Source organism: Oncorhynchus nerka, linkage group LG15 (genome assembly GCF_034236695.1).
Source record: "Oncorhynchus nerka isolate Pitt River linkage group LG15, Oner_Uvic_2.0, whole genome shotgun sequence".
Lineage (NCBI taxonomy): Eukaryota > Metazoa > Chordata > Actinopteri > Salmoniformes > Salmonidae > Oncorhynchus > Oncorhynchus nerka.
The window spans coordinates 81,575,895-81,633,116 of record NC_088410.1 but is presented as its reverse complement, the minus strand read 5'-3'; the positions used below and the strand labels follow the sequence as shown (position 1 = coordinate 81,633,116).

At 43.5% G+C, this 57,222-nt stretch overlaps 3 protein-coding genes across 4 annotated transcripts; 2 read left to right on the top strand and 1 right to left on the bottom strand.

Annotated features, from left to right (window-relative positions):
* Positions 1-13,169: 13,169 nt before the first annotated feature.
* On the bottom strand, positions 13,170-16,876 carry LOC115143397 (PRA1 family protein 3-like). Its single transcript, XM_029683780.2, has 3 exons — positions 16,553-16,876; positions 14,475-14,692; positions 13,170-14,283 (listed from the first exon to the last, which is right to left on the bottom strand). The coding sequence occupies exons 1-3, from the start codon at positions 16,873-16,875 to the stop codon at positions 14,105-14,107; spliced, it is 720 nt and encodes a 239-aa protein (XP_029539640.2). The 5' UTR covers position 16,876; the 3' UTR covers positions 13,170-14,104.
* Positions 16,877-17,296: 420 nt separating this feature from the next.
* trnt1 (tRNA nucleotidyl transferase, CCA-adding, 1) lies at positions 17,297-22,435 on the top strand. Of its 2 annotated transcripts, XM_029684239.2 has the most exons (8): positions 17,297-17,388; positions 17,726-17,868; positions 19,687-19,880; positions 20,116-20,254; positions 20,355-20,481; positions 20,626-20,819; positions 21,041-21,294; positions 21,447-22,435. In XM_029684239.2, exons 2-8 carry the CDS (start codon positions 17,733-17,735, stop codon positions 21,693-21,695), a joined length of 1,293 nt encoding a protein of 430 aa, XP_029540099.1. In that variant the 5' UTR covers positions 17,297-17,388; positions 17,726-17,732; the 3' UTR covers positions 21,696-22,435. The 2 variants fall into 2 exon arrangements, with proteins under 2 accessions (XP_029540099.1, XP_029540097.1); XM_029684237.1 differs by lacking the exon at positions 17,297-17,388 and having other exon boundaries at positions 17,790-17,878.
* A 311-nt stretch (positions 22,436-22,746) lies between these two features.
* On the top strand, positions 22,747-27,730 carry LOC115143758 (oxytocin receptor-like). The gene is made up of 2 exons (XM_029684236.2): positions 22,747-23,843; positions 24,056-27,730. Exons 1-2 carry the CDS (start codon positions 22,979-22,981, stop codon positions 24,259-24,261), a joined length of 1,071 nt encoding a protein of 356 aa, XP_029540096.1. The 5' UTR covers positions 22,747-22,978; the 3' UTR covers positions 24,262-27,730.
* Positions 27,731-57,222: the final 29,492 nt, after the last annotated feature.

The following is a 57,222-nucleotide window of genomic DNA, read 5'->3' as shown; positions in this document are numbered from 1 at the left end:
TTTTCAATATGACTGTGACAAACATTTCCCACCAGACTATGTAATTACTACTTCTGTTCTAACCATCACCACAGTAACATATCTATCTCCCTGCACTTGCTATGGACATGTTAGAGGGATGAAATATGCCTGACACAGAAGATGTTAACCCCTCGAGCTTGTGTGGTGGAGGAGATCTTCGTGGGCTATGCGCCGAATACAACAGTGAAATGCTTACTTACGAGCCCCTAGACAACACTGCAGTTTCAAAAAATATGGATAAGAATAAGAGATTAAAGTAACAAGTAATTAAAGAGCAGCAGTAAAAAAGAACAATATATACAGTGGGTTGCCAGTACAGAGTCGATGTGCGGGGGCACCGGCCAGTTGAGGTAGTATGTACATGTAGGTTGTGTTAATTAAAGTGACTATGCATAGATAACAACAGAGTGGCAGTGGTGTGGAGAGGGGAGGGGGGGCAAAGCAAATAGTCTGGGTAGCCATTTGACTAGATGTTCAGGAGTCTTGTGGCTTGGGGTAAAAGCTGTTTAGAAGCCTCTTGGACCTAGACGGCGCTCTGGTACCACTTGCCATGTGGTAGCAGAGAGAACAGTCTATGACTAGGGTGGCTGGAGTCTTTGACAATTTTTAGGGCCTTCCTCTGACACCGCCTGGTATAGAGGTACTGGATGGCAGAAAGCTTGGCCCCAGGGATATACTGGGCCGTTCGCACTGCCCTCTAGTGCCTTGCGGTCGGAGGCCAAGCAGTTGCCATACCAGGCAGTGATGCAACCGGTCAGGATGCTCTCGGTGGTGCAGCTGTAAACCTTTTGAGGATCTGAGGACCCATGCCAAATCTTTTCAGTCTCCTGAGGGGGAATAGGTTTTGTCGTTCCCTCTTCACGACTGTCTTGGTGTGCTTGGACCATGTTAGTTTGTTGGTGAAGTGGACACCAAGGAACTTGAAGCTCTCAACCTGCTCCACTGCAGCACCATTGATGAGAATGGGGGCGTGCTCAGTCCTCTTTTTCCTGTAGTCCACAATCATCTCCTTTGTCTTGATCACGTTGAGGGAGAGATTGTTGTCCTGGCACCACATGGCCAGGTCTCTGACCTCCTCCCTATAGGCTGTCTCGTTGTTGTCGGTGATCAGGCCTACCACTGTTGTGTCTTCGGCAAATGTAACTATGGTGTTGGAGTCGTGCCTGGCCGTGCAGTCATGAGTGAACAGGGAGTACAGGAGGGGGCTGAGCACGCACCCCTGAGGGGCCCCTGTGTTGGCCCCCTCTATTTCTCTCTCCCTCCCCTCTCTCGACCTGAACCCTAGGACCATGCCTCAGGACATCCTGGCCTGATGACTCCTTGCTGTCCCCAGTTCACCTGGTCGTGCTGCTACTTCACTCTTCTGTCTACGGCTATGGAACCCTGACCTGTTCACCGGACGTGCTACCTCTCTACCACACCTGCAATTTCAACCTCTGAATGCCCGGCTATGAAAAGCCAAGAGACATTTACTCCTGATGTTCTGACAAGGTGCACTCTCTACAACCACTGTGATTATTATTTGACCCTGCTCATCATCTATGAACGTTTGAACATCTTGGAGAACAATCTGGCCTTAATGGCCACGCACTGTTATAATCTCCACCCGGCACAGTCAGAAGGGGACTTGCCACCCCTCAGAGCCTGGTTCCTCGCTAGGTTTCTTCCTAGGTTCCTGCCTTTCTAGGGTTTTTTTCCTAGCCACCGTGCTTCTACATCTGCATTGCTTGCTGTTTATGGTTTTAGGCTGGGTTTCTGTATGGAACTTTGTGACATCTGCTGATGTAAAAAGGGCTTTAGAAATACATTTGATTGACCTATATCAGAGTAGCAGAGTATAAAGTGTCATAGCTGTAAACAACTGTTGCTAGCCTCAGGTTTTGGCTCCATTTTGTCACCGCTGTGTAGTCAAACTGGTTTTGTCTCTGCATAAGCTGTAAACCAGACAAAACCAGTTTGTTTAAAGACAGACGCCCACTCTGTCCTTCCCACGTATGACAAGCTAAAGTCAACCGCACTGAACCTGGGCCTGTTTAGGAGGGTGCAACATTGAAGAACATTCAGATAGAAATGTACATATATGATTGTCATGCTCATTGGGAAATGAGGCAGGTTGACATTTATTGAGGTGAATCTGTACACAGCTAGAAACATAACTGTTTTGCTGCACCTGTGATAAAATGTGCAAAACTGTACACAACCAGTAAACTTTAATTTAATTTGATCTTGTCCTGGAGGCTGAACTGAGCAATTTCCACTAGATGGGCCAGCTGCAATGTCAAAATTGGCTATATATTGTAAAGATGAAGGAAAAGAAAAAAGGCTTTTTGGACTTAATTTAAGATAAGGGTTAGGCATAAGGTTAGCAGTGTGGTTAGGTTTTAAATAATATTTTATGACTGTGGCAGCTAGTGACTACCCTGCAGAGCTTCCTCCAGTACATGAGTCATTCCAATAATGCCAACCTGCGGAAATGTGTCGGCTCTATTTATCACATTTCTTTCTACATTCTGAAGGTTTCACCTCACTGGATAGTCAATACTCCATGTAGTGAGAGTGTGATTCCTGAACATGGAGCCTCCACTCTTCCGCGTGGACCAGTATGTGACCCCAAGGCAGCAGCTACTCTTACTGGAGTCCAGCAAAAATGAAGGCAGTAATATACTATTAGAAGCATTGGTTTTTCCATTTATGTTTCAAGGTTGGACTTTACCACGTATAGCCCATTAGCGTTAGCACGTATAGCTTGTTAGCACGTAGGGCGCACTGATTGATGTCAGCTTGTTAGTCAGTATGTGTTACACCTGTGCTATTTGCCATCTCGTTAGTGGAAAGGTGTTTCCCCTGTGCTGGCCCAGGTGCTATTTAAGTTGTCTTGATAGATGCGGAGGGTTAACACCTTTAGGTGACTCGCCCTATTTTTCTAGACAAACAATATTTTATCTGGTTTTGTTTTGCTCCACCTTTTTGGTTTGCTTCTTATCTTTAAGTTGTGGGTTTTTCTTTTGTTTGCCTCTTGGGCAAATTCAGTGGGCACTCATGGTGGGTGTCTTTCAGGTTCCAGTTGTTGTTGCTAGTCATCTGTCAGTGGAGACCCCCATGAGTGTCTTTTAGAACCCCTCCTAAAACTCCATCTGTTTTGTTTTGTTTGTTGTCAATGACACTTTGTTAGTTCCCCCTTCTGTTTGAGTGACATTATTTGGTTTCTTGCTGGGGAACGTAACATATACATTATTTAAAAATAATAATGTAAACATACATTTTTACAACAGATATCACAATACATTAAGTGTGTGCCTACTGGCCATTACTGTTGTCGTGTCTTTACTATCATTAAATTGAAGACATAGCTTTTTATCAAAGATTCTCTGTAATTAGTATTACGCGATCAACTGATTAATCACGTAACTGTAATTAACTAGGAAGTCGGGGCACCAAGGAAAAATATTCAGATTAAAGTTATAATTTCCGAAAATAACTTTTCAGATATTTTATCTGATCAATTAGTCTTCAAATTAATGAATTATTTACTTTACCTCACGTTAGTCTCATTCCAAACGTAGTAAAATGTTGGTTATCTGCACGAACCCAGTCTTCACTATGAGTCATCCATACATCAATTGTCTTAAATCATTTATTTATTACTAACTAAGTAATTCACAGAAATGCACACACAAACAGTAAATATAGTTACAAGAAATGATAAGAGAATGTGCCCTAGTGGGCTAAACCGGCATGGCGGCTTGTTAGACAAAAGGGGAAGTGGGGGTCGACTAAGAAGTCACTACAGAGTGATAATTATAACAATTGAAATACTAATCGTTTGCACATGAACGCTCACTCATTTGGGAACAATTGCAATCAATATATATATTCACACTCAGTGTGTCGTCTTGATCGCTGGTGAAAAGTTTGTTTCTGTTGGAGAGTTTCGTCCTCTCTCTCTCTGTGTCTTGGTTAGAGGGGATAGTTCAGAATGACATGCATTCATTACTTATAGAATGGATGTTTCAGCGGTTGTCGTTCTTCGGGTTCAATGTTACCGAATTCCTAGCTGCAGACTAGTAATTCATATCAAAGACTTGTTCTTATTCTGTCGGTATCGATTGTCTAAGAGTTTAACCACGTGGTATGGCTAAAAGATTCAGCAATGGTCTACAACCTTTGTCCCCTCCTAATGGAGAAATACATGTTCTGGTGATCATTTCTCAAAGTTGGGTTTTATTCGGAATTGTAGAAAGGGGCTGTCCCAGGACGCCTGTCCCTAACTGGGCTCAGGGGCGGTCCTCTGATTTAGTTCAATCCAATTCCCTTTTTGAGTTTTCATTCATTAAACAGTCCGAAATCACATTGTAAAATTGTGTAAACAGTATCATACTCACTCATTCATCTTATACAACAATTAGATGTAAACCTCATATCTGAGGCTATTATATAAACAGCGTTATGGTAATGTGGCCACCCCGTCTCCCATGAGCTTCCCCAAGTTGTAACAAACGGACCAGTTCGTAGCTGGATTCTTCACCGATCTTTTATACTTTCTCCGGAACATGAAATTTGTTCGTACCTCAAGTTCTGTGAGGTGGAAGGAATTCCTTTGTTCTCTATGAAAATGTACTCTCTCTATACTGTGTGTCCATGAGGAGATCCTCAGGAATTTACGACGTCTCTCTGGCAACAGCAGCCTAGTTGAAGGAGGAAAGGGGGAGGCAGGGAGAGGGGGATGGGGCTCGCCACACCCAAAGAGGCAACGTCATGACACTACTACAACACACAATCTAGGTGTACAGTACGTGTGTGTGTGACTCTTCACAGTCCTCGATGTTCCATTAGGTGTATTTTTATCATTTTTATTTTACTGCTTGAGTGAGTTACTTGATGTGGAATAGAGTTCCATGTGTCCAGATGCCACTCCTGAGTTGTCTTGGCTGTGTGCTTAGGGTCATTGTTCTGTTGGAAGGAGAACTTTCACCCCAGTCTGAAAACCTGCTACAGAGCGCTCAGGACTTCATGTACTTTGCTCTGTTTATCTTTGCCTCGATCCTTACTAGTCTCCTAGTCCCTACTGCTGAAAAACATCTCCACAGCATGATGCTGCCACCACCATGCATCACCATAGGGATTGTTCCAGGTTTCCTCCAGACGTGACGCTTGGCATTCAGGCCAAATAGTTTAATCTTGTTTTCATCAGACCAGAGAATATTGTTTCTTATGGTCTGAGAGTCTTTAGGTGCCTTTTGGCAAATACCAAGCGGGCTGTCATGTGCCTTTTACTGAGGAGTGGCTTCCGTCTGGTCACTCTACCATAAAGGCCTGATTGGTGGAGTGTTGCAAAGATGATTGTCCTTCTGGAATGTTCTCCCATCTCTAAAGAGGAACTCTAGAGCTCTGTCAGAGTGACCATCGGGTTCTTGGTCACCTCCTTGACCAAGACCCTTCTCCCCCGATTGCTTAGTTTGGCCGGGCGGCCAGCCCTAGGAAGAGTCTTGGTGGTACCAAACTTCTTCCAATTGAGAATTATGGAGGCCACTGTGTTCTTGGGGACCTTCAATGCTGCAGAAATGTTTTGGCACACTTCCCCAGATCTGTGCCTTGACACAATCCTGTTCGGAGCATTACAGACAATTCCTTTCACCTCATGGCTTGGTTTTTGCTCTGACATACACTGTCAACTGTGGGACCTTATACAGACAGGTGTGTACCTTTCCAAATCCTGTTCAATCAATTTAATTTACCACAAGTGGACTCCAATCAAGTTGAAGAAACATCTCAAGGATGATCAGTAGAAACAGGATGCACTTGAGCTCAATTTCGAGTCTCATAGCAAAGGGTCTGAATACTTATATAAAGAAGGTATTTCTTAAAACCTGTTTTTGCTTTGTCACTATTGTGTATTGTGTGTAGATTGCTAAGGATTGTTTTCTTCATTTAATCAATTTTAGAATAAGGCTGTAACGTTATGAAATGTGGAAAAAGTCAAGGGGTCTGAATACTTTCCGTTGGCACTGTAGAGTAGGTGGTGTAAAGCCATAACATATACATTTTTCCAGCAACATACTATGACCGATAATGTCAAAAGCCGCACTGAAGTCTAACAAAACAGCTCCCACAATCGTTTCGTTATCATTTTCTCTCAGCCAATCATCAGTCATTTGTGTAAGTGCCGTGAATGTTGAATGAGCTTCCCTATACGTGTGCTGAAAGTGTGTTGTTAATTTATTTACTGTAAAATTGCATTGTATGTGGTCAAGCACACATCTTCCAAAGGTTTACCAAAGGTTGATAACAGGCTGATTGGTCAACTATTTGAGCCAGTAAAGGGGGCTTTACTATTCTTAGGTAGCATAATTACTTTTGCTTTCCTCTAGGCCTGAGGTCACACACTTTTTTGTAAGCTTAGATTGAAGAGATGTTAGAAAGGAGTGGCAATATCGTCCGCTATCATCCTCAGCTATTTTCCATCCAAGTTGTCAGACCCAGGTGGCATGTCATTATTGATAGACAACAATAATGTTTTTACCTCTTCCACACTCACTTTACAGTATTCAAAATCACAATGTGTTTCTGTCTTTTATAATTTGGTCGGTTTTACTTGGATGTGTTGGTTCCGTATTTGTTGTTGGCATGTCATGCCTGAGTTTGCTCATCTTGCCAATGAAAAAATCAATATCAGTTGGTTTTGTGATGAATGAGCCATATGATTCAATAAATGATGGAGCTGAGTTTGCCTTTTTGCCCAAAATTTCATTTAAGCTGCTCCAAAGCTTTTTACTATGCTACTAAACTCAGCAAAAAAAGAAATGTCTCTTTTTCAGGACCCTGTCTTTCAAAGATAATTCGTAAAAATCCAAATAACTTTGCAGATCTTTATTGTAAATGGTTTAAACACTGTGTCCCATGCTTGCTCAATGAACCATAAACAATTAATGAACATGCACCCGTGGAACGGTCGTTAAGACACTAACAGCTTACAGACGGTAGGCAATTTGGGTCACAGCTATGAAAACTTAGAACACGAAAGAGGCCTTTCTACTGACTCTGAAATACACCAAAAGATAGATGCCCAGTGTCCCTGCTCATCTGTGTGAACGTATGTTAGGCATGCTGCAAGGAAGCATGAGGACTGCAGATGTGGCCAGGGCAATAAATTGCAATGTCCGTACTGTGAGACGCCTAAGACAGCGCTACAGGGAGACAGGACGGACAGCTGATCATCCTCGCAGTGGCAGACCACGTATAACAACACCTGCGCAGGATCGTAACATCTGAACATCACACCTGCGGGACAGGTACAGGATGGCAACAACAACTGCCTGAGTTACACCAGGAACGCACAATCCCTCCATCAGTGCTCAGACTGTCCACAATAGGCTGAGACAGGCTGGACTGAGGGCTTGTAGGCCTGTTTTAAGGCAGGTCCTCACCAGACATCACCAGCAACAACGTCGCCTATGGGCACAAACCCACCGTCGCTGGACCAGACAGGACTGGCGAAAAGTGCTCTTCACTGATGAGTCGCGGTTTTGTCTCACCGGGGGTGATGGTCGGATTCGCATTTATCACCGAAGGAATGAGCGTTACACCCAGGCCTGTACTCTGGAGCGGGATCGATTTGGAGGTGGAGGGTCCGCCATGATCTGGGGTGGTGTGTCACAGCATCATCGGACTGAGCTTGTTGTCATTTCAGGCAATCTCAATGCTGTGCGTTACAGGGAAGACATCCACCTCCCTCATGTGGTACCTTTCCTGCAGGCATGACCCTCCAGCATGACAATGTCACCAGCCATACTGCTCGTTCGGTGTGTGATTTCCTGCAAGACAGGAATGTCAGTGTTTGCCATGGCCAGCGAAGAGCCCGGATCTCAATCTCATTGAGCACGACTGGGACCTTTTGGATCTGAGGGTGAGGGATAGGGCCATTCCCCCCAGAAATGTCCAGGAACATGCCGGTGCCTTGGTGGAAGTGTGGGGTAACATCTCACAGCAAGAACTGGCAGATCTGGTGCAGTCCATGAGGAGGAGATGCACTGCAGTACTTAATGCAGCTGGTGGCCACACCAGATACTGTTACTTTTGACCACCCTTTGATCCCCCTTTGTTCAGGGACACATTCTTCCATTTCTGTTAGTCACATGTCTGTGGAACCTGTTCAGTTTATGTCTCAGTTGTTGAATCCTATGTTCATACAAATATTTACACATGTTAAGTTTGCTGAAAATTAACACAGTTGACAATGAGAGGACGTTTATTTTTTGCTGGGTTTATATACTGTATGATTTGTCTTTGTTTCATAGTATAGTTTCTTCTTCTTTTTGTTCTGTTTAGTCACATGATTTCTCAATTTGCAGTAGGTTTGCCAATCGCTTATGCAGCCAGACTTATTTGCCATTCCTTTTGCCTCATCCCTCTCAACCACAACATTTTTCAATTCCTGAGCAATCCACAGGGATTTAACCATTTTTACAGTCATATTCTTAATGGGTGAATGTTTATTAGTAACTGGAGTAAGCAATTTCATAAATGTGTCAAGTGCAGCGTCTGATTGCTCGTCAATACACACCACAGACCAGCAAATATGATTTACATCATCAACATAGGAATCACTACAAAACCTATTGCAGAACCTCTTATACACAATATTAGGTCCAGCCTTTTGAACTTTTGGTTTTCCTAGATATGGCCACCAAATTGTAATCACTACATCCGATGTATTTCGATACTGCTTTAAAGCAAAAGATGTGATCAATACATGTGGAGGATTTAATTCCTGTGCTGTTTGTAAATACTCTGGTTCAACAGCTTGGGTTGTATGTACAATTGAAGTCTGAAGTTTACATAAACCTTAGCCAAATACATTTAAACTCAGTTTTTCACAATTCCTGACATTTAATCCTTGTAAAAAAGGTCAGTTAGGATCACCACTTTATTTTAATAATGTGAAATGTCAGAATAATATTAGAGATAATGATTTATTTCAGCTTTTATTTCTTTCATCACATTCACAAGTTGGATGAATTTTGGCCCATTCCTTCTGACAGAGCTGGTGTAACTGAGTCAGGTTTGTAGGCCGTCTTGCTCGCTCAAGCTTTTTTTTCAGTTCTGCCAACAAATTGCCAATAGGATTGAGGTCAGGGCTTTGTAATGGCCACTCCAATACCTTAACTTTGTTGTCCTTATGCCATTTTGCCACAACTTTGGAAGAATGCTTGTGGTCATTATCCATTTGGAAGACCCATTTGCAACCAAGCTTTAACTTCCTGACTGATGTCTTGAGATGTTGCTTCAATATATCCACAGAATTTTCCACCCTCATGATGCCATCTATTTTGTTAAGTGCACCAGTCCCTCATGCAGCAAAGCACCCCCACAACATGATGCTGCCACCCCCGTGCTTCACGGTTGGAATGGTGTTCTTCGATATAGGACTTGTTTTACTGTGGATATAGATACTTTTGTACCTGTTTCCTCAAGTATATTCACACGGTCCTTTGCTGTTGTTCTGGGATTGATTTGCACTTTTTGCACCAAAGTACGTTCATCTCTAGGAGACAGAATGCGTCTCCTTCCTGAGCGGTATGACGGCTGCGTGGTCCCATGGTGTTTATACTTGCGTACTATTGTTTGTACAGGTGAACTTGGTACCTTCAGGTGTTTGGAAATGGCTCCCAAGGATGAACCAGACTTTGTGGATGTCTACAATTTTCTTTCTGAGGTCTTGGCTGACTTCTTTTGATTTTCCCATGATGTCAAGCAAAGAGGCACTGAGTTTGAAGGTAGGCCTTGAAATACATCCACAGGTACACCTCCAATAGCCTCAAATGATGTCAATTAGCCTTTCAGAAGCTTCTAAAGCCATGACATTCTTTTCTGGAATTTTCCAAGCTGTTTAAAGACACAGCCAACTTAGTGTATGTAAACTTCTGACCCACTGGAATTGTGGTACAGTGAATTATAAGTGAAATAATCTGTATGTAAACAATTGTTGGAAAAATTAATTTTCATGTCCTAACCAACTTGCCAAAACTATAGTTTGTTAATTAGCAAGAAATTTGTGGAGTGGTTGAAAAACAAGTTTTAATGACTCCAACCTAAGTGTATGTAAACTTCTTATCTCCTCACAGTGTTATGCTTCTAAACTCCAGTGAACTCTGAGTAGGTCTCGGAGGTTTCCAAGTCCTTGAGTTTACCCTGGACAGAGAGGGAGAAAGAGAAAGGGAGGGAGAGACAGACATTCTTCTGCAGCTGTCTTCCCCAGTCTCTCTCTCTGCTTCCTCCCTAGACACCAGCTGCACTAGAATATCACTACTGCTGTTCCAGCTGACACACAACTACACAAACAATGGGCTCCCTATGTTCTGTATGTCTATACACCACAAACACACTCCCCCGATGTCAAATACAGGTATGTGTCCCAAGTGTGGCTAGACCGTGCCTGCTGCTAACCCTGCTCAGCTTAAAGCAACTATAAGTCATGATGGTAAGTCATCACGCCTCAGGGCAGCAGATCCTATCTCTGCTCAGGGAACAATCCCACTGGGCACAGACCTTGATTTGCATTTGGTTGAGTTATCAACGAATGTGAATTCAATATGAAATCATCAAAAAATTCACCATGTCATTGGATTTAGGTTAAACATTTGGTGAAAAAAAAAGTAAATTCCTCACTTTGATGAATTTCTTTCAAATCCAATCTGTTTTTCATGTTGTTTCATCATCACATTACATTTTTTGTTGTTGAAATGACATGGAAACAACATTGATTCAACCAGTTTTTGCCCAGTGGGATACTCCTTATAGTTGAGGAGTGGATAGCTGGAGTGGATAGCTGGAGCTTGGAGTTCATTGTTCATGAGATCATGTATAACCTTCCCATGAGTAATATAGGGTAGAGATATCTCCTCTGCAGGTTATTAAAGTGGTCTCATCAGGATATAACAGACTGACAGGATTGTTATGGTCATCATCTCTGTGTTGTATAGTGAACATCACGCTTTACAATGAGAGACCCCATAGCACAAAGCTGGTGAATGACAGATTGTTTGTTGGACTGATGATGAGGCTAACCAGCTTAACCATCCCAAAGCCTCTCGGGGCAAGCCAAGCATGCCGGGGGGCATGATGGGTCAACGGATGCACAGCCAGCTCACAGGGTTGAAGTGTGCCTGGATTAGCTGACACTTAATGAATGTTGCGTTATGCTGAATTACTACCTTTCATGCCAACGACTGAGTTGTTGCAACAAAGAGAACAAGAGACAGATGTAATCTTCAAACCAGTAACAGCACATGAGGAAAACACAGTGTGTCAAAATGCTAAATACAAACTACATGCCAGCCAACTGTGGTCAAATGTATTCATACAGGAAAGTAAAAGACACCTGTTGGTGTGGTCATGGTCTGACAGTGATGACCAATTAGATAACACTGTTGAATCCCAGTTCAAATGATTCATCCAGGTCTCAGAGTAGACATAACATAGTAAATCTAAATCCGGGACATTCAAATTAGTATGCTATGTAACATTTGGTATGGTTACACAAGACAGAAGGTTACTTAAGGCAAAAACGAAAGTAGGGTGGTTGGTCGTGGTGGATGGATTGGTGGGCGTATAACGTGAACGTCAAGCAACCCAAAGGTTGCGTGCTTGAATCTCATCATGGGCAAGTTTAGCATTTTAGCTATTTAACAACTTTACATACTACTGTTTACCTACTTTGCAACTACTTATCATGTTAGCTAACCCTTACCCTAACACTAACCCTGTAACCTAACTCCTAACCTAACCCCAACCTTAACCCCTAACCCCTAGTCTAGCTAACCTTATCCACTGAGCTAGCGTTAGCCATCTAGCTAATATTAGCCACAAGAAATTCTTAACAGATTGTAAGAATTGCAATTCGTAATATATCATACAAAATGGATAATGGAAATCCTAAAAGTAATACATACCATATGAAACATAACATATCATTCTAATTGTAGTGTCCCAGATGTACATTTACTATGTTACGTCTACCCCTAAGTCCAGGTTGAAATATTCCAAACACACTACAACAAAGATTCATGTGTTTTTGAGAGTCTCTGCAGCACAAAGGATGTTTCCTCACCAGGCTCCTTGCCAGAGTAATGTGTCTGTTCTTAAAGCCTCACACTTCACGTCTGTTCAGATCAGGAGGCAATAGACCAAAGACACATGCCTGTTGGGTGAGCTGCTGCACACAACAGACACTTATGTTTGTGTGGATAAGTACAACAGCTGCAGGGGAGAGAGATAGAGAACAAGGGCCTCCACTGTGTTTTCTGCTCTGAGACTAGACTTTACTTGGTTTTACTGCCGCTGGGCCGTGTGCGTTCGTGTGCTCCCAGGTTGATCAATGTAGTCTGCATGAAGGAAGAGTACTGCAGGAGGGGACATGAATCAGTTCTCTGAGAGCTCAAATAAGGCTTTTTTTCAGCTGAACATGAACTTAAAGAACTGCACCTGAGGTCATCAGCTCCTGCCCTCTACTTTGTCTTTATCTCACACACACCCCCAAAGACTGTTATGTAAATCATAAACCTTTCTTAAAAACGTTATGTGCAAGACGTCTAAGTGGAGAGTGCAATAGAGAGAGCCCACTTTGGGATTTGTAATACATTTCCAATGTGAGCCTGGTTGAAGTAGCTGACACCGCAATCCAGAGAAGGTTTAGGGGTTGGGAAGCGAGTGACTGCAGATGAATCCACTCTGTCACTGACTGTGCAGTACTCTGCTCTTCACTATAATCTACTGCAGCCTATTGATTAGCATTGGGACAAGTGGGGAGGAGGGAGAAGTTAGGTCATCCATAACCTTGGAGGTACTATGGAGATTAGATAGTGTGAGGTGCTGAGTGAATGCTGATGGACATAGGTTAGTACCCCTTATTACTTTGAAGCTCTAAATCATATACTTGTTTAAAGACCATTTGATGCGATTATGAAATACACCACATTAAAGTTTTACATCTCTCTCATATGCACCAGGACACAAAGAATTGGCTTGGTTCTTTAGTCTGGTTCTTATTTTAATAGAGTAAAATGTAGGGCTACTTTCCATCCAATGTTGTAGTTAAATACACCTTTGAATTTAGTGAGGAAAAACACCCTGTACAAAAAAAAAACACTTGATACTCTCTTGCCTTCAGAATAGTTTGGCAGTGATATATTTATTTTACACAATAATGAATCATCCACAGTGATTTCACAGCCTCTCATAGGCAAGCCTGTCAGATTCTCTTAATTGAAAATAATTAAGCATAAATTAAATAATTCAGATCCTTTGAAGACGGTAACCAAAAAAGTAGTAAAGCTTAGAAATAAAGGTAGTAAAGTTCTACTCTCCACAAATCAGAATTTTCACATTACAATGTTTGTATACACTTCAGAGAGAATCCAAAGCATTTAAAAAAAACTAATTCACTACCGCTTCATTTGCGAGAACTGAATTCATTCATGGAACAATAAAACATAGTTCTGTTTGTTTATTTTTTCAAACCAAGTGACCTCAATCTGTCAGGTCACAGATGTGCTTTTAACACCACAATGTTTTCACTCTTGTTATATTTACAAAAGTCACAAAGCATGAACAGGTTGTGTAAATATTGCATGTGGGATTTGGAAAGATTTGCCCACCTACACACACAAATACATTCAACAAGGAATAGTAATTTGCAACTTGTTTGCAACATTGCATAGCAAGGATGTGAGCCAGTATCAAGATGCTGTCATCACTACTTGAAAGAAGGGTTCTGACAAGTTCTGGGTGGAGTAACAAATATTCTGAAGTAAAATTAAAGCTTTGGTTTTCAACACATGTTCTCTAAACTAAACCAACAAACACACATATACCTGCATGTGAGATAGGCTATACGGTTTGTAGCTGAAGTGTTCAAACATGTATTACAATGATTTCTATCCAACATTGATTGAATGCATTGAGACTGCACATTAAAGGGGGTGTGCAAAGGAACGCGTTCCCATTAATCAGAGGCCAGGGATGTGATAGGGGACCTATGACAACATAGGGACTGTGCCGTGTGTGTTGTTGGTTTTCTGTGTAGAGTTCATCCTTCCTTGGGTTTCCCCTCAAGGAACTCCTGGATCTTCTGCAGGCTCTCTTCCTGCTGGCCCAGCGCCTCCAGTAGAATACCCATTGGTGACTTCTTCAGCCCCGCCCCCTCTATCTTATTCTCCAGTTTATTCTTCATGTTGCGAAGTCGAAGTGAGGCGTGTACAAAGATCACTGAAGTCAAAATATTTAGAAGCAGATTAATACCCTTACTTTGCACTAATGTAAAAACACCAATGTAAGTAATACCTCCAGGATATTTTTCAAATTGGAATAACTTCAATTCAAGTTTGCCTATTTATTTACCAATGGCATAATTGTAGTGTAACTTAAAGAAACATTTAATACCAAACCGTTAAACTTACAGAGAATAGGAAATGTGATCCCAAACATGAAGACCATGACACCATCGAAGAGAGACATAAGAAAGTAGCTGGCTACCATCACTGCCATGACAAATAATGTGGGGTTCTGCCTCTTAAAGTCTTTGATCATGGCCTTATTCTCTCCAGCCCACACTGAGCCCAGGAAGACCAGCGACACCACTGCCATGCCCATGAACATCCCCATAGGGTTGAGAAACCTGCAGGGAAACACATACCACAACATAATGAGAGGACTGGGTGGATGGAACACTTGATATTTCATGTAGTCATGGATACCATCTAGTGGTGATAGGTTGTCAACACATCAACGTGACTTTTTTTTTAGCCCAAATGCAAATATTTATACAAAAGATGTTTCATTAACAACCACAATGAGAGCAATTTCAAAGATTATGATGACATGTTACAGAAGTGAATCTACAAAAGAATAACCCACTGAAGGATGAGTGGGACATTTACACAGCAAGTAGTTTTGACATAGCCCTATGGTGCAATGTTAGGAATATTATCATTTCCAATGGTTTGTCTCAAACTTCATTCAAGAGTGTTGTTTAAGATAATATGACTCCTGGACGTTATGTCTTCCGACTCAAATAGTGAACTTTGCCCAACCTCCAGTGAATAACGACAGCTGTTTCTCATATCCCTGTGATCTAGAACAGCAGCTGATAAGTGAGCAGGGATTAGGGGCCTAGTAGTTGACCACCATAGCAGCGGTGTGTCATCATAACCAAGTAGGCCAATCCACATTTTTAAAGTAAAAACCCTTCCTCTATAGTGATTTTGGTGATCAATTGTTAGTTATGCAGTCATGACAGGATACCACCATTTGTGAAATTACACATTATAAATCTGAGCAATTCTAGAAAAAAAAATAACGAATTAGACACTAGCAAGGGTTTATATTAATTTTCTAAAAGCATTGTGAAATTAAATAAATTAAATGTTAATGTGATAACATACAAAGAAAAGCATTGCATTTGCAATAGCTAGCTAAATGGCTGTTGGAATTTAAATAATGCAGTCCCGGCTTTCATCTGTTGGGAATAACCACAACAAGGACTGTATGCTGCATCCAGAGATTAACCACTGCCAAGATGTGGTGGCTTTTTGTGTGCTTTTCAGCAGCCATTGCATCACCCAGGTGGGTGCTACGTCTTTGGCAATAGAGGACCAGTACCTACAGAGTGACATTTGGAGGAACATCAACATCATGCATGGTAGCCACATAGTGCCATAACAGCTGCTATGGGCAGCTCCTATGTTTAGACTTTAAAGTGAGTCCCTGCATCCATAATTAGTTAATGAGACCAAACTTTAATCTCAGGCAATCTGTTAAAGGTGCAATCTGGGATCTGAGAATCTGTTTAATGGCCATTGATAAAATTATTATTTAAGAACTTATAAATGGCTCAGCTCAATAGCACAACTGTTTTACCCTATCATATCCCAAATTATACTCCATTGTTCACACACACACACAAACAAGAATAACCCAACAATGTATCCCAAAACAGCCGCTGTCATTTAGCTGATAAACGAATCCAAGATTGTAGTTTTAATTGATGTTAACTGTTATAAGTAGTGATGGTGAACTACAGTAAATCAGATTTCCCAACACTTAAAGCTGAAATATGTAACTTTTTGGGCGACTGACCAGATTCACATAAAAATGAAAGTTATAGAGCAAGTCTAAGAAGCAGTGTATCTATTAAATGTTCACTATTTATATGCTTCCCGTCCTTAGGTTTAGTTTGTCTTTTTACTTTCGATTTTGTAAACTAGCTCCAAACAGCTGAAGATACTATTTCCTGGTATTGAAAATATATTGTAATGCAGTTTTGAAGGTACAATGATTCTCGACACTATACATTGCTTGTTTAATCACATAAACTGAAATTAGGCAAACTATTAACATTTTAGCAAACAGGAAATGGCTGAGTGATTTCTGCACATTTAATATATCACCCAGACCATTTTAACCTGAGTGTAGTATGACACACGAGATATGTTATGTTCTCGATACAAATTGTGGACAGTGTCTCATGCTTACTTACCCCACAATAAGGAAAACAATGATAGCCATTGCAAAATAGTTTGTCTGATAATAAAGCAAGTTGTTGACAACCCTGTTGTTCCATCTAGGTAAATCTCTCGCGTCTGGTTTAGCAAATCGGTCGGAACCTGGGAAGAAATCGTCCCAGGGTTTCAGCGGTGTGAGTTCTACCCTAGCCATGTGGCTACTGTGTGAAGAGTGTATAATATAATGACTCGGCTTGTTGTAGGCTACAGCAAACAGAAGATCAGATTCAACAGTCACTAAATAAAAAATGTTCAGTTTCTCGCGATAGCTTTCGAAGTACCACCCTGTAGAACCCATAGATCAATGAATGGTCTGATCAGAGGCTACGGAGTCATTTATCTAGCGTGCTGAAAATGCGTTTTATAATCTCTCTGATAACAGTTAATTGATTTTAGAGTAATATATTGAATCAATTTAAAATAGTTATCAACCATACATATATTTACAGTATTTTCATCTCTCTCTGGCTCAGTCAAAATGAGCTGACAAGTGGAATTAGTACTTAGTTTAGGGAAATGTTCTACGCTGCTAGACATTGCGCAGCTGTAGTAACAAAGTGACTGAGGCCAAAAGTGTCAAATAAATTGCAACAAAGTAACAGTAATTCAAAAAATTATTCGAATGAAATCGCGCGTTGTTTCTTCTGTACCCCGCCCTTTTTATGACGAATCACACTCTTATTGGTCACAGTCAGCGACTTCCTGTGGTGAAAGTAAGTACACTTCCTGCTGTAGCAGAACAAGTATGGAACGGGAATAATGTTTCTATTAACATCCCCAAAGAAGGGAAATTATTCATATTTTATTGCAGGTCTGTCCATATGAGATTAATAGCCAGCTGCATGATGATACAATTGTACTTTACCAGATTTACTTTTTAAATATATGTCGCTTACAAGAGCCAATATGCTCGCTCCAGTTTGCTAAATTATCTAGCAATAGCTAGTGGAACATGGAATGCAATTTATGTGCTAACCAGCAACTATCTGTAATGATAATATTACGATAGTTGTTTGGTCTCTAAACTAGCTGAATGTGTGTGGCAACACCCACAAGTTAATTCACTGCAATTGCACATCAATAGTTAACGTTAGCTAGCTAACCACAGCTAGCTATAGCTAACATTGACTTGCTCTGCTCAACGACAGTATCTAGATGTGGGGGAGAATCCTGAATCCTGTGGTGATTAGCAGAGTTCGTCTCACTTGGAGTGCCAGAAGTCTCTTCACCATGCAGCTGAAGACTACAGAGTTCAAGTCCTTATTCAGCGATGGACTGAATGGCATAGCAGGTGAGAGCAGGTACATTTTTGCTACCAACCAATTTGGCTACATCAAAGTCTAGGTCAGTGGCACTTAACCTCACAAGCAGAAAGTGGAAGATGAGAACTGCTCAGAATAAGTTTATCCTCGGGAGTTTAAAAATAACCCATTTCTCTACTTAGTGATTTGTAAAATTATGAACCTTTATTTAAACCGGGACATTGAGAGAACGCTTTCACAAGGGAGCCCTGTACAGTGGGGCAAAAAAGTATTTTAGTCAGCCACCAATTGTGCATGTTCTCCCACTTAAAAAGATGAGAGGCCTGTCATTTTCATCATAGGTACACTTCAACTATGACAGACAAAATGAGGAGAAAAAAATCCAGAAAATCACATTGTAGGATTTTTAATGTATCTATTTGCAAATTATGGTGGAAAATAAGTATTTGGTCAATAACAAAAGTTTCTCAATTATATACCCTTTGTTGGCAATGACAGAGGTCAAAAGTTTTCAGTAAGTCTTCACAAGGTTTTCACACACTGTTGCTGGTATTTTGGCCCATTCCCCCATGCAGATCTCCTCTAGAGCAGTGATGTTTTGGGGCTGTTGCTGGGCAACACAGACTTTCAACTCCCTCCAAAGATTTTCTATGGGGTTGAGATCTGGAGACTGGCTAGGCCACTCCAGGACCTTGAAATGCTTGTTACGAAGCCACTCCTTTGTTGCCCGGGCGGTGTGTTTGGGATCATTGTCATGCTGAAAGACCCAGCCACGTTTCATCTTCAATGCCCTTTGCTGATGGAAGGAGGTTTTCACTCAAAATCTCACGATACATGGCCCCATTCATTCTTTCCTTTACACGGATCAGTCGTCCTGGTCCCTTTGCAGAAAAACAGCCCCAAAGCATGATGTTTCCATCCCCATGCTTCACAGTAGGTATGGTGTTCTTTGGATGCAACTCAGCATTCTTTGTCCTCCAAACACGACGAGTTGAGTTTACCAAAAAGTTATATTTTGGTTTCATCTGACCATATGACACTCTCCCAATCTTCTTCTGGATCATCCAAATGCTGTCTAGAAAACTTCAGACGGGCCTGGACATGTACTGGCTTAAGCAGGGGGACACGTTTGGCACTGCAGGATTTGAGTCCCTGGCGGCGTAGTGTGTTACTGATGGTAGGCCTTGTTACTTTGGTCCCAGCTCTCTCATTCCCTAGGACCCCCCCGTGTGGTTCTGGGATTTTTGCTCACCGTTCTTGTGATCATTTTGACCCCACGGGGTGAGATCTTGCGTGGAGCCCCAGATCGAGGGAGATTATCAGTGGTCTTGTATGTCTTCCATTTCCTAATAATTGCTCCCACAGTTGATTTTTTTCAAACCAAGCTGCTTACCTATTGCAGGTTCAGTCTTCCCAGCCTGGTGCAGGTCTACAATTTTGTTTCTGGTGTCCTTTGACAGCTCTTTGGTCTTGGCCATAGTGGAGTTTGGAGTGTGACTGTTTGAGGTTGTGGACAGGTGTCTTTTATATTGATAACAAGTTCAAACAGGTGCCATTAATACAGGTAACGAGTGGAGGACAGAGGAGCCTGTCCTCCACTCGTTACAGGTCTGTGAGAGCCAGAAATCTTGCTTGTTTGTAGGTGACCAAATACTTATTTTCCACCATAATTTGCAAAGAAATTAATTAAAAATCCTACAATGTGATTTTCTGGATTTTTTTTCTCATTTTGTCTGTCATAGTTGAAGTGATGAAAATTACATGCCTCTCTCATCTTTTTAAGTGGGAGAACTTACACAATTGGTGGCTGACTAAATACTTTTTTGCCCCACTGTATTTCTCCATAGAGATCTTTGAGAAGCACAAGTTTGAGCTGAGGATAGCAGGGGGTGCTGTGAGGGACCTCTTGTCTGGGGAGCGGCCAGAGGATGTGGACTTTGCGACCACAGCAACACCAGAGGAGATGAAGAGCATGTTCCAGAATGCAGGGATCAGGATGATCAACAATAAAGGGGAGAAGCATGGGACCATCACTGCTCGAGTAAGAGTACCCAAGATTGATGTGCAGTTTGACCAGCTATACACAAATATTCCAGATCACATCAGTCTCACATTTTGGATGCTGAAATGTTTTCTTACACTACATTTCATTCTACAGTCTGATTTTGTTACGATGGGGTGAAGTGTTAAAAGTCAATGTAGCGTGAATTCTGCTGTACAGTAGGCCTGTGTGTTTGTTGCTTTAAAACACATGACATTTGTCTTTTCATCTCTAGCTTCACAATGAAAACTTTGAAGTGACCACACTGCGTGTAGATGTTGAGACGGATGGACGTCATGCAGAGGTAGAGTTCACAACAGACTGGCAAAAAGACGCAGAGCGTAGAGACCTCACCATCAACTCCATGTTTTTAGGTGTGTTTATAGTATATTTTCACCCCTTCTGTAATGAATGCCAAACTTGACATTAGAAGGGGGGGATAAAACATGTCTTATTTGATTTCTGACCAAACAGGGTTAGATGGGACCCTATATGATTACTTCCAAGGATATGAGGACCTGAAGAACCGAAAGGTTCAGTTTGTTGGATGTGCTGAGCAAAGGATTCAGGAGGACTACTTGAGAATACTACGATACTTCAGGTAATCTAGACTTGTCTGGGGTGTAAATGGGGCAGGTGTTTGTTGGACTTGGCTATGGCTATTAACACATTCAACTTTAGTATGTGAGGGTTTCTGCATGTTATTTCTGTCCTTACTTGTGTATATCCCCCGGTCTGCCCACAGGTTTTATGGCCGGGTGTCAGTAAAGCCAGCGGAACATGACCCTGCCACCTTGGAGGCCATCAGGGAAAACGCCCGTGGCCTGGCAGCCATATCGGGGGAGCGCATCTGGGTTGAGCTGAAGAAGATGGTGGTGGGTAACCATGCTGCCCACCTACTAAAGGTCATGTATGAGCTGGGCCTGGCTCAGTACATAGGTGAGGGAGAAAGCCCTGTTTGCTAAGAACAATGTTATGGGGAGTCATGCAACCAATTATAGTAACCATGCAACCAACTACATAAAGCATACCTCAAAGCACTATATTTAGGGCATCCCGGTGACAGACCACTAGAAATGTTCTCAGCTAGAGCATAGGTATTTTTAGATGTTATTGTAATTGTAATTGTAGTTGTGTAAGAGTTATACTTTTATTCCAAGGTTTACCTGCAGAGGGCGATGTGGAGGAGATGAAGCGGATCTGGCAGCATGTGAAGGACCATTCTCCCAAGCCCGTGACTGTTCTGTCGGCCCTGTTCCGCTGCTCCCAGGATGTGGAGAAGATGGACCTGAGGCTGAAGGTCTCCAGGGAGGAGAAGAACCTGGGTCTGTTCCTGGTCAAACACAGACAGGACCTCCATAAGTCCCAGGATGATCCAGACAGCCTGAAGCCCTACTCTGACTTTATCATCGATGTAAGCACAGTCAAAATGAGTTGATGTAATACCACTTACTGTATTTAAATTAAGACTGTCAAGATGGTGTCCTTTTTGGAACTGAGTGTATGATGCCCAATCTGACAGAACCACATGGTCTGATAGATACTTTCTATGTATCTTGTTTGCAGAGTCGGGAGGTGGATGCTCAGAGTAAAGTATGTGAACTGCTCAAGTACCAGGGAGAGGACAAGTTACTGGCAGAGATGAGCAGATGGTCCATTCCTCGCTTCCCCGTGAGTGGGCATGACTTGAGGAAGATGGGCATCACCTCTGGCAAGGAGATCGGTACTACCCTACAGAACCTACGAGACGTGTGGAAAAGGAGCCGTTACCAGATGGACAAAGACGAGCTGCTTTGTCATGTTAACAAGACATAATTCCAGTGTGTATCAGGTGTTACCCCCTCATACACAGTGTTGAATATGAGAATGAGAAAGAAACCCCACAAGGACTGAATCATATTTACTGTGTTTAACTAATTTATCCCAGTGCAGCACTTAGAGTTTGTGTATTATGCTCTCAGCTGCACCGCTGTCCTATGAAGAAAGTTTGTAATCAACCTAAGCCACTGCAGTATCTCTACATCTGTGGCATTATTGATATCATAACTATTATTTTGTACATTTCCTGCCCTGCAATTCCTTTGAGATTGGCCAGTCTGCTGTTGGGATTTTAGTTGGGATTCAGTCAATACGATTAAGTGGAAAACTGGATATTTTGCTAATTCTCAATGGTGATTGGAGAGATTTGAGCAATGAAAGGCTAATGAGCCATGTGGAATTGTTTTAAATGCCCTATAATCATATCTCAGAAAGACTGTCTTTGACCAATATAGTGAACTGAATAAATCTGTATTTCATGGGCTGAGAAAAAACATGACTCCAGGAATTTAGATTTTTTTTTTGACAACTCATCAAATGGCTTGAGGGTGAAATCAGCTTGTGTATAGTGTGGTTTCTTTGTGTTTTCTCTTATTAAATATTTACTCTATTTAATTAATGTTTCATAGATAAAGCAGATGGTGTGTAAAAGGTTAAACTATAGCCTAACTTTGAAAGGATGATATTTAAGTGACACATATAATAAAGCACAAGCTTGACTTGAACTAAAATACAAATGGTATTCTACTTAATTTTGATATTTATATATATATGCTGGTTACTGTGTGATGCCTATTAGTCCTATCATGTACCATTGCATGCCACTTTCTGCCTTTTGCAGTGAATCCTGAGTACCGGTATAACCTATCCAGATGTATAATTTATTTATAAAATGTATAGAAGGCGTTATTATAAAGACGCAGAAGCATAGCCCCTCCCTCCTGCTGCGCATCCAATATATATATAAATAATTTGCTGCTGTCGACTCCTCTATTCACATCGTTGCACGCACTTGGTGACATCCACCTCCAAAGTTTTCGTGCGTCAAGACGCTTTCTAGGTCTATCCTTTAAACAATTGCTGTAGATCAGTTAACGTCTTTAGTCTGTTAATTATGTGTACATTTTCATAAGGAAATTTGTATTTCAGTTGCATACATTTTCCAAGGCAGATTTTGATTATTGTGATATGCTGTGCAGTTGATTGAACTATTCGTGAACATTAGCTTAATTAAGGACCGAATTATTTGAGTTTTTATCTTAAAATTTTGTAGCGAAATCATGTCTTTATTTACTTCAAATAATAGTAATATAAGTTTGGAAACGGAGTTGGCAGAAGATGTGCCTCGTGATGAGCGCTTGGCTCGAGTTGAAATAGCCCTTTTGAGCATCATATTTTTCATTGCCGCAATGTTCAACTTTGTACTCCTATTGGTGCTGTGGAAGCGGAGGAAGCAGCTGTCGAGGATGCGCGTCTTTGTTTTTCACCTTTGCCTGGCAGACCTGGTGGTCACCTTTTTCCAAGTTTGTCCGCAGCTTATGTGGGATGTAACGGACAGATTCATTGGTCCTGACATAATTTGCCGCCTGGTGAAATACATGCAGGTCGTTGGCATGTTTGCCTCCACTTACATGATTGTAGTGATGACCATTGATCGCTACCAAGCCATCTGTAACCCCATGGTGACTTTCCAAAGGCGCAGAGCGAGCTGGAACGTGCCTGTGTGCGTTGCATGGTCCGTGTCCCTCTTCGGCAGTCTCCCTCAACTGTTCATCTTCTCCCGAGTTCAAATTGCGCCAGGTGTCTATGACTGCTGGGCTGACTTCATCAAACCTTGGGGACTAAAAGCTTACGTGACCTGGACCACTCTGGTGATATTTGTGTTGCCAATCTTAACTGTTATCGTTTGCCAGGTGCGTATTTGCCGAGCTGTTCAAATCAACTTTCACATGAAAACACATCAAGCATCGGAAATTGTCACCAAACCTCTGCACTCCAGGACCAGTAGTGTTGCTGGAGTGTCCAAAGCCAGGATTAAGACCGTGAAGATGACTGTGGTTATTGTTCTTGTCTACATTATCTGTTGGACTCCTTTCTTCACTGTCCAGCTGTGGTCTGTCTGGGATGTCCAAGCACCCACTGAGAGTAAGTGCTCTTCAATATTCAGAAAAACTTACAATTCTACTAGAATTCAATCATATTGTCAAATGTTTTAATGCCTGAATTAAAACTTTACAACGTAGGTTTAATTTATTTATCTTCTATTGGGGTAGGCCTATGCTAAAATGTATAAAATTACATTGAATCAGGATGCTGCTACTTGATAAGAATATTCTGTGTTTTAATATTGATTTCAGCTGCAACTTTCTCTGTCCTGATGCTTCTGGCAAGTCTGAACAGCTGTGCAAACCCCTGCATCTACCTGCTCTTCAGCGGGAAGCTCCCCAAGAGACTCATGGCGGTGTGTGTTAGCCAGTCGGACATTAAGGACTCCATACAAGAAGAAGCCACTGTGGTCAGCTCCTTGTACATCAGTTTTAAGAGCCTTTCCGAATCCAGATGAAACAAGCGGCACAGCGCTCTCTCGGGCTGATAGAGCTTGATGTATACAGTTGAAGTCAGAAGTTTACATACACTTAGGTTGGAGCCATTAAAACTCATTTTTCAACCACTCCACAAATTTCTTGTTTAACAAACTATAGTTTTGGCAAGTTGCTTAGGACCTCTACTTTCTGCATGACACAAGTCATTTTTCTCAACAATTGTTTACAGACAGATTATTTCACTTATAATTCACTGTATCACAATTCCAGTGGGACAGAAGTTTACACACACTAACTTGACTGTGCCTTTAAACAGCTTGGAAAATTCCATAAAATTATGTCATGGCTTTAGAAGCTTCTGATAGGCTAATTGACATCATTGAGTCAATTGGAGGTGTACCTGTGGATGTATTTCAAGGCCTACCTTCAAACTCAAAGCCTCTTTGCTTGACATTATGGGAAAATCAAAAGAAATCAGCCAGACCTCAGAAAGAGAATTGTAGACCTCCACAAGTCTGGTTCATCCTTGGGAGCAATTTCCATTTTTTTTTAAACTTTATTTTACTAGGCAAGTCAGTTGAGAACAAATTCTTATTTTCAATGACAGCCTAGGAACAGTGGGTTAACTGCCTGTTCAGGGGCAGAACGACAGATTTGTACCTTGTCAGCTCAGGGATTCAAACTTGCAACCTTTCGGTTACTAGTCCAATGCTCTAACCACTAGGCTACCCTGCCGCCCTGCCTGAAGGTACCATGTAAATCTGTACAAACAATAGTACGCAAGTATAAACACCATAGAACCACGCAGCCATCATACCACTCAGAAAGGAGACGTGTTCTGTCTCTTAGAGATGAACGTACTTTTGTGCGAAAAGTGCAAATCAATCCCAGAACAACAGCAAAGGACCTTGTGAAGATGCTGGAAGAAATAGGTACAAAAGTATGTATATACACAGTTAAACGAGTCCTACATCGACATAACCTGAAAGGCCGCTCAGCAAGGAAGAAGCCACTGCTCCAAAACCGCCATGAAAAAGCCAGACTACGGTTTGCAACTGCACATGGGGCCAAAGATCGTACTTTTTGGAGAAATGTCCTCTGGTCTGATGAAACAAAAATAGAACTGTTTGGTCATAATGACCATCGTTATGTTTGGAGGAAAAATGGGGAGGCTTGCAAGCCGAAGAACACCATCCCAACCGTGAAGCACGGCAGCGTCATGTTGTGGGAGTGCTTTGCTGCAGGAGGGACTGGTCTACTTCACAAAATAGATGGCATCACGAGGGAGGAAAATGAAGTTGATACATTGAAGCAACATCTCAAGACATCAGTCAGGAAGTTAAAGCTTGGTCACACATGGGTCTTCCAAATGGACAATGACTCCAAGCATACTTCCAAAATTGTGGCAAAATGGCTTAAAGACAACAAAGTCAAGGTATTGGAGTGGCCATCACAAAACCCTGACCTCAATCCTATAGAAAATTTGTTGGCAGAACTGAAAAAGCATGTGTGAGCAAGGAGGCCTACAAACCTGACTCAGTTACACCAGCTCTGTCAGTAGGAATGGGCCAAAATTCACCCAACTCATTATGGGAAGCTTGTGGAAGGCTACCCGAAAACATTTGACCCAAGTTAAACAATTTAATGGCAATGCTACCGAATACTAATTGAGTGTATGCATACTTTTGACCCACTGGGAATGTGATGAAAGAAATAAAAGCTGAAATAAAGCATTCTCTCTACTATTATTCTGACATTTCACATTCTTAAAATAAAGTGGTGATCCTAACTGACCTAAGACAGTGAATTGTTACTAGGAATAAATGTCAGGAATTGTGATAAACTGAGTTTAAATGTATTTTGATAAGGCGTATGTAAACCTCCGACTTCAACTGTAAATATAAAGAGCATATTCCGTATACAGGTCATTCTAAGGTCATCTATATCTTAGGGGAAAAATGATAATTATTTTTGTACATGTCATACACAACTAAATGTTATAGCACATCTGTTTGTTTTTTTAACTCTGAAAATGAATATAGACTGGGAGCTGTGTACAAATATGTAAATAGGCCTACTGACAATGTTAAGAAACCTTGTTGCACATGTACATTTGAACATAGAGATAAGGCTAATGATGATTCATGAATTTTAACATCCAACCATTGAGCTGGTTACATGATATATACACAGTAAAATCAACATACACTACTGTTCAAAAGTATGGTGTCACTTAGAAATGTCCTTGTTTTTGAAAGAAAAGCACTGTTTTTGTCCATTAAAATAACATCAAATTGATCAGAAATACAGTGTAGACATTGTTTATGTTGTAAATGACTATTTGTAGCTGGAAACGGCTGATTGATAATGGAATATCTACATAGGCGTACAGAGGCACATTATCAGCAACCATCACTCCTGTGTTCCAATGTGAAGTTGTGTTAGCTAATCCAATTTTATAATTTTAAAAGGCTAGTTGATCATTAGAAAACTCTTTTGCAATTATGTTAGCAGATCTGAAAACTGTTGTGCTGATTAAAGAAGCAATTAAACTGGCCTTCTTTCGACTAGTTGATTATCTGGAGCATCAGCATTTGTGGGTTCGATTACAGGCTCAAAAGGCCCAGAAACAAAGTACTTTCCTCTGAAACACGTCAGTCTATTCTTATTCTGAGAAATAGAAGGCTATTCCATGCGAGAAATTGCCAAGAAACTGAAGGTCTTGTACAACGCTGTGTACTACCCCCTTCACAGAACAGCGTAAACTGGCACTACCCAGAATAGAAAGAGGAGTGGGAGGCCCCGGTGCACAACTGAGCAAGAGGACAAGTACATTAGAGTGTCTAGTTTGAGAAACAGATGCCTCACAACTTCTCAAATGGCAGCTTCATTAAATAGTACCCACAAAACACCAGTCTCAATGTCAACAGTGAAGAGGCAACTCCGGGATGCTGGCAGAGTTGCAAAGAAAAAGCCATATCTCAGACTGGCCAATAAAAATAAAAGATTACGATGGGCAAAAGAACACAGACACTGGACAGAGGAACTCTGCCTAGAGGGCCAGTTTGTGCTAACCCTAACCATAAGAGCCAGTTTGCACTAACCCTAACCCTAGCACTGAGATGCAGTGCATTAGACTGCTGCGCCACTCGGGATCCCCTTTGATGATGCTAAAACATTTAGAGTGGAGACCATTGTGAAGTGAATTTACAAAAGATGGACACATAATGGACACATAATATCAGATTTACTGATGTATGAATAACTCAGCCATCTCCTAACCAATGCCTTAGCTCTTCTCAAAAGAAGTTAAGTGATGTACCATGAGCATAAATACTGAATTTGGAGATAAGTTTGAATGAAAATACGTTTGTCAAATGTTATCCAAAATTACCAAGATTGAGGAAAATCTATACTAATGGAACTTTTGGATCCTTGAGGCAAATTGGTTCAGTATGAAGAAAGACACATACAGTTGAAGTCGGACGTTTACATACACCTTAGCCAAATACATTTAAACTCAGTTTATCACAATTCCTGACATTTAATCCAAGTAAACATTACCTGTTTTAGGTCAGTTAGGATCACCACTTTATTTTAAGAATGTGAAATGTCAGAATAATAGTAGAGAGAATGATTTATGTCAGCTTTGATTTTTTTCATCACACATTCCCATTGGGTCAGAAGTTTACATACACTCAATTAGTATTTGGTAGCATTGCCTTTAAATTGTCTAACTTGGGTCAAATGTTTCGGGTAGCCTTCCACAAGCTTCCCACAATAAGTTGGATGAATTTTAGCCCATTTCTACTGACAGAGCTGGTGTAACTGAGTCAGGTTTGTAGGTCTCCTTGCTCGCACACGTTTTTTTTCAGTTCTGCCAACACATTTTCTATAGGATTGAGGTCAGGGCTTTGTGATGGCCACTCCAATACCTTGACTTTGTTGTCCCAATTTGCCACAACTTTGGAAGTATGCTTGGGGTCATTGTCCATTTGGAAGACCCATTTGCAACCAAGTTTTAACTTCCTGAATGATGTTTTGAATTGTTGCTTCAATATATCCACATAATTTCCCAACCTCATGATGCCATCTATTTTGTGAAGTGCACCAGTCCCTCCTGCAGCAAAGGAACCCCACAACATGATGCTGCCACCCCCGTGCTTCACAGTTGGGATGGGATTCTTCGGCTTGCAAGCCTCCCCATTTTTCCTCCAAACATAACGATGGTCATTATGACCAAACAGTTCTATTTTAGTTTCATCAGACCAGAGGACATTTCTCCAAAAAGTACGATCTTTGGCCCCATGTGCAGTTGCAAACCGTAGTCTGGCTTTTTCATGGCGGTTTTGGAGCAGTGGCTTCTTCCTTGCTGAGTGGCCTTTCAGGTTATGTCGATGTAGGACTCGTTTAACTGTGTATATAGATACTTTTGTACCTATTTCTTCCAGCATCCTCACAAGGTCCTTTGCTGTTGTTCTGGGATTGATTTGCACTTTTCTCACCAAAGTACGTTCATCTCTAGGAGACAGAACACGTCTCCTTCCTGAGCGGTATGACGGCTGTGTGGTCCCATGGTGTTTATACTTGCGTACTATTGTTTGTAAAGATGAGCGTGATTACCTTCAGGTGTTTGGAAATTGCTCCCAATGATGAACCAGACTTGTGGAGGTCTACAATATTTTTTCTGAGGTCTTGGCTGATTTCCTTTGATTTTCCCATGATGTCAAGCAAAGAAGCTTTGAGTTTGAAGGTAGGCCTTGAAATACATCCACAGATACACCTCCAATTGACTCAAATGATGTCAATTAGCCTGTTAGAAGCTTCTAAAGCCATGACATCATAACTGACTTGCCAAAACTCTAGTTTGCTAACAAGAAATGTGTGGAGAGGTTGAAAAAACAGTTTTAATGACTCCAACCTAAGTGTATGTAAACTTCCAACTTCAACTGTACATACAAAGTTTCAATTCTCTAGGTAAAACGGGGTGGCGGATATAAGGGTCTAATGCTTATAACAGCGTCACCTATAGGCTATTATCTTTTACCAAGTTGCTCATGGCCTCTTGTTTTTGTGTGCCTCCCCAATTTTATTTTTACCTATCTATAGTTGAGTTATTTTTTTTATTTATTTAAAAAAAAAAATTTTTTACCAGGCAAGTCAGTTAAGAAAACATTCTTATTTTCAATGACGGCCTGGGAACAGTGGGTTAACTGCCTGTTCAGGGGCAGAACGACAGATTTGTACCTTGTCAGCTCAGGGGTTTGAACTCGCAACCTTCCGGTTACTAGTCCAACGCTCTAACCACTAGGCTACGCTGCCGCCCATGTCAATGAAAAAAAAAATCTAACAATAACAATAGGTTTCACAGCTTTACTGTGAACCATTAATAATTACTCAAAGGCATAGAAAATATACTAAACGTTTCTGTAATGAGCTACAGAGGATATGGTTGAGACATGAATTGCCTATTCTGCCAAATCACGGTCTAATTGGAGTCCCTACTGAGCATTCACATGGCATTTGAAAACCTAATATGGATTCAAACTAATCCTCAATGTAATGTCTGATCAGCTCTTTGGTTCCCACATTATTAAAATTGTGATGGACTTTGGCACTAAACTTTCTTTCTCACTACGGCCCATCCACAATTCTATCTAGTTGATGGCTCTCTAATGAAACGGCTCTCATCATCAGCTGTGATGGCTGTTCAAAACGCTGCTATTTAGCAGTAAGCAGCAGATTTTTTACCAACCTTTACTTGGTGATACTTTGTTTTCAATTCGGAAGTCACCGGTGTTTACTGAAATCCCATGGCTAGTGGCAGGGGAACCGCTTGAGTTGAGAAATTCCAAGAAGTAATCCAACAGTGTATACGCCATCCTCTTGTCCATTTCTGATATTCTCGCGAAGTCCGAGACAGGTGGGTGTCCAGCCCAAAGGGCTGCACATCATGAGCGAAACTAAGAAATCAAGCGTTGCTTTGAATGTCACTCGCCTGGCTTTATTAATGAGAGAGGATCAAAAATAAACAAGATGATGTATACATTGTTGGATTACTTAATGGAGCAAAAATGTATTTAATTTAATAATGTCTCCTGACCCCTCCTGTCTCAGCCTCCAGTATTTATGCTGCAGTAGTTTATGTGTCGGGGGGCTAGGGTCAGTTTGTTATATCTGGAGTACTTCTCCTGTCCTATTCGGTGTCCTGTGTGAATCTAAGTGTGCGTTCTCTAATTCTCTCCTTCTCTCTTTCTTTCTCTCTCTCGGAGGACCTGAGCCCTAGGACCATGCCCCAGGACTACCTGACATGATGACTCCTTGCTGTCCCCAGTCCACCTGACCGTGCTTCTGCTCCAGTTTCAACTGTTCTGCCTTATTATTATTCGACCATGCTGGTCATTTATGAACATTTGAACATCTTGGCCATGTTCTGTTATAATCTCCACCCGGCACAGCCAGAGGAGGACTGGCCACCCCACATAGCCTGGTTCCTCTCTAGGTTTCTTCCTAGGTTTTGGCCTTTCTAGGGAGTTTTTCCTAGCCACCGTGCTTCTACACCTGCATTGCTTGCTGTTTGGGGTTTTAGGATGGGTTTCTGTACAGCCTTTGAGATGTACGAAGGGCTATATAAATACATTTGATTTGATTTGATTTGAATAATGGATCGGGGCATTTTCTCATTTTAAATGTTCCCCCTGCAACTAGCCACGAGAGTTTAGAAGACAACGTTGACTTCTCAATTGAGAACGGATTGAGTATTGCCAAGCAAAGGTTTGGAAAAAATCTGCTGCTTACAGCAAAATAGCAGCCTGTTATCGACGGCTATCACATCTAATGATGAGAGCCGTTTGATTCCATCAGCTAAATCTGACTCTGACTCATTAGGCCTAGCTTAATAAAAAAAGGTTGTTGTTGTAGTCGTGCATTGAAGTTGTGTTGAAAATATAGTATGGTCCCAGGTCATGATTATAATATTCTGGAACTGTTATTTTACCATACCATGGTCCATTCTCTGAGACGTTTTGAAAATGATCATGCACAGCACATCATAATCTAAAAGAGAATGAGGTTCTTATCATGTTTCAATATCCTGAATTAAGGACGCTCAATGAATCTAGTCCAGTTCCACTTCATAACACTGGAAGACTGGTGCATTAAAAGCCTTTGAGCAGTAGGATGTGTGTTGAGTCCAGTGTCCTGCGATCTGTTATTTCTCCAGTGTGGCAGCTGTCTCAGGTCTCAGCTTTGACCTTTTCTGATAAAGCATTCACACCGTCCATCATTATCCAGCTTCCTGACAAACAGACTACATTGTCAATCAGTCTGTTCCTTCAGGAAGACGTCCTGGGGAGTGGAATCAAAGCTGTATTAAAAATCAAACCACACATACTGCAGTACACATATGTACGTTCGTAATGTTCTCTCTCTCTTTCTGTCTGTGTCTGTCTGTCTGTTGGTCTCACTCACTCACTCACTCACTCACTCACTCACTCACTCACTCACTCACTCACTCACTCACTCACTCACTCACTCACTCACTCACTCACTCACTCACTCCTTCCCTCACACCAGCCACCTTACAAAAGTAAGCGTGTAAAAAGGGATGACTCACACATTATGGTTGAAAGCTATTCCATTAAAACCTGCTGCATAGAATATATTTGATTAGAAATACAAATTAAACTAATAATCACCGTTGTTTGCTAAAATGCAATAGTAATTTCTAAATACCAATGATTGCATGTGCACAAAGGTTATTATAGATGGCTTAATTAACCCTAAACAAATCTAATCGTCAACATAGTAAAGTAAGACTAGCTAGCTCTAATAAGTGCCTTTAAACACAGTGTTTTAGATTTACTTTGTATTTAGGCTCCACTAATGTATCTCATTGCAATTCCAAAGAGGTGTATTTCCATGCTGTGATAACAATCACCAAAGTCGATCCATGAGTACCGCATGAAAACAAAACCAGTGGAGAAGTGAGAAAATGGGGAGTGTAGCACTGACTGATAGATAGTGTTAGTGTTTAACGAGATGTATTCATTACATTCGGTTTCATTTAACATTTTACATTTAAGTCATTTAGCAGACGCTCTTATCCAGAGCGACTTACAAATTGGTGCGTTCACCTTAAGACATCCAGTGGAACAGCCACTTTACAATAGGTTTCATTTGTATGGTTTTGTTAGAGTATGTGATATAATGAAAGACAAAAATAATATAAAACAAACATTTTCAGAATATTTGTAACAATACATTTCACACTGTCTAACACCCTTGTATCGAATCTTTATTGTCCTAAATATCTCCAACAAATTGTTATTTTCTCAATATCTTCTACCAATTCTATTATTTTTATGACAAACTTGCTTTATCAAATACATATGAACAGAGTATTGTGATAGGTAAATAACATCCCTTTGGGCAATGTACAGGTGTCAATGTACAGTTAGGAGGTAATTGTTTCATCTGAAACTGAAAGTTGAAAGCTAAATCAATTATGTGGCCTAAACACAGTGGACTGAGCACAGCTAAACATAATACAGTAGCTGACTGTACCATGACCCGTTGAGGTGATGGTTGTATAATGCAATGAGATAGGCTATAAATTTAAGATCCCCAGGCTATAAATTTAAGATCCCCAGGCAAAATAGGACAGCTGAAAGTGATTTATTTTTCGAAATACAACGAACAAACGAACAAAGACAAATAACGTATGATCGATTCCATGGTTGTGCGACACAGACAAAGCACACAATGTCTTGAAAATGGCAGGGAATAGCAATCATCTCTTGATGTATGACATACGCAGGCTACTTTGTGAATCAGATTGGTTCATCAATGTTGGATGTCATCCGTTGGTGTTCCAATGTTCCCTTCTCCGTATTTAATCGGATCATTAATGAGACAGAAATGCATTGCTCATGTTGGACCCATTACCATCACACTGATATTTGTGAAATATATATTTTTTAACAACAACCACTTGACAGACAGGATTCTTTCTAATAAGAAATGCCTCATGTTTACTATGTTCAAATGATGCCATTCATTGCATAAGTGTAAATCTGAATATTACCAAGATGTAATGGAAATTTCAAAGGAGAATTCAAGCATACAGTATTCCCACTCCTTGACTTTTTACACAATGTGTTTTGTTACAGCCTGAATTTAAAATTGATTAAATTGAGATTATTTTGGGTCACTGGCCTACAAAGAATACCTCATAATGTCAAAGTGGAATTATGTTTAGAGAAATGTTTACAAATTAATAAAAAATTAAAAGCTGAAATGTCTTGAGTCAATAATTATTCAAACCCTTTGTTATGGCAAGCCTAAATATGTTCAGGAGTAAAAATGTGCTTAACAAGTAACATGTAATAATAATAATGCAATAATAGTGTTTAGCATGATTATTGATTAACTACCTCATCTCTGGTACCCCACACATATAATTATCTGTAAGGTCCCTCAGTCGACCAGTGAATTTCAAACACAGATTCAACTACAAAGACCAGGTAGGTTTTCCAATGCCTCGCAAAGGGCACCTGTTGGTAGATGGGTAATAAATACATAAAATAGACATTGAATATCCCTTTGTGCAAGGTAAAGTTATTAATTACACTTTGGATGGTGTATCAATTCACCCAATCACTACAAAGATGCAGGTGTCCTTCCTAATTCAGTTGGCAGAGAGGAAGAAAACCAATCAGGGATTTCACCATGAGGCCAATGGTGACATTAAAACTGTTACAGAGTTTAATGGCTGTGATAGGAGAAAACTGAGGAGGGATCAGCAACATTGCAGTTACTCCACAATACTAATCTAAATGACTGAGTGAAAATAAGCTCATACACAACAAAAATATTCCAAAACATGCATCTTGTTTGCAATTAACTTTTTGTTCTGAATGCAAAGTGTTATGTTTGGGGCAAATCCAATACAACACATCACTGAGTACCACTCTCTATATTTTCAAGCATAGTGGTGGCTGAATTATGTTATGGGTATGCTTGTAACTGTTAAGGAATGGGGAGTTTTTCAGGATAAAAAAAGAACGGAGCTAAGCACAGGCAAAATACTTGAAGAAAACCTGTTTCAGTCTGCTTTCCACCATACACTGGGAGATTAATTCACCTTTCTACAGAACAATAACCTAAACACACGGCTAAATCTACAATGGAGATGCTTACCAGGAAGACAGTGGCCGAGCTATAGTTTTGACTTAAATTGTCTTAAAAATCTATGGCAAGACTTGGAATTCTCTGGCTAGCATTGATCAACAACCAACTTGACAGACTTGAAGAATTTTGCAAAAAATAATCGGCAAATGTTGCACAATCCAGGTGTAGAGAGCTCTTAGAGAATTACCCAGAAAGACTCACAGCTGTAATTGCTGCCCAAGGTGATTCTGACATGTATTGAATACTTGGGATGAACACTTATCTCCAGTGCATTCGGAAAGTATTCAGACCCCTTGCTTGTTGCACATTTAGTTGTGTTACAGCTTTATTCTAAAATAGATGAAATCATTTCCCCCCTCATCAATCTACACACAATACACCATAATGACAAAGCAAAAACAGGTTTTTAGAAAGGTTTTCAAATTTATTCAAAATAAAAACAGAAATACCTTATTTACATACGGATTCAGACCCTTTGCTATGAGACTCGAAATTGAGCTCAGGTGCATCCTGTTTCCATTGATCATCCTTGAAATGTGTCTACAACTTGATTGGAGTCCACCTGTGGTAAAATCAATTGATTGGGCATGATTTAAAAAGGCACACACCTGTTTATCTAAGGTCCCAAAGTTGACAGTGCATGTCAGATCAAAAACAAAGCCATGAGGTTGAAGGAATTGTCTGTAGAGCTCCGAGACAGGATTGTGTCGAGGCACAGATCTGGGGAAGGCTACCAAAACATTTCTGCAGCATTGAAGGTCCCCAAGAACACAATGGCCACCATCATTCTTAAATGGAAGAAGATTGCAACCATCGAGAGCTGGCCACCCAGGCCAAACTGAGCAATCGGTGGAGAAGGACCTTGGTCAGGGAGGTGTGCAAGAACCCGACGTTCACTCTGACAGAGCTCAAGAGTTCCTCTGTGGAGATGGGATAACCTTCCAGAAGGACAACCATCTCTGCAGAACCTAAAAACTCGCAGACCATGAGAAACAAGATTCTCTGGTCTGATGAAACCAAGATTGAACTCTTTGGCCTCAATGCCAAGCATCACGTCTGGAGGAAACCTGGCACCATTCCTATGGTGAAGCATGGTGGAGTCAGCATCATACTGTGGTATGCTGTTTTTTTGGTTGCAGGGACTGGGAGACTAGTCAGGATCGAGGGAAAGATGAATGGAGCAATGTACAGAGACATCCTTGATGAAAACCTGCTCCAGAGTGCTCGCGACCTCAGACTGGGGCGAACGTTCACCTTGCAACAGGACAACAACACTAAGCACACAGCCAAGACAATGCAGGAGTGGCTTCGGGACAAGTCTCTGAATGTCCTTGAGTGGCCCAGCCAGAGCCCGGATTTGAACCCGATCGAACATCTCTGGAGAGATCTGAAAATAGCTGTGTAGTGACATCAAACCTAACAGAGCTTGAGAGAATATTCAGAGAATAATGTGAGAAACTCCCCAAATACAGGTGTGCCAAGCTTGTAGTGTCATACCCAAGAAGACTCCAGGCTGTAATTGCTGACAAAGGTGCTTCAACAAAGTACTGAGTAAAGGGTCTGAATACTTATGTAAATGTGATATAAACGTTTTTTATACATTTACTTAAAATTAAAAAGCAAAAATACTTTTTTCTTTGTAATTATGGTGTATTGTATGTACATTGATGAGGGGGAAAAAACAATTTAATCAATGTTAGAACAAGGCTGTGTGAAAATGTGGAAAAAGTCAAGGGGTCTGAATACTTTCCGAATGCACTGTAATCAAAATATGTGTTTTATTTTTCATGATCTTTTAATTAATTTTTTAAAATGTTTTAATTTTTTACAAATGTTAGAATTTGTCTTCCACTTTGATATTACAGAATATTTTGTATCTAGTTGACAAAAGAAATTACAATTAAATCAATTTGCATCCCATTTTGTAACACAACAAAATGTGGAAAAGGTCAAGGGGTATGAATACTGTCCGGAGGCACTTTAGCTATCTACTAATCCTAACCTTAACCCTAAACTTAACCCTTACCCTAGCCCCTTATTCTAAACATAACTGTAACATTAGCAAGCAGTTGCTTATCAACAGATAGTATGACCATTGTTGATATAGTCCCAAAATGTTGCATGTCAGAAATCAAGTTTTCAAGATGTGTCACTTTCAAAATGCAGAAATACAGTCAGTATGATGTATTTAGCTTTTTTTTATATTTCTGTATTTTGAAAGTTATATATCTTGAAAACATGATTGCTGACTTGCAAAACATTTTGGGACTATATCAACAATGGACTAATGAAACAAATACCAAAATATTGGTTGAAATTTTCCTATTAGTTGTCATGTAAATGTGTTATCACTGAGCTGTCCACCATTTAAAAGCACAAGAAAGTTCAAATGGGAATTCAATGGCAGATATTTTGTACTTATGTCACGCCCTGACCGTAGATTGTTTGTATGTTTCTATTTTTTTTTGGTCAGGGTGTGATGTGGGTGGGCATTCTGTTTGTATGTCTAGGTTTTGTATTTCTATGTTTTGGCCGGGTATGGGAGCCATACTTAGGTAGCCTGTTTTCCCAGTGTTAGCTGTGGGTGGTTATTTTCTGTTTAGTGTTTGTTGCACCTGTCAGAACTGATTCAGCTATTCTTTTGTTATTTTGTATTCAGTGTTCAGTAAGAATAAATAATATGAACACGTACCACGCTGCACCTTGGTCTTCACCTTCTTCCTCTGAATGTCATTACAGAACCACCCACCGCCAAAGGACCAAGCAGCATGGTAAGGAGGAGCAGCACTATCTGGAGAACTGGACGTGGGAGGAGATACTGGAAGGCAATGGACCCTGGGCACAGGCTGGGGAGTATCGCCGTCAGCAGGAGGAACTGGAGGCAGCTAAGGCTGAGCGGCAACACTACGAGGAGTTGGCATGGCAGCGCATCAGGCACGAGAGGCAGCCCCAAAAAATGTTTTGGGGGATGCACACGGGGAGATTGGCGAAGTCAGGCGAGAGACCTGAGCCAACTCCACGTGCTTACTGGAAGCAGAGTGGTACTGGTCAGACAACTTGTTATGCGAGGAAGCGCACAGTGTCGCCAGTGCGCGCTCATAGCCCGGAGGGCTAAATGCCAGCCCCCTGCAAGTGCCATGCGAGAGTGGGCATCCAGCCAGGGCAGATTGTGCCAGCTCAGCGCGTTTGGTCTCCGGAGCGCCGTTTCAGTCCATGGTATCCTGCGCTGGCTCTGCGTACTGTGTCTCCGGGGCGTTGGGAGGGTGCAGTTCGCCCTATGCCTGCGCTCCACCCGTGCCTGGCGAATGTGGGCATGGAGCCTAAGGGAGAGGTACGAGTGGTATGTACCATATCTCCAGTGCTCCCCCACAGCCCGGTTCGACCTGTGCCTGCACTCTGGAGGGTCCGGGCTAAAGTGGTCATCCAGCCTGGAGTGGTGCCAAGGCTGCGCACCAGAGCTCCAGTGCTCCCCCACAGCCCGGTCCATCCGGGGCCTCCTCCGCGCACCAGGCCTCCTGTAGGTCTCCCCAGCCTGGGGGGCCCTGTGGCAGCCCAATGCACCAGGCTGTCTCTCCGTTTCCTCCCTCCAGGCCGGAGCCGCCAGAGTCTCCCTCCTGTCCGGAGCCGCCAGAGTCGCCCTCCTGTCCGGAGCCGCCAGAGTCGCCCTCCTGTCCGGAGCCGCCAGAGCCGCCCTCCTGTCCGGAGCCGCCAGAGCCGCCCTCCTGTCCGGAGCCGCCAGAGCCGCCCGTCAGTCCTGAGTTGCCAGAGCCGCCCATCAGTCCTGAGTTGCCAGAGCCGCCCATCAGTCCTGAGGCACCAGAGCTGCCCGTAAGTCCAGATGCGCCAGAGCCGCCCGTCAGTCCAGAGGCGCCAGAGGCGCCCATCAGTCCAGAGGCGCCACCCACTCCAGACTCGACCATCAGTCCAGTGGCGTCCTCTAGTCCGGGGTCGGCGGTGAGGGTTCCCGCTCCAGAGACATTACTAAAGTGGGCCGAGCCAGAAGAGGAGCAGGGTCCACGTCCCTCAACAGAACCGCCACCGGGGAGTAATACCCACCCAGACCCTCCTCTGATTGAGAACCATACTTAGGTAGCCTGTTTTCTCACTGTTAGTTGTGGGTGGTTATTTTCCGTTTAGTGTTTGTTGCACCTGTCAGAAATGCCAGGGGAATGGATTCTAGAGGTAACAAAATTAAATTATCTGGCCAAACACTCCTTGCAAACTCAGAGAGCCCTGGATTTTTTTTTTTTTATCTCATGAGACATTTTATGTGGTTTTATTATTAAATAGATTTCCAGTTTATGTCGTCTAATTCTGAAATAGATTTCTAGAATGGAAGAAAGGGTGGAGGGGTCACGAGGAATTAGCGAAGGGGTTACCAAACCTAACATGAACGTTACATTTTTTTAGTTAGTTCATGAACATGGTGGTGCAGTGGTTATGGAGAATCATGGGGAAAAGAGAGCAGTGAATCATTAGACTCGGTGGCGAGATAATGTGTGTTTTTTTCATACCTACAGTTTACCACACACACCAGCAAGCACACACAATTTACCAGTTACAAATATGCGTTAGTGGTGTTGATACTGTGGGATTTATGTGGTCTTTTCAATTTAGTTTTAAATTGGGTATGCAGGAGGATGGAAATATTTGGAAGGTTCTGAAATGGTTTCTGAAGGACAGGGAAAGAAAAGGGAGAGGAAATATTTAATGGTGTTAAATGTCCTGTATCCTGACTTTCTGGTGAGGCCTGCTCAATCTCACCAGAAATGATAGAAACAGGTGGGATTTAATTATAAAATGAATGAGAAACACAATTTTTTGTTCTATTTTACCATTGTTTTATGAGATAAGTTGATTGGTTATTCGAATGTGTTTATTTTATATTTAACATGTTGTTTTTGAATCACGATGTGAGTCATGTGTCTGAAGGGAAAATGACCAGTTCCCTGGGATCCTGGTCTTTGGGTAAATATACAACTGTTCGTTGTTCAGTCTGCACATTTGTACTTCCAGCGCCGACTGAGATGGCCGCCTCACTTCGCGTTCCTAGGAAACTATGCAGTTTTTTGTTTTTTTACGTGTTATTTCTTACATTAGTACCCCAGGTCATCTTAGGTTTCATTACATACAGTCGAGAAGAACTACTGAATATAAGATCAGCGTCAACTCACCATCAGTACGACCAAGAATATGTTTTCCGCGACGCGGATCCTGTGTTCTGCCTTACAAACAGGACAACGGAATGGATCGCATGCAGCGACCCAAGGAAACGACTCCGAAAAAGAGGGAAACGAGGCGGTGTTCTGGTCAGACTCCGAAAAAGGGCACATCGCGCACCACTCCCCAGCATTCTTCTTGCCAATGTCCAGTCTCTTGACAACAAGGTTGACGAAATCCGAGCAAGGGTAGCATTCCAGAGGGACATCAGAGACTGCAACGTTCTCTGCTTCACGGAAACATGGCTTACTGGGAAGACGCTATCCGATGCGGTGCAGCCAACGGGTTTCTCCACGCATCGCGCCGACAGAAACAAACATCTTTCTGGTAAGAAGAGTGGCGGGGGCGTATGCCTCATGACTAACGAGACATGGTGTGATGAAGGAAACATACAGGAACTCAAATCCTTCTGTTCACCTGATTTAGAATTCCTCACAATCAAATGTAGACCGCATTATCTTCCAAGAGAATTCTCTTCGATTATAATCACAGCCGTATATATCCCCCCCCAAGCAGACACATCGATGGTAACTCTTTGCAAACTGGAAACCATTTATCCGGAGGCTGCATTCATTGTAGCTGGGGATTTTAACAAAGCTAATCTGAAAACAAGACTCCCTAAATTTTATCAGCATATCGATTGCGCAACCAGGGGTGGTAAAACCTTGGATCATTGTTACTCTAACTTCCGCGACGCATATAAGGCCCTGCCCCGCCCCCCTTTCGGAAAAGCTGACCACGACTCCATTTTGCTGATCCCTGCCTACAGGCAGAAACTAAAACAAGAGGCTCCCACGCTGAGGTCTGTCCAACGCTGGTCAGACCAAGCTGACTCCACACTCCAAGACTGCTTCCATCACGTGGACTGGGACATGTTTCGTATTGCGTCAGATGGAAATATTGACGAATACGCTGATTCGGTGTGCGAGTTCATTAGAACGTGCGTCGAAGATGTCGTTCTCATAGCAACGATAAAAACATTCCCAAACCAGAAACCGTGGATTGATGGCAGCATTCGCGTGAAACTGAAAGCGCGAACCACTGCTTTTAATCAGGGCAAGGTGTCTGGTAACATGTCCGAATATAAACAATGCAGCTATTCCCTCCGCAAGGCTATTAAACAAGCTAAGCGTCAGTACAGAGACAAAGTGGAATCTCAATTCAATGGCTCAGACACAAGAGGCATGTGGCAGGGTCTACAGTCAATCACGGACTACAAGAAGAAACCCAGCCCAGTCACGGACCAGGATGTCTTGCTCCCAGGCAGACTAAATAACTTTTTTGCCCGCTTTGAGGACAATACAGTGCCACTGACACGGCCTGCAACGAAAACATGCTGTCTCTCCTTCACTGCAGCCGAGGTGAGTAAGACATTTAAACGTGTTAACCCTCGCAAGGCTGCAGGCCCAGACGGCATCCCCAGCCGCGCCCTCAGAGCATGCGCAGACCAGCTGGCCGGTGTGATTACGGACATATTCAATCAATCCCTATACCAGTCTGCTGTTCCCACATGCTTCAAGAGGGCCACCATTGTTCCTGTTCCCAAGAAAGCTAAGGTAACTGAGCTAAACGACTACCGCCCCGTAGCACTCACTTCCGTCATCATGAAGTGCTTTGAGAGACTAGTCAAGGACCATATCACCTCCACCCTACCTGACACCCTAGACCCACTCCAATTTGCTTACCGCCCAAATAGGTCCACAGACGATGCAATCTCAACCACACTGCACACTGCCCTAACCCACCTGGACAAGAGGAATACCTACGTGAGAATGCTGTTCATCGACTACAGCTCGGCATTCAACACCATAGTACCCTCCAAGCTCGTCATCAAGCTCGAGACCCTGGGTCTCGACCCCGCCCTGTGCAACTGGGTACTGGACTTCCTGACGGGCCGCCCCCAGGTGGTGAGGGTAGGCAACAACATCTCCTCCCCGCTGATCCTCAACACGGGGCCCCACAAGGGTGCGTTCTGAGCCCTCTCCTGTACTCCCTGTTCACCCACGACTGCGTGGCCACGCACGCCTCCAACTCAATCATCAAGTTTGCGGACGACACAACAGTGGTAGGCTTGATTACCAACAACAACGAGACGGCCTACAGGGAGGAGGTGAGGGCCCTCGGAGTGTGGTGTCAGGAAAATAACCTCACACTCAACGTCAACAAAACTAAGGAGATGATTGTGGACTTCAGGAAACAGCAGAGGGAACACCCCCCAATCCACATCGATGGATCAGTAGTGGAGAGGGTAGCAAGTTTTAAGTTCCTCGGCATACACATCACAGACAAACTGAATTGGTCCACTCACACTGACAGCGTCGTGAAGAAGGCGCAGCAGCGCCTCTTCAACCTCAGGAGGCTGAAGAAATTCGGCTTGTCACCAAAAGCACTCACAAACTTCTACAGATGCACAATCGAGAGCATCCTGGCGGGCTGTATCACCGCCTGGTACGGCAATTGCTCCGCCCTCAACCGTAAGGCTCTCCAGAGGGTAGTGAGGTCTGCACAACGCATCACCGGGGGCAAACTACCTGCCCTCCAGGACACCTACACCACCCGATGTTACAGGAAGGCCATAAAGATCATCAAGGACATCAACCACCCGAACCACTGCCTGTTCACTCCGCTATCATCCAGAAGGCGAGGTCAGTACAGGTGCATCAAAGCTGGGACAGAGAGACTGAAAAACAGCTTCTATCTCAAGGCCATCACTAACATTGAGCCACCACTAACATTGAGCCACCACTAACATTGAGTGGCTGCTGCCAACACACTGTCATTGACACTGACCCAACTCCAGCCACTTTAATAATGGGAATTGATGGGAAATGATGTAAATATATCACTAGCCACTTTAAACAATGCTACCTTATATAATGTTACTTACCCTACATTATTCATCTCATATGCATACGTATATACATTTAAGACATTTAAGTCATTTAGCAGACGCTCTTATCCAGAGTGACTTACAAATTGGTGCATTCACCTTATGACATCCAGTGGAACAGTAGTGCATCTAAATCTTTTAAGGGGGGTGAGAGGGATTACTTCATCCTATCCTAGGTATTCCTTAAAGAGGTGGGGTTTCAGGTGTCTCCGGAAGGTGGTGATTGACTCCGCTGTCCTGGCGTCGTGAGGGAGTTTGTTCCACCATTGGGGGGCCAGAGCAGCGAACAGTTTTGACTGGGCTGAGCGGGAACTGTACTTCCTCAGTGGTAGGGAGGCGAGCAGGCCAGAGGTGGATGAACGCAGTGCCCTTGTTTGGGTGTAGGGCCTGATCAGAGCCTGGAGGTACTGAGGTGCCGTTCCCCTCACAGCTCCGTGGCAAGCACCATGGTCTTGTAGCGGATGCGAGCTTCAACTGGAAGCCAGTGGAGAGAGCGGAGGAGCGGGGTGACGTGAGAGAACTTGGGAAGGTTGAACACCAGACGGGCTGCGGCGTTCTGGATGAGTTGTAGGGGTTTAATGGCACAGGCAGGGAGCCCAGCCAACAGCGAGTTGCAGTAATCCAGACGGGAGATGACAAGTGCCTGGATTAGGACCTGCGCCGCTTCCTGTGTGAGGCAGGGTCGTACTCTGCGGATGTTGTAGAGCATGAACCTACAGGAACGGGCCACCGCCTTGATGTTAGTTGAGAACGACAGGGTGTTGTCCAAGATCACGCCAAGGTTCTTAGCGCTCTGGGAGGAGGACACAATGGAGTTGTCAACCGTGATGGCGAGATCATGGAACGGGCAGTCCTTCCCGGGAGGAAGAGCAGCTCCGTCTTGCCGAGGTTCAGCTTGAGGTGGTGATCCGTCATCCACACTGATATGTCTGCCAGACATGCAGAGATGCGATTAGCCACCTGGTCATCAGAAGGGGAAAGGAGAAGATTAATTGTGTGTCGTCTGCATAGCAATGATAGGAGAGACCATGTGAGGTTATGACAGAGCCAAGTGACTTGGTGTATAGCGAGAATAGGAGAGGGCCTAGAACAGAGCCCTGGGGGACACCAGTGGTGAGCACGTGGTGTGGAGACGGATTCTCTCCACGCCACCTGGTAGGAGCGACCTGTCAGGTAGGACGCAATCAAGCGTGGGCCGCGCCGGAGATGCCCAACTCGGAGAGGGTGGAGAGGAGGATCTGATGGTTCACAGTATCGAAGGCAGCCGATAGGTCTAGAAGGATGAGAGCAGAGGAGAGAGAGTTAGCTTTAGCAGTGCGGAGCGCCTCCGTGATACAGAGAAGAGCAGTCTCAGTTGAATGACTAGTCTTGAAACCTGACTGATTTGGATCAAGAAGGTCATTCTGAGAGAGATAGCGGGAGAGCTGGCCAAGGACGGCACGTTCAAGAGTTTTGGAGAGAAAAGAAAGAAGGGATACTGGTCTGTAGTTGTTGACATCGGAGGGATCGAGTGTAGGTTTTTTCAGAAGGGTGCAACTCTCGCTCTCTTGAAGACGGAAGGGACGTAGCCAGCGGTCAGGGATGAGTTGATGAGCGAGGTGAGGTAAGGGAGAAGGTCTCCGGAAATGGTCTGGAGAAGAGAGGAGGGGATAGGGTCAAGCGGGCAGGTTGTTGGGCGGCCGGCCTTCACAAGACGCGAGATTTCATCTGGAGAGAGAGGGGAGAAAGAGGTCAGAGCACAGGGTAGGGCAGTGTGAGCAGAACCAGCGGTGTCGTTTGACTTAGCAAACGAGGATCAGATGTCGTCGACCTTCTTTTCAAAATGGTTGACGAAGTCATCTGCAGAGAGGGAGGAGGGGGGGGGGAGGGGGAGGAGGATTCAGGAGGGAGGAGAAGGTTGCAAAGAGCTTCCTAGGGTTAGAGGCAGATGCTTGGAATTTAGAGTGGTAGAAAGTGGCTTTAGCAGCAGAGAGAGAAGAGGAAAATGTAGAGAGGAGGGAGTGAAAGGATGTCAGGTCCGCAGGGAGGCGAGTTTTCCTCCATTTCCGCTCGGCTGCCCGGAGCCCTGTATACTGTACTCTAGATCATCGACTGCATCCTTATGTCACTAGCCACTTTAACTATGCCACTTTGTTTACTTTGTCTACATACTCATCTCATATGTATATACTGTACTCGATACCATCTACTGTATGCTGCTCTGTACCATCACTCATTCATATATCCTTATGTACATATTCCTTATCCCCTTACACTGTGTATAAGACAGTAGTTTTGGAATTGTTAGTTAGATTACTTGTTGGTTATCACTGCATTGTCGGAACTAGAAGCACAAGCATTTCGCTACACTCGCATTAACATCTGCTAACCATGTGTATGTGACAAATAAAATTTGATTGGATTTGATTTGATTTGACATAGAAGGAAAGGATATATGTTAAACAGGGATGACAGAGGAGGGACTGATGTATATTGACTGATTGATTTGAGAATGTTTTAGTATGTTTATAACTGTATATGTAATGTGGTGCGTGCTGGTGGCAGAGAAGTCAGGCGCAGGAATATGAACTTGGTAAAAACTGAGCTCTTCACTAGGGTAGGGGGCAGCATTTGGAATTTTGGATGAAAAGTGTGCTCAAATTAAACTGCCTGCTACTCAGGCCCAGAAGATAGGGTTTGCATATAAGTAGTATATTTGGATAGAAAACACTCTAACATTTCCAAAACTGTTCAAATAATGTCTGTGAGTATAACAGAACTGATATGGCAGGTGAAAACCCGAGCAAAATCCAACCAGGAAGTACTATTATTTTGAAAGGCTTTTTTTGGAAAGCCTTTTTCCATTGAAAGCCTATTCACCATACAAAGACTTAGGACCCAGTTCATGAGCTCTGTGGCTTTCTTTAGGCATTGTGGCCAATCTTTAGGCATTGATTTTGGCTTTTACTCTGAAAAAAGAGGGAGATACAGCACTTTCAATCAGTGGCCAGTGGAAATTTCCATTCATCAGCCATGCGCCTATTCGGGAACGCGCCTTTCTTGTTTCTCCTTTCCTATTGACAAAGCTTTTGTCCGGTTGAAATATAATTGATTATTTATGACAAAAACAACCGGAAGATTGTTTTTAAACATCGTTTGGCATGTTTATACTTACTTTTATTGTACTTTTTAAAACTTTTCGTCTGGACTTAGTGCACGCGCCTTAAGCATTCGGATTACTGGACAAAACGCGCAAACAAAAAGGAGGTATTTGGCCATAAAGAGGGACATTATCGAACAAAACAAACATTTATTGTCTAACATGGAGACCTGGGAGTGCCACCAGATGAAGATCATCAAAGGTAAGTGATTAATTTTAATGCTATTTCTGACTTTTGTGACACTCTCCTTGGCTGGAAAATGGCTGTATGGGTTTCTGTGGCTAGGTGCAGACCTAACATAATCGCAAATTGTGCTTTCTCCGTAAAGCCTTTTTGAAATCGGACACAACGGTTGTATTAAGGAGAAGTTTATCTTTATTTGTATGTTTAACACTTGTATCATTTATCAATGTTTATGATGAGTATTTCTGTAATTTGATGTGGCTCTCTGCACTTTCACCGGATGTTTGTTTGAGACAATGCCTTTCTGACCATAACGCGCCAATGTAAACTGAGAATTTTGGATATAAATATGAACTTTATCGAACAAAACATACATGTATTGTGTAACATGAAGTCCTATAAGTGCCATCTGATGAAGGTCATCAAAGGTTAGTGATTCATTTTATCTCTATTTCTGCTTTTTGTGACTCCTCTCTTTGGCTGGAAAAATGTCTGTATGGTTTTCTGTGACTAGGTGCTGACCTAACATAATCGCATGGTGTGCTCTCACAGTAAAGCCTTTTTGAAATCGGACACTGTGGTTAGATTTACAATACGTTTATCTTTAAAATGGTGGATAATACTTGTATGTTTTGAGAAATTTTAATTATGGGATTTCTGTTGTTTTGAATTTGGCAAAACCCCTCACACACCAGAATTAACAATAAACACCTACATACAGTACAACAAACAATCTCCGACAAGGACATGAGGGGAAACAGAGGGTTAAATACATAACATGTAATTGATGGGATTGGAACCAGGTGTGTAGGAAGACAAGACAAAACCAATGGAAAATGAAAAATGGATCAATGATGGCTAGAAGGTCAGTGATGTCGACCGCCGAACACCACCCGAACAAGGAGAGGGACCGACTTCGGCGGAAGTTGTGACAGTAGAATTGCATTAGGAGTAGTGAGTAGTGTGTTATGGGTTAGATTGAATGTTATATGTGCAAATGTATCTGTAGCAGGAGGTGAGGTGTTTGACACAGAATGTTTACATAGGGCTATGAAGTGGGATGGAACGTGATGCAGTGGAGATCTGTGGGGGCTCATAAATGAAGGTTGTGGTGGTAGAGGGGTATCATTTCCAGAGACTATGTATATTGTTGCAGGAGAAAGCTCATAGGAGAGGGAGGACAGCTAACTGTGCACAATATAGGGACTATTATGAAGTTAAATTGAACATTAAACATACCCAGATCATGGTGAGAGTAGAAGAAATAGTGGTGGCATTTCAGACACTATGGTAAACTTTCAAGCAACCTGTGACTATGAGTTTTGTTAGGTTGGATATTCTTCCAACTCATTCATTCTATCCCAATTTCTAACAGCCGGAAAACACTTTACATGCAGTAGTTATTCTCACGGCAGTCGCTGCAGGGACTGTAATTAAAGGAGGCTATAGTCATGGGCCATGTTAGTAGTAGCAGGGTTTACTTTAGTAGCATTGTTGGCATATCAGTTTATGAAGACTCATGCCACATGGCTTGGTAACTGGTAACTGGGATACCGATGGGAGTACAGAGGGGGTTGTTATTCAAATGTCACAAACTAGTAATCTTGCCATAACAGGAGAGTCTATGTTGTCAGGAAATGACACGTGTTGCAGTTTGTTTATCCTCAGGTTAAAGCAGCACATGAGGAGCAGGAGATAATTGAGGGCAGGGGTTGAATTCTGGAGATTGAGTGTACATCAGTGTAACCGATGTGAAAAGGCTAGGTAGTTAGCGGTGGTGCGCGCTAATAGCGTTTCTATCGAGTGACGTCACTTGCTTTGGAACCTGAAGTAGTTGTTCCCCTCGCAGCTTTTGTGACGATGCTTCGAGGGTGTCAGTTGTCGATGTGTGCAGAGGGTCCCTGGTTCGAGCCCGGGAAGGGGCGAAGAGAGAGATGGAAGCTATACTGTTACATCAAGATACACCAGGCGGGGGTGTTGGGACAGCTTTGGTCTGGTCAGTACTCCTTACAGCACCTGCAGTGGTAATGATCATGTCTCTCCTCGGTGGGTGCATAGTTCTCATGTGAAGTGAGAGCATTGCTCATAATTTGTCCGCCTTTCCTTCCAGTTCTCTGCTGCCAATGACTGGAACGAACTACAAAAATCTCTGAAACTGGAAACACTTATCTCCCTCACTAGCTTTAAGCACCAACTGTCAGAGCAGCTCACAGATTACTGCACCTGTACATAGCCCGCCTATACTTTAGCCCAAACAACTACCTCTTTCCCTACTGTATTTAATTAATTTATTTATTTTGCTCCTTTGCACCCCATTATTTTTATTTCTACTTTGCACATTCTTCCACTGCAAATCTACCATTCCAGTGTTTTACTTGCTATTGTCACGACTCCGACCGAAGGACACTCCCCTTCCCCTTCCCGTTCGGGTGTCGCCGGCCTACTAGCTGCTACTGATTATTTCCTCCCCCTCCTTATGTGTTGATTGAGTGCACCTGTTTTGAATTAGGTAGTAGGCTTTATTAGTCAGCCGGCCCGCAGAGTTCCTTGTGCGGGATTAATTATTGTGACCATCTGTTTTAGTGTACTTGTGTGCACGTCTATGGGTTTTTGTGTTTCCCATTTTGTGGGTTTTCCCAGGACCGTTTAGTCCTCCTGTTTGTTCATTACGCCGTGTGTGTTCGTGTGGGTTGGCTTATGTTCACCGTTTGTCGGTGCATTAAAATGGCACTCACCTGAACTCTCTGCTTCCTGCGCTTGACTCCTCACCCACTACACTCAGATCGTTACAGAATCCCGCACCACTGAGGAATGGAGTCAGCAGGAGCAACAGCCACTCCCCTCCCATCGATGGAAGAGAGGGTACTACATCACACCACCGTTCTCCATCGGATCGGAACGGCGATGGATCTGGTGATGAAGGGAATGGACCGATGGGAGAGAAGCGGTCTCTCTCCACCTTCGGCCCCCCCTCCTCAGGACTCCCCATCTCCCGACTCCAGCCCCCTCCGTCTTACGCTCCCGAGGGTCTATGATGGAACGGCAGCAGGGTGCCAGGGGTTCTTACTCCAGCTAGAACTATACCTGGCCACCGTCAGACCTACTCCCTCGGGAGCCGAGAGGGTGAATGTCCTCATCTCCTGCCTCACGGGTCGTGCTCTGGAGTGGGCAAATGCAGTTTGGAATGGCCCAGACTCAGCTAAGGAGCACTACCCCGAGTTTTCTCGCCGCTTCCGCGCCGTGTTTGACCATCCTCCAGATGGCCGAGCGGCGGGAGAACGACTATTCCATCTTCGGCAGGAGAAAAAGAGCGCCCAGGATTACGCGTTGGAGTTCCGTACCTTGGCAGCAGGATCCGGGTGTAACGACAGGGCCCTTATCAACAACTACAGGTGTAGTCTCCGGGAGGACGTCCGCAGGGAGCTAGCGTGTCGGGACACCGCTCTTTCATTAGATGAGCTGATTGACATGTCCATCCGACTGGACAATCTGCTGGCTGCCCGCGGGCGTTCGGAGAGGGTCCTGTGTGTTCAACCACCCAGCACCTCCTCTCCTGTTATGATGGAGTTGGGAGGGGCTTTGCCGAGGGGTACCGGAGGAGGTGGCTCCCTCTGCACCAACTGTGGTCGGAGAGGACACATGGCCGATCGGTGCTGGGGGGGTCCGTCTGGGAGTCGAGATGGCAGGCGGAACATTTCTCGATCACCCCAGGTGAGTCAGCACCAGACTCACCCAGAACCCCCTGTTGGTCACATGTTTGTCTTGATTTTTTCCCTTAAATTTTTTCCCTCTTCCCAGCATAGGGCGCTAGTCGATTCAGGCGCAGCTGGGAACTTTATGGATCGCGGACTTGCTATTAAATTAGGTGTTCCGCTTGTGCCGATAGATTCTCCCTTTCCCGTGCACTCCCTAGATAGCCGGCCATTAGGGTCAGGGGTGGTCAGGGAGACCACGATCCCACTGGACATGGTAACGCAGAGGAATCATAGGGAGCGTATCAGTCTCTATATTATTGATTCGCCTGCGTTTCCAGTGGTGTTAGGGATTCCCTGGCTGGCCCGGCACAATCCTAAAATTTTGTGGAAACAGGGGTTCTCCAGGGGTGGTCAGAGGAGTGTTCTGGAAGGTGTCTGGGAGTTTCCGTTGGTGCCACCTCGGTGGAAAGTCCAGACCAGGGTCCCACAGTGTGCATTCCCCCCGAGTATGCCGATTTGGCAATCGCTTTTAGTAAAAAGAAGGCGACTAAATTACCACCACATCGACCGGGAAGGGATTGTGCGATAGATCTCAGGGTAACGCTGCGCTTCCCAAGAGTCACGTGTACCCACTGTCCCAAGAGGAGACGTTGGCTATGGAGACATATCACAGAGTCTCTGGGACAGGGGTACATTCGGTCCTCCATTTCACCCGTCTCCTCGAGTTTCTTTTTTGTGAAGAAGAAGGAGGGAGGATTGCGTCCGTGTATTGATTATAGAGGTCTAAATGCCATCACAGTGGGGTTCAGCTACCCACTACCTCTCATTGCTACGGCAGTGGAATCCTTTCAGGGAGCGCAGTTCTTCACAAAATTGGATCTCAGGAGCGCGTATAGCCTGGTGCGTATTCGGAAGGGAGAGAGTGGAAAACCGCATTTAGTACCACATCGGGCCACTATGAGTACTGCGTCATGCCGTATGGGTTAAAAATGCTCCAGCCATTTTTCAATCCTTTGTAGACGATATTCTCAGGGACCTGCACGGGCAGGGAGTGGTTGTTTATATCGATGACATTCTGATCTACTCAGCCACTCACGCCGCGCATGTGTCTCTGGTACGCAAGGTGCTTGGTAGACTGCTGGAGCATGACCTATACGTCAAGGCTGAGAAGTGTGTGTTCTCCAAACGAGCCGTCTCCTTTCTGGGTTATCGCATTTCCACCTCGGGGTGGAGATGGAGGGTGACCGCAGTAAGGCCGTGCGTGGTGGCCGACTCCCACCACTGTAAAAGAGGTGCTGCGGTTTTTGGGTTTTGCCAACTACTACCGGAGGTTTATCCGGGGTTTTGGCCAGGTAGCGGCTCCAATTACCTCACTGCTAAAGGGGGGCCCGGTGCGGTTGCGATGGTCAGCAGAGGCGGACAGAGCTTTCAACAGGTTGAGGGCGCTGTTCACGGATGCACCCGTGTTGGCGCATCCGGACCCCTCTCTAGCATTCATAGTGGAGGTGGACGCGTTCGAGGCTGGGGTGGGTGCCGTGCTATCACAGCGCTCGGGTACGCCACCAAAACTCCGCCCCTGCGCTTTCTTCTCGAGTAAGCTCAGCCCAGCGGAGCGTAACTATGATGTGGGGGACCGGGAGTTGTTAGCGGTGGTCAGGGCTCTGAAGGTGTGGAGACACTGGCTTGAGGGGGCTAAGCACCCCTTTCTCATCTGGACCGACCACCAAAATCTGGAGTATATTCGGGCAGCTAGGAGACTGAATCCGCGGCAGGCAAGGTGGGCCATGTTTTTCACTCGATTCCGGTTCACTTTATCTTATAGACCGGGCTCCCAGAACGTGAAGGCGGATGCACTGTCCCGCCTTTTCGACACGGAGGATAGGTCCACCGAACCTACTCCCATCCTTCCGGCCTCAAAGCTGATGGCACCGGTGGTATGGGAGGTGGACTCGGACATCGAGCGGGCGTTATGGGCTGAACCCGCGCCTCCTCAGTGTCCGGCGGGGCGGAGGTACGTGCCGCTTGGTGTTCGGGACCAACTGATTCGGTGGGCTCACGTCCTACCCTCCTCGGGTCACCCTGGGGTGAGGAGGACAGTGGGGAGCCTTCGGGGGAGGTATTGGTGGCCTACCTTGGCTAGGGACGTTAAGGTTTATGTCTCCTCCTGTTCGGTATGCGCCCAGAGTAAGGCTCCTAGGCACCTTCCTAGAGGGAAGTTACAACCCCTCCCCGTTCCACAACGGCCATGGTCACATCTATCCGTAGATTTCCTGACCAACCTTCCCCCGTCTCAGGGCAACACCACGGTTCTGGTGATTGTGGATCGGTTCTCTAAGTCCTGCCGTCTCCTCCCGTTGCCCGGTATCCCAACAGCCCTACAGACTGCGGAGGCATTATTCACCCACGTCTTCCCGGCACTACGGGGTGCCGGAGGACATAGTTTCTGATCTGGGCCCCCAGTTCACGTCCCGAGTATGGAGGGCGTTCATGGAGCGTCTGGGGGTCTCGGTCAGCCTGACCTCCGGTTATCACCCCGAAAGTAATGGGCAGGTGGAGAGAGTAAACCAGGAGGTGGGTAGGTTTCTGCGGTCGTACTGCCAGGACCGGACAGGGGAGTGGGCGAGATACATCCCCTGGGCTGAAATGGCCCAGAACTCACTACGCCACTCCTCTACTAATGTGTCCCCCTTTCAGTGTGTGTTAGGGTACCAGCCGGTCCTGGCACCGTGGCATCCGAGCCAGACCGAGGCTCCTGCGGTGGAGGAATGGGTGCAGCGCTCCAAAGAGACCTGGAGGGCCGTCCAGGAATCCCTTCAACAGGCTAGTGGACGGCAGAAAAGGAGTGCTGACCGCCACCGCAGTGAGGCCCCCCGTGTTTGTACCAGGGGACAGGGTCTGGCTCTCGACCCGAAACCTACCCCTCCGCGTGCCCTGCCGGAAGCTTGGGCCGCAGTGTGTAGGGCCGTTCAAAGTCCTGAGGAGAATAAACGAGGTATGTTATCGATTACAACTCCCTTCCTATTATCGTATTAACCCCTCGTTTCATGTGTCTCTCCTCAGGCCGGTGGTAGCTGGTCCCCTACAGGACGGTGAGGTACTGGAGGTCCCTCCTCCCCCTCTGGACATCGAGGGGTCCCCGGCGTATACGATACGGGCCATTCTGGATTCGAGACGCCGGGTGAGGGGCCTGCAGTACCTCGTGGACTGGGAGGGGTACGGTCCGGAGGAGAGGTGCTGGGTACCCACCAGGGACATTTTGGATCCGTCAATGTTGAGGGATTTCCATCGCCTCCATCCGGATCGCCCTGCGCCTCGTCCTCCGGGTCGACCTCGAGGCCGGTGTCGGCGCGCTGCGGGAGCCACGCGTCAAGGGGGGGGTACTGTCACCGACTCCGACCGAAGGACACTCCCCTTCCCGTTCGGGTGGCGCGCACCTGTTTTGAATTAGGTAGTAGGCTTTATTAGTCAGCCGGCCCGCAGAGTTCCTTGTGCGGGATTAATTATTGTGACCATCTGTTTTAGTGTACTTGTGTGCACGTCTATGGGTTTTTGTGTTTCCCATTTTGTGGGTTTTCCCAGGACCGTTTAGTCCTCCTGTTTGTTCATTACGCCGTGTGTGTTCGTGTGGGTTGGCTTATGTTCACCGTTTGTCGGTGCATTAAAATGGCACTCACCTGAACTCTCTGCTTCCTGCGCTTGACTCCTCACCCACTACACTCAGATCGTTACAGCTATATTGTATTTACTTTGCCACCATGGCCTTTTTTTGCTTTTACCTCCCTTATCTCACCTCATTTGCTCACATCGTATATAGACTTGTTTATACTGTATTATTGACTGTATGTTTGTTTTACTCCATGTGTAACTCTGTGTCGTTGTATGTGTCGAACTGCTTTGCTGTATCCTGGCCAGGTCGCAATTGTAAATGAGAACTTGTTCTCAACTTGCCTACCTGGTTAAATAAAGGTGAAATAAAAAATAAATAAAAAAATCACGGGTGAGCTCGAAGACACCATGACAGACGAAGTGGAACTAAAGAGAGAAAGAGAGGCTAGATTCCACTGTAAGACACTGTAGTTTAGTTGGGTTAGCTGCTTTGTTGGTTAATGCATCATATGAAAGAGGATAGACGTTGGGGTAATTGTACTCTAAACAACATTTTGAAGGCATTGATGTGAAAGCATATACCGTGCTGAGTTACCTCAAGAGGATGTAGTGTTGATTAGGGATATGCACTTGCCTATCAGTTGACGTGCCTATCAGGTGGAAATGGAGGAGATGGGGAACAAAGTGAAAATGAGATGACTTGGGAACACCTCTCGGAACCTGTGGCCAGAAAGGGGAAGACTGGGCCAAAGCATGAGGAGGCTTTTTAGGTCTTTCATTTTTGTGGAATCCATCAGAAAAGTATCCTGGAGGCATAGAGTCAGGTGAAGAGAGAATGGAAATTGTCATGGTCTCAAACTTTTGTTTTCATGCATATATAATTATGCATAGCTTACCACATTGTTAATAATGTTATGTCTTGTGTGTCTTTTTGTTGCTTTCCAAGTCTTATGCTGTCACTCTCTTAGGAACCAGAAGCAGAAAGTGGAGAAACTAAAAGCAGTTCCAGCTGAAGTGGAGGAAGCCACCAGCTTCAGCTGGAATGTCATTCTGTTGTGTGATGAGAGATGGAAATAAGATTGTGTATGGTGTGATCATAGATCAGAGGCCATAAGTCTCTGAGTTTGTAAACCTCCCGGTGAATGTTTTGTTATCATCGTTCATTCATTTATAATCATGTTGTATTTATTTTTTTGTTCATGTTTTATTATTATTGTTTGTTCATTTATAAGTCATTTCCAAGTGTATGTAATGTTGAACAGTATGGAGTTAAAATGTTCAAAATGGGTGACTGTTGGATTCTGGGTTAAACTTGGAACATTGCTATCCTAGAGACTTGTTTTTACATCAGAAGTTAATGCTTATCTGTAGGAGACAGATGGCTTTGGAATGTGCTGGGTGGACGGGAGGAAGTCACAGGATTGCTATTGCGCATATGGGTGGACATCTGTGGATTAGGCAAATGAGGGGTTGATGTAAGGTCATATCCCCTTGAGGGAGAAATTATGGTTTATTACCCTATTACTTCGTCTTCCTGTCAAACCATAATACATTTAGGATTGGAAGGGAAGAGTGCTTAAATTGGAGTATATATACTTGTGGTGGTTTTTTGTCTAATGTAGCTGTATTGATCCTCTGGGAAGAATAAACTTGGTTAAGCTTTCATAATGTCTGTTGACTTTTTTACTCTGAGAATTAGAACCTAACAATTCGAAGGGAATGGATATTCTGCTTGTATAGTGTCGTGGAAGATTCAGAATTTGTTGGTAACATATGTAAGATGTTTTATATTCATCAAATGTGTGTAAGTTACTTCTCATCAGAATGGTATTTTTGTATAATACTGTGGCGAGGTTGCAGTTATCTGTTCTATGTCAAGACTAAGTTGCATGGGCCGCAGAGAGGGGAGAGGTCAAAGTGTCATCATGTGTAAACATATCTTTTCATATCATACCCACTTTTTCTAGTGGGGAAAGGAGGGTGGCAGTGTCTGGAATCATTCTATGCTCCCTCTAATGTTATTTCTATCTTAACCTATAGCCTCATTCTCCTCTCCGTGAGTTTGTCCAGGATTGGTTGTATTTAGGGTTGGTTGTATCTAAATGACAATTTGATATATGCCTGTTGATATGGAGGATTGGTTTATGGTTCTGGGGTTTGAGAAAGGAGACAAAGCTGAACGATGAATTATGTCTATGCTGTCTGACTATGTGTGATCTTTGCTATAAAGGATCCCATTTTGCCATTGTGGGGGGACTCTCAACTTTTCATTAGAGATACTGAACTGTTGAAAGTCAAAGGGCTGTTGCAATGTGGAAGGGGCTCTCAGAGAATTCACTGAGAGACACTGAATTCCTGAGAGTCACAGGTTTGTGATAGAGCTCATATAATTAAAGATGGACTTTGATAACTAACTCTGACTTGTGTGTGTGGTTTGCTCCCATGATTTGGTAAATAGAGGAAATTTCCACGACAATAGTTCCATCTGTGCCACAGACTTAGTCTGGCTTTAACTCCAGTTCGGTTTGGATTTACATCTCCATCTCAACCAAAAAAAAAGTTTAAGAATAGGACAAAACCAAATCAAACTTTATTTAAAGTGCATTTCAAGTTAGATTTTATTCAACTCTCCAGGTGCTGCCCAGCCTATTCTTATTTTTTTCTGATAGTAGATATAACTTTGAAGATATGACGTTGTTTCAATGGTCAGATTCAACATATTATATATAAGGTTTGTCTATGTTGAAAATGGGTTACCATGATGACATAATGCTGTGTGTTCATCCTCAAAACACCACCTATCCACAGCTATCCAGTTGATGACTTTTTGAAAATCCAATGTATTTTCCACATAGATCTCACGTCACCATTATCTTGACAAATGACATTGAAACAATGTTGATTCAACCTGTTTGTGCCCAGTGGGTTGTTACTATGTTCCAAATTATTATTATTTTTCCCCTTTATTTAACTAGGCAAGTCAGTTAAGAACAAATTCTTATTTTCAATGACGGCCTAGGAACAATGGGTTAACTGCCTTGTTCAGGGGCAGAATGATTTTTACCTTGTCAGCTCGGGGATTCGATCTTCCAACCTTTTGGTTACTAGTCCAAGACCCTAACCACTAGCAGGCTACCTGGCATGCCTCTCCCATCAAATTGAAATAAGTTAGCTATTCCTCTACCATAACAATACAATCAAATCATCATACATTATCAATGTCTCTGGCGGAACGTGGTGTCCCAACGCCCTGTTAAAACACTTTATGTTGGCGTTTCCAGGTGTGAGGGTTGAGATACGTCTGAGAGCTGTGCTCCTAGAGATTTGTTATAACTGCATAATACTGAGTGAAGGAAAGGTTCAAGTAACTGTAGTGTTTGAGAGATAAGCAGCATGTTATTATGCACACCTGGTTAAAATGGTATGCTGGTGTTCAGTGTGTGGTTTTGGAAATATGTATCTGTTTGGATGTGCATAGCTTTATTGACAGGTCCTCATTGGTTGTTGGCCATGGTATTCAAGTGTGCTACTTTTGAGCAGGTGCAGCTTGGAACCGGTAAGTTATATCCGCTGTCATGTTGGAAATAAACCTTCTTTGTGATAATGCTTTATACTGTCGAGTTTCTCATTGCAATAACTAAACAGGGGATGCAACAGTAACAGAGTCATAGCTAAACTCATAAGGCACAATACAGATAAGTCACGGAGTGCACTGTTAATACATACGCTATCTCTGAGTACCACACACTGAACGGTTGACAACTGTGTGGCACTAAGAAGAGAAGAATCAAAACCGGTGCTGGAATCCTGTTGCCTCCTCTGCCTTATGGCTTCCACTCATTGTTAATTAGTGGTACACTGGCATCCTCAGGAGACAAACTAAAGAGACAAGCCCCCAAACTCAGGTGCAGACATGGGATTATGTGGGAGAGAGTTGTCAAGTTACTCTGCATTCTGTGATTTTAAATAAGATGGTGCTTCTGCCAGAGAGCAGGTAGATAGCTAGTGCCTCTCTGATCACTGTTATTGAAGCAATCACTTGCGTCAAAGTAAGGG

What these genes read in the sequence shown, in the direction of transcription:
- LOC115143758 (XM_029684236.2), top strand. Translation starts at nt 22,979, where the DNA reads ATGTCTTTATTTACTTCAAATAATAGTAATATAAGTTTGGAAACGGAG. An exon ending in TGTCCAAGCACCCACTGAGA is followed by an intron (nt 23,844 to 24,055) that starts GTAAGTGCTCTT and finishes TATTGATTTCAG; the next exon opens with CTGCAACTTTCTCTGTCCTG.
- trnt1 (XM_029684239.2), top strand. Translation starts at nt 17,733, where the DNA reads ATGTGGGGGAGAATCCTGAATCCTGTGGTGATTAGCAGAGTTCGTCTC. An exon ending in TGGACTGAATGGCATAGCAG is followed by an intron (nt 17,869 to 19,686) that starts GTGAGAGCAGGT and finishes ATTTCTCCATAG; the next exon opens with AGATCTTTGAGAAGCACAAG. An exon ending in ACTCTGACTTTATCATCGAT is followed by an intron (nt 21,295 to 21,446) that starts GTAAGCACAGTC and finishes TCTTGTTTGCAG; the next exon opens with AGTCGGGAGGTGGATGCTCA.
- LOC115143397 (XM_029683780.2), bottom strand. Translation starts at nt 16,875, where the DNA reads ATGGGTTCTACAGGGTGGTACTTCGAAAGCTATCGCGAGAAACTGAAC. An exon ending in ATTGTTTTCCTTATTGTGGG is followed by an intron (nt 14,693 to 16,552) that starts GTAAGTAAGCAT and finishes GTTTCCCTGCAG; the next exon opens with GTTTCTCAACCCTATGGGGA. An exon ending in GATCACATTTCCTATTCTCT is followed by an intron (nt 14,284 to 14,474) that starts GTAAGTTTAACG and finishes TTTTGACTTCAG; the next exon opens with TGATCTTTGTACACGCCTCA.